General features: G+C 39.4%; 4 protein-coding genes and 1 long non-coding RNA gene across 12 annotated transcripts in view; 2 read left to right on the forward strand and 3 right to left on the reverse strand.

Annotated features, from left to right (window-relative positions):
- Positions 1-5,398: 5,398 nt before the first annotated feature.
- On the reverse strand, positions 5,399-8,968 carry LOC146499501 (uncharacterized). Its single transcript, XR_014870088.1, has 2 exons — positions 8,878-8,968; positions 5,399-5,599 (listed from the first exon to the last, which is right to left on the reverse strand). It is a non-coding gene; the product is annotated as an uncharacterized LOC146499501 (long non-coding RNA).
- Positions 8,969-9,036: 68 nt separating this feature from the next.
- On the forward strand, positions 9,037-28,698 carry impdh1b (IMP (inosine 5'-monophosphate) dehydrogenase 1b). 7 transcript variants are annotated; one of them, XM_085137235.1, is made up of 17 exons: positions 9,467-9,568; positions 9,608-13,569; positions 15,534-15,632; positions 15,809-15,886; positions 18,736-18,784; positions 19,955-20,056; positions 20,163-20,237; positions 21,757-21,963; positions 22,055-22,142; positions 22,237-22,436; positions 24,789-24,879; positions 25,015-25,110; positions 25,426-25,569; positions 25,692-25,836; positions 25,924-26,067; positions 26,154-26,237; positions 26,579-28,698. In XM_085137235.1, exons 2-17 carry the CDS (start codon positions 13,565-13,567, stop codon positions 26,598-26,600), a joined length of 1,629 nt encoding a protein of 542 aa, XP_084993361.1. In that variant the 5' UTR covers positions 9,467-9,568; positions 9,608-13,564; the 3' UTR covers positions 26,601-28,698. The 7 variants fall into 7 exon arrangements, with proteins under 7 accessions (XP_084993358.1, XP_084993359.1, XP_084993360.1 ...); XM_085137236.1 differs by having other exon boundaries at positions 9,468-9,568; positions 9,608-13,474; XM_085137232.1 differs by lacking the exon at positions 9,608-13,569 and having other exon boundaries at positions 9,037-9,564.
- Positions 25,922-49,548, reverse strand: prrt4b (proline rich transmembrane protein 4b). The gene is made up of 4 exons (XM_085137229.1): positions 49,432-49,548; positions 42,760-43,900; positions 37,646-37,768; positions 25,922-31,452 (listed from the first exon to the last, which is right to left on the reverse strand). The coding sequence occupies exons 2-4, from the start codon at positions 43,805-43,807 to the stop codon at positions 29,420-29,422; spliced, it is 3,204 nt and encodes a 1,067-aa protein (XP_084993355.1). The 5' UTR covers positions 43,808-43,900; positions 49,432-49,548; the 3' UTR covers positions 25,922-29,419.
- Positions 49,549-60,821: 11,273 nt separating this feature from the next.
- On the forward strand, positions 60,822-64,861 carry LOC146499504 (transmembrane protein 53-like). The gene is made up of 4 exons (XM_085137240.1): positions 60,822-61,161; positions 61,253-61,320; positions 62,743-63,374; positions 64,224-64,861. Exons 2-4 carry the CDS (start codon positions 61,295-61,297, stop codon positions 64,583-64,585), a joined length of 1,020 nt encoding a protein of 339 aa, XP_084993366.1. The 5' UTR covers positions 60,822-61,161; positions 61,253-61,294; the 3' UTR covers positions 64,586-64,861.
- The window catches only part of lepb (leptin b), an 8,107-nt gene continuing 660 nt past the window's right edge, over positions 64,185-71,631 (reverse strand). The window contains exons 1-3 of one of the 2 annotated variants that reach the window (XR_014870085.1): positions 70,349-71,631; positions 67,658-70,203; positions 64,185-67,498 (exon numbers count right to left, since the gene is read on the reverse strand). The exon at positions 70,349-71,631 is cut by the window's right edge and continues 660 nt beyond it. Coding sequence is in view for 1 of the 2 variants with exons in the window: in XM_085137241.1 (XP_084993367.1) it covers positions 69,892-70,203; positions 70,349-70,549 (513 nt within the window). In the remaining variant the exon portion in view is untranslated. Of the gene's footprint in view, positions 70,204-70,348 lie in introns of both variants that reach the window. The other variant, XM_085137241.1, reaches the window with a different exon arrangement.

A 71,631-nucleotide genomic window follows, 5' to 3' on the forward strand; every position in this document is an offset into this window, starting at 1 on the left:
TTACTGAGAATCTGATGATTTTATGGATAATTAAAGTCAGTCATAGATCCACAAACACAACAAGCTGAAAGTCAGTGATATAGATTATATATATATATATATATATATATATATATATATATATATGTATATATATATATATATATGTATGTATGTATGTATATATCAATCATAATAATCTGACAATACTATAATATTGGCCATATTATATTTACATTACCATAGTGAGATGACTTTAGTCTCATGAACAACATTAACTAATTATTATTTACTAGCTAATCTTAAATGACTGTTCAGTACAGAAATGAAGCCCTTGAATCATGTTTTACAGTCCTGTGGTCTCAGCCTCAGATACTCAACTAATCAAAGTGATGTCAGAACAAAAAGGAATGGCCAACAAAACAATTTTCTCCTTCATTTATGTCAAACAAAGCTGTATGTAACGTGTCTCGCGGTTAGTATCATGGTTGCTAGGCAACCTGAACAGCGCGACGAAGCATATACCGTCCCATTTCACAAGCCTCTCACTTCCGCACTTCTCGTACTTATAGTACGCACCGTATGTAGTACGCGTAGTGCGCGTACTTCAAGCGTGCAGACCCTGAAATGGGACACAGCCGTTGATTGTTGGTCGCCGGAGTAGCCGCTCCTGTGTCAGCGCAGAGCAGGCACACTTTGCTCCCCCTCCCCCCTCTCGTGTTTAGATGTTGCGCCGTCACGTGATGTGACTTAGACGCTTTGGGGGTTGTTAAGTTGTTTACATATTATTTATATTTTCACCAGTTGTTGTTTTTGTTGTTGAGAAATTTAATTGTAATTTTTGTATTGTAGTTTCTCAAAATTACTTGTTTGTTTTAATGTGTTTACTGGTTTGCATGCACTTTTTATTTACGATTTTTCTGGAAAAAAAGATAATAAAGCACTTTCTCTTTAATTACAAACTTTGTCCTAATTATGTCCTGGGTTTTAACTATTTAATAATAAAAAAGGAAACATCACAAAAACACTTAAGGTCATGAAAATTAATTGAGATTTAGTGATTCAATTACGCATCCCCCTTATTTATTGAAAAGTACATCACTGAGAGAGCAGTCTTTTTCTCATCGTGCAGAAGCTAATGAATTTTAACTCTGATTCAGTAACTTCACAAGATTTTCTTTGCATGTCATGGGGGAAAAACACCTCTATTTGATGAAAGTACTTTGAATTCACTGTCTGGTTTTACTTTTTCTTTTTTCTTTCTTTTCTTTTTTTTTTTAGCTCGCTGGATAAAAATGGGTTCCTTATACAAGCAAGTACAAAGATAACTGTCAAAACTATTTAGTGAGCTTTACTCTTCAACTCCTTAAGCAATTGTCTCCTTTATAGAACAAAACCATTTTTTTAATTTGCCTGTTTGTGTTTCTCAGAGCGCTTTCACCTTGTCAGGACATGCTCGGCTTTTGTTGCTGTAATGCTCAGGTCTCAGTTTGACTGCCAAAATGTTTTCAATATTTATTGAATTATTAGTACATCTGGAACTTTCTTAGCCTGGATAACAGCATTGATAACAGCAGTAAAACCATAACTAACAACTTCTTTCAAAGGGGAAAAAATGAAAGCATTTTTAAATAAGCTTGTATCTTAAAAAAAAAAAGAAAAAAAATTGATTGGTGACTTTATACATGCAAATTTTATATTAAGATGGAGCACTGAATAAATGGGTATTTATATAATGCAAAATAAGTGCCCAAAAAGTGTCCAGCGGCATTGTTTTGACAAGGAATTCCTTTATGACTACAGTGTACCCAACTTCTAATTGCTCCTTCCAGCCAGACACAAAGCTCAAAACGTGTCAATTTTCTTAACATGACTATGAGTACACTGTAATCACATGGAAGTACAGCCAACAACTGTGACACTATCATATTAATATGGACCAAAATCTTTCCAGCTGAATATACTGTTGTATATGAAGAATTAAGGCAAAAGGCGGTTCAACCCAGTATTAGCAAGATGGACCTAATAAAGTGGCCAGTGAGTGTATATTTGCTTAATAAACATAGCCATTTATACTTGTGGCGTTTTCTAGTCTCTTTCCAAGTATAACAAGATACTACAATTAGGATTACAATAAAAATGAGTTTGTTAACCTCCCAAAACCAAGTCATCATGTGGCTGTTAACAGTAGTGCTAACTACTGTAACCTAAATGCTAAAGTTATCTGGCTAATGCTGATGTTTGGAAAGCCTAATGTGTACTTTCCAGCATCTTGTAGGATGGTTAAAGAATGGTGTGTTAGCATGCTGACATTTGGCAATTAGCTGACCCTTAAAGTGATTGTGTATGGACTGCACACAAATTCCTTGTACTCTTGTCCAGCATATTCAGACATCCATTTTGACTGGCTCTGTTTTACAAAAGTGAAAATGGTGTTGTGTCTCAAAAAATTCAGGAATGTGACAAAACCTAAAATGTCCATTTTGTTCTCTTTTATAAAGAAAATCAATCTAGGCCTTTCATACTGACATTTTCTTAGTGTATTAATTATAACATTTTCTTGATGGTATACTTGACGGTATACTCAACACTCAACTTTCTTATTGTTATGTGTTTAATTAATTATGTATTTATTTATTTATTTTTTAGGATACTAAACTTCTTCGTAAACAGCAAACATATGTTTTCACTTCTTCATTTAGGGCTCCTAGACGGTGAGGTTTTATGTCTTACATCAACATTTGGAAATGTAAGGGAAATCATTGCTCAATCTATTTACCACACGCTCACTGAGTCACAAGCTGAGAAAATTATAAAGGATGGGAGTAATAACCACTTTCAAAAGGATTATTACACACCTACTTTGATGGACGAGTTTAGACCAGTTTATCAGGAGGTTTTTCACTTTGCTCATGTTAAAACTGAGATGAGATACCAGAAAAATATGTAGAGCAACATATATCGAGGTCACTTCATACTTTTCACTATCTTAGCTCAGAACTTTGTATGGTCTAAGCTTTCAGTTGTACTCGAGGTCTATTCACTCGAGTATCCAGCAACATATTACAGTAACTAAAACAAACATGTACTTTCACAAATAACATTGAAAATAGTTTTCCCTGTGAGCTGATCTCATTATGATATCTGTTCATTGAATCCAGTTGTATGATTTCCTGAGTAAAGAGAGCACTGACTTGGAACTACAGTGGGGCAAAAAAGTATTTAGTCAGCCACCGATTGTGCAAGTTCCCGCACTTAAAATGATGACAGAGGTCAGTAATTTGCACCAGAGGTACACTTCAACTGTGAGAGACAGAATGTGAAAAAAAAATCCATGAATTCACATGGTAGGATTTGTAAAGAATTTATTCGTAAATCAGGGTGGAAAATAAGTATTTGGTCACCTCAAACAAGGAAAATCCCTGGCTCTCACAGACCTGTAACGTCTTCTGTAAGAAGCTTTTCTGTCCCCCACTCGTTACCTGTATGAATGGCACCTGTTTGACCTCATCATCTGTATAAAAGACACCTGTCCACAGCCTCAACCAGTCAGACTCCAAACTCCGCCATGGCCAAGACCAAAGAGCTTTCGAAGGACACCAGGAAAAGAATTGTAGACCTGCACCAGACTGGGAAGAGTGAATCTACAATAGGCAAGCAGCTTGGTGTGAAAAATTCAACTGTGGGAGCAATCATCAGAAAATGGAAGACATACAAGACCACTGATAATCTCCCTCGATCTGGGGCTCCACGCAAGATCTCATCCCGTGGGGTCAAAATAATCATGAGAACGGTGAGCAAAGATCCCAGAACCACACGGGGGGACCTGGTGAATGACCTGCAGAGAGCTGGGAAAGTAACAAAGGTCACCATCAGTAACACACTACAACGGCAGGGAATCAAATCCCGCAGTGCCAGACGTGTTCCGCTGCTGAAGCCAGTGCATGTCCAGGCCCGTCTGAAGTTTGCCAGAGAGCACATGGATGATACAGCAGAGGATTGGGAGAATGTCATGTGGTCAGATGAAACCAAAGTAGAACTTTTTGGTATAAACTCAACTCGTCGTGTTTGGAGGAAGAAGAATACTGAGTTGCATCCCAAGAACACCATACCTACTGTGAAGCATGGGGGTGGAGACATCATGCTATGGGGCTGTTTTTCTGCCAAGGGGACAGGACGACTGATCCATGTTAAGGACAGAATGAATGGGGCCAAGTATCGTGAGATTTTGAGCCAAAACCTCCTTCCATCAGTGAGAACTTTGAAGATGAAACGAGGCTGGGTCTTCCAACATGACAATGATCCAAAACACACCGCCCGGGCAACAAAGGAGTGGCTCCGTAAGAAGCATTTGAAAGTCCTGGAGTGGCCTAGCCAGTCTCCAGACCTCAACCCCATAGAAAATCTGTGGCGGGAGTTGAAAGTCCGTGTTGCTCGGCAACAGCCCCAAAACATCACTGCTCTTGAGAAGATCTGCATGGAGGAATGGGCCAAAATACCAGCTACTGTGTGTGCAAACCTGGTAAAGACCTATAGTAAACGTTTGACCTCTGTTATTGCCAACAAAGGTTATGTTACAAAGTATTGAGTTGTATTTTTGTTATTGACCAAATACTTATTTTCCACCCTGATTTACGAATAAATTCTTTACAAATCCTACCATGTGAATTCATGGATTTTTTTTTCCACATTCTGTCTCTCACAGTTGAAGTGTACCTCTGGTGCAAATTACTGACCTCTGTCATCATTTTAAGTGGGGGAACTTGCACAATCGGTGGCTGACTAAATACTTTTTTGCCCCACTGTATATTAATAGAAACCGATTGTTAGTTTAAGAAGAATGAGAATAGATAATGTAGGGGCACAGTAACATGTGAGCTTTATACATGACCGGTTTAGACTCTCAGATTTTTAGTGTGTGGCACTACATGTACTCCATATATTTTTCACATGTTAATATTCTCTCTTACTTCTTGGCAAAAGTAGAAAGGCTCAGGTTGCTCATACATGCAGTTAATAAATAATTCTGGCTTCCTTTTTAAAGCCTAGACTTTTGTCTCTCAGTTTAATACAGTTTTATTTCTTTAGAGGTCAGTATGGTTTTCTTGCTAATGATTCTCAAACTTTCTGTCATGCTTCATTTGAGAAGCCATAAAAAGTTTATGCCTCAGTTCACATAACCTTAATCAATCATTAAAAAGTTAAAACAAAGGGCAACAAAGTCCATAACTGAATGGTTGTTTCCTTCATAGCTTAACTACATAAGTAATTTTTTTCTCTCTTTTTTTTGCACAATGCTAAATAAATTGTGGCTCTGTGACTCACTGGTGAGTTTACTCTCAATGCTGAAGGGCTATCTGATAAAAGCAATGAGACAATGGGAGGGAAAGAACCAGACGAGACTGTGAATCAGAAGCTATTCGTTGTTTTACGCAGAATTCATCCAATTTTATTTGGGTCATCATAAAAATTCAGGAAGTAACTATGTTGGTTAACAACGTCTTACAGCTGACTCACTTTATAACCATCATCTTTAGCATTTAATTTCTAGGATTTATGGACTGGAAGAAGATTTTGATTTCCCCACTGCAAGAATATCATTGAATCACCAGAAACAGACCTGTAAGAAAACACATGAAACACAGGAAGACAAACCTTGTTAAGGAAATGATGGCATTTGAAATAATTGCACATTGCATTCACTAGATGGCAGCACTTTACAGTTAACAAAGCAATATTGAAAGGCTTGAAGACTTAGGCTCTGAATATCAGTGAGAAGTGTAATACAACACTGTAACAACAGTGTTGTATTACATAATAACAGGGATCTTTACAGTAAACTTCCCATAGAGGGAAAAACAGGGTTGTTACTAATAATATTAACAATATAACCATTCTATTCAGATGTAAAACAGTATGTTATTGCAGTTAGTGCGTATGTATAGTACCAAGGCATCTTACTGAAGCAGCTAAATATAATTCAGCTATTATTCATTTTATTGTTTAACTTTGTGCTTTTACTATTATGATACTGTAATAAGGCTACCACACTTTAGTACGTCTATTTTTTTTTAATATAATTTATTATATTGTAACATAATAGAGATATCAGCATGTCAGTACAGGAAAAGGTGAAGGTATGCAGTTATTAACATTGGCACCACATTTCATTTAGTCAAGTCGAGGTTCTGCATTTGTTTGAGTTTGGTGAAGTTTGCATATTAACCTTCCCCTAGATTTGCTTTTACTTACATGTACTCATATTTTTGATTATTGATTTTACATTTCAGCTTTTTTCTTCTTTTTAAAGATGACTCAACACATTTTTTTCAGAGTCTTTGTATTTAAATGTATTTGCCAACCCCTGGTGTCTGGTGAAAGCACAGTATCTTCCCCCCATTTACCTTCCACTTAGGTCTCATTTGTCTTTATTATCACTTCTGTTTTGTACATTTTAGTATTTTTATTTTCTTCTTTTAGTCAGTTATTGTAACTGCTTTGTTCTTTTTCCTACTGGACAAAATAAAAGTCCGCTTTTATGTCTTATTGCTTGATTCCTAACACCTGGATAAAATAAGATTAAATAAGATAAGTTTGATGGACATTATATTTATCTTTTCAGAACATTAATTTTAGTTTCTTCTAACTGAAATGAATTCAGATCATCTGAAGGAATATGTCATCCGCAGAGACTCAAACATACAAACTTAGCCTTACAAGGAGGGGTCTTTTGTTACTCACGTGTTAAATCTTATGACTCTGGTTTATCACAGCTAGCCAATGACTACCCACACTGTTCACATGATGTCCATTACAATAAATGTAATCAAATTATGAGGGACAAATTAAGGGCATGCACATGTGAAATTAAGAGTGTGGTCCTTCTAGTTCTCCTGCATGTGACACTAACCGTTTAATACCAGATTAGATAACTTTCAGGCGCAACAGAAGCAATGAGCTACTCTCAAAGAGGGAAGCGGGATCAATGCACAAATTCATTCAGATTAGAAACCAGTTTATATTTAACGTATGTTATAAAAGGCAATTTGTTGAACTGGTACATGTCATTTTCGAGGTAGCTGAGGGGAAATGCACGTGCATGTGTTAAAAATGAGTGTGAATTATAAATGGAGGGGGACAGACGAGACCAAAGTGGAGATGTCTGACCATATTGTACTGTGGCCCTGTCCAAAACCAACAACAAGATCTAGACACCTTTCAGTCTTTGAGTCGACAATGAACTTCTCTGTAAAGTATTCTAGAGTCAAATTTCAGGCCATTTAGTTTTAAGCTAAAACTTAACCATAATTGAAACATGCAGCAGAACAATGATCTAAGCACCGTAGACAACCTACAACAGAATAGCTAAAAAATAGAAGAATCATCATGTTGCTATCAATGTCCAGATCTCAACCTGACTGAAATGCTGTGGCAGGACCTCAAGAAAGCTGTATGTATATGAATGCCAACAAATCCCAATCAACTGAAGCCACATGGGCTAAATATAATCCTGTGAAAATGCTTTTTATTGCCATCTGTGACACATTTATCCACCTATTTTAGGGGGTTTGAGTTTAGCATTCGAAGACCACCTAAGATGAAAACCACACAGTTTAAAGTGGTCATGTCAGGATAAGGTTATGTCTAGGAAAGAAGTGGCTATTTTAATGTTATTGGTATTTTTTCCTTGAAGTCAATAATAAAAAAGCTTAATAAAAGTCTCACTGAATGCACAACAACATTTAGATTGGACTGACTGTTATGATGCTAAATGTATTTGAGATTTGCCCTTTGTTTTACAATAAACAACCAATTTGACATGACAAGACAAACATAATGGACTTGCAGCCATGTAGGATTATGACGTGAAAGTGAAATTCAGAGCAATTATGTAACACTTAAACTTTTGCAATCAATGCTCTGCAGTGTTAAAGTAGAAATACAAGCTGTTTCAAATTGCTGGTCTGACCTCGGCTTTTGAGTAGTAAGGAGAATGATTACACCCAAGCTGTTTTTACACAGACTGATATCTCTGGAATGCAAACTACTACCTTCTGTGAGGTCGTCACAAAGCTGGAGAAGCTGTAAAATCACACCCTTCCACAACGAAGAAATGCAAGTTTAAGCTGCCTTTGCCAAATATTTCCATAAATGTTCCTTCGTGTTTGTGGTTTTTGCAGAAATGTGGATTGCACAACACTGGACATTTAATACTTGTACAGCTGCTGTTATTGTGTATATATATATATATATGTATATATGTATATATATATATATATATATATATATATATATATTTCTTCATAGATTCTTATATATTTCTATACTGTGTATTTGTGTATTGTGTATTTTGTTGTACAGTTATTTTATTTTCAACTTTAATTTATATATTTTATCTTATTCTTTCCCAGTTAAATTTACCCTTTTTAATTTTCATATTTATTTCCTATCTTATTCATAGCCTTTTTTTTCTTTAGGCCACGAGCAGTTGTGTAAGCATTTCACTGCATATCGTACTGTGTATGACTGTGTATGTGACAAATTTGAATTTGAATTTGATTTGAATATGTTGCTCTCTTTGCAGAGCACGTTCACTCTAGCTGGTCCGACTAATTCTGAAATCCTCTTTGTGAACATGACGTGCTGATAGAAAGCAGGATTAACCCGTGCATAGAGAGCGGGCAAGACATAAAGAGAGCTCCATGAAGCACTCAGCAGGACAGTGCCACTCACTCCACTCAACCTGTATTCAACGCTCGGGGCAATGACTGCTTTATCCCAGACACAAGTACAATATGGGGCTGTTACCGTGCTCTTCCATCATTTTTCCACTGCCCTCCTCTCTCATGACTGAAAACCTCCACTAAGATTTCGAAGACAAGAGCACAACAGCCTCACCAAAACAAAGTGCAGTTCCTGGCATTTCCACAGCAACACCCTCTCACTGGGAGAATCTCCAAGGTGACGCCCTCTATTGACACGCCTAGAGGTGGCTGGAGCCTTTTTTGTAGGCAGGTGCATCCTGTTCACAGACAGATGGTGTAGCCTGAGAAGGGTTTTTCTGTTATCTCTGTGGGAATACCTATGTGTAGCTTCATAACCTGTCTGGAGAGCAGCGTCAGGATAAACAGAGCAGACAAAGTGTAATTCAGATTAGATTATTAAGAAACAAATGAAGAATTTGCATTTGGAAGTCACTAACTTTTACTGAACTTGGGTGAAGACATTTATATAAATCGAGGGGGTTTAAAGAAAGCAATCTTCTCTGTTTTGGCCTGCATGTTGCTTTCAGCTCTTGGATATCTTCTCTGATATTATTAAGTTGAATTTCAATGCAAGGATCTGTTATTCCAAGTCTGATCTTGGACAAACAATGGAGGGGTTTGGGGATGAGCACTTTCGAGAAGGAGAGAATGAGAGCCAGCAAGCGGACTATCGAAGATTTGTAGGGGACACTCAGCGCTCATGTACCAATGTTTCATCCCGGGAATTAAAACGTTACGTCCGGCAAAGCTCACACGGTCATGAAACTGCAGCTCAGCGATACAATGCCACACGGATCCAGGCTGGTTTAGGCCCAGAGAGGTAGGTGACTGGGATAGAATATGAAAAAAAAAAACACCTTCAGGTATCAAACTAGACAGTATTTTGATTCAAATGCAGCTGGTTTTTACCTTTAAAATAAGATTACTTTGTAATAACATTAATATTGCTCTTTGTTGTCGCAAATTTCTCAGCTGCAAGAGAAAATTTATGTCTTGCTATTAGTTACCACTCTTGGTGATGTACGTTAAGCTCACTCTTACCAGCTGCAGCTTTGCAAGGTTACTTCATGTAAATTATCTTTGTGTACCTGGATCAATTTACATGTCCACAAACACACTTTGCAAATGTGCTTGAGGTTAAATCATGCTTTCAATGTGCTGCATTCTTAGTAGTTTGGAGGCCATGCAGACAACAACACTGAGTTTAGGGGCAGGCGCTAATACAATAAAAATGGCTTGTCATAGGTTGTCAAGTGCTATTTTTAACCTGGTCCTTCTGCCCCTTGTACCCACCCACACACTCACAACTCTTTGATGCACCGTCAAGGCAGGAGTGAGCAGCATGCTGCAGGGAGGATAAACAAGGCTAAAGCAAGCGCTTAGAATAGCTACATTGCATAAAGGAACCACTGACCCATATCTGCAATGACCCACATTTGACACACAACCCAGAGAAGGAAAAGGATCCCCCCTGAGTCACCTTTGCAAACATATCTAGCAACTCTCGCCTTGAATTAACACAGAACAAAGAAGGACTGTCGATTTAAGGGCATAAAGTGTGATTCTGAATATTGTCTGGTGATGATATCAGTCTCAAATATTATGTGGATCAGAAACAACATCTATACAGTGGTGCTTTAAACTTTGTCAACCTTTTTCTCTAATTCTGCAAAAGTACAGTGCTCACAAAGGAAATGGTTTTGCAGAAAGTGGCCAAAGACTGTGCCCATCCCTCATGGTTTCTCAATTACTTATTTTTGTTAGTGTCATTGTCACTGCTGGTAGTAGTACTTGACACCCCTTCAGGCAACACAGGTCCTCCAGGATGGCACATCTATGCGTTCTGTTACAAGAAGGTTTGATTTGTCTCCCAGCGCACTCTCAAGAGTGTGAAAGAGATACTGGGAGATGAGCTGTTTCACAAGAAGGGCTGGAAAGGGCCATCTGGTTCTTTGTGTGATCAAGGACAGAAGGAGCACTATCAGAGCTGCACAGTGCTGGGCTGTGAGCACAGGTGCCACTAAAGGACATCAGGACCTTATGTCATGCTTATATGTGTCTGTTTCTGACAGTTTGGTCAGAAAAATATATGAGTAGCTTTCTGGAGGTTCTTGCTTTGTTCCTCTTCAAACAAAGCAGCAGATGGAGTTTAAGCCATTCTGCAGCCCAGTCCAGTTCTCCTTGTGTGATGGCTCAACTCCTTGCAAGGAAAACATTCTTGTGACAATATGTACAGGCTCCACTTACCACTTCATGCTATTAGTGCTGACAGAGATACGGGTAAAAAGCAAAACTAAAAAAAAAAACTCAGAAGGGATAAGCAGAGAGCAATGGTATGTGGAAATCACCTGCAAATCCACTCTGTTTTGGAGGGTTGTCTTGTTGTTGCCTCTCCAGTGTACCTGTGACATTCACTTGCACCAAAGCAGATGAAATTCACAGTGGTTTATCTCCAGAATCTCAACTAACTTTGTGTTATAGTGTGAAATCAATAATTCAAATCTAGAGTAAAGTGTTCTCAGTCGATATGATAATATGGTGTGATGGATCAGAATGGGAAGAGTCCACCATCAGGACAGCACTGAACAACAATAGTGTGCATGACAGGGCTTCAAAGAGAAAGTAACTGCCCCCTAAAACAAACACCGCAGTTTGCTAAAGATAAAATGGACAAGCCAGATAGCTATCAGAGTAATGCTGTGTGAATGGATGAGCTCTGCATGTTGTCATAGAAGGAACAAAGAATGTAAAGGCATCTGGACTGAATCTCCAACCCGGTGTTCTAAAAAATCCCCCACTCAGATAAGAAAGAAGGTAATTTTTTGGAACAGGCAAGCCAAAATCCTTATCTCGAGTCAACAGAAATGCTTAGGGTGGGACCTAAAGCGAGCTGGTTAAGGCAACACCAAACATCTGGGAGCTGAAGCTGTTCCGTACAGAGCTATGGGGAGAAATTAATTTAATTCATGTGCAGACTAATCAACAGTTAGTTGCAAACATTTGGTTGTAGCAATTGTTTCACAAGCAAGTCACGTGTAAAAAATTTTCTTTTAGTGCTCATTAGGCTTTTTTTCATCTAGTTTGATGAAGGTTTAGGTCACATTTGCAAAGAAATAAAGACCTTTTAACTTAACAAGCTTCACAAAATTTATAAAAATGTTGTTAGCAAACATGCTGTTATGTTACATGGACATTTGTGTTGAATGTACAAGTTTAAAGTGAACAAAGCATTAACTTCTGACACAGTTCAGCCACCCTGTTATTGATAATTAGCCACTTATTTGGCTGTGAGGCGCATAAATGAACAACTCAGCCTGTTTCCTGAAAGTCTGGAATATATCTAATAATAAACTTGAACATACTTGACGTTGGTGAAGTCATCCATGTGCAAAACCTTTTTTGACTGTGCCAGACCTGGTTTGGGTTATTGTTAAAAAGCCTAATTCTTTCCTTCCAGAGAATACAAGACACCCACCATCATATATATAATTGGATGAAAGTAATGCCATGCAAAACATTTCTGCTCCTGGCAATACATTGTCAAATTGTCAAGAAGTGTATGGATGCATACACTGTGTGGAGTAGTTTGATGTTCCTTATAATTTCAGTTCAGTATAACTGGGTGTGTACTGAACAGTTTTAGGAACTATTTGGCATCCTTAAAATAGACATTCCTACTTCCGTACTAGTTGAACTTGCTTGATTTGTTAGAAATCAAAACACCTATAGATATGTTTTCTACTAGGAAGCTGTTTTCTATGTTTACTTTTAATGACTATGTCACATAGAGTAAGGTATTTTTTTCAGTGGTAGAATTTTGCATTCTTAATAAAAAAAATGTATGTAAATAACAAAAGATCACAACATTTCTTCAAAAAAGGTCCTTTCCTTAAGTCAGCATAGCCAGCCTGAGTTACAGTGTGTTAAAGTATTCAAATGTTATCATGTGAATGAAATGTGGTTAGTGCTGGTCTTTCATTGCACTTAATCCTGTTAAGAACATTTACATGTGACCAAAATTTCAATTCAAGGCAATGTTTCACTAGGTTAAGGATATTAAGCCTTAAAAGTCTCATCTGTATTTCAACCTGATATGAAAGAACTGTCTATGGTCACCTGGTTTTCACTTTGTTAAAGTTCACGCTCATGCACTATGTAGGATCAAGCGCCATTCAGGCTTCTGCCTTATTCTACCAAGCTTGTATTTACACCAATAACCTATATTTAGTAGTAACACATGAGGATGATGTACACATACACTATAGTTTGCTAATTAAACATAATTAGAGATTTTACCAACAATACAAAAAGAGGGCTATTTTTAAGCCGAAAGAAAAACTGCCCGTGTTTAAAGCTGAATATAATGATTGCCTGGTTATAACTGTGATTTGTCACTATGCTGTGGGCAGGCTGACAAAATGTTAGTGATAAAACTAGTCTGGCTGCACTTCCGTGTAGTAAACGTTTCACCTGAGCCCGTGTTGCTACTTTGATTCCAGATATCGGTCCTGATTTCAGGGTCACAGGAAGCACAGGGTTAAACTCGCCTGAAGGGGAGAGGGGATGTGACGCTGCTGCTAATATATAACACCAACACGCACTGTCTGAAGACAGCGATAGGCAATCACTTCTTGACTGGCTTCATCGCTGACGTTTACATCTTGGAGCCACAAAAGACTGCTGTTTTTCTTTTGTTTTTTTGGCTACAAAAATCCAGTTTGTCTTTCGAGGTAACGGGAACAAACTGCTTTCAGTTTTAATTGCTCTCAGTCTACAGCTGGAAAGTTACCTCCTTTTTGGCCAGCGTGGGCATCCGCTCAATGAGGTAGCTAGCTAACCGTAATCAGCAAAAGATGTTGAGTTTACCATAGCAGAAAAGATGCGTAGTTTAAATTGCTTTCGCTTACCGGTTTTAAAGATATAAGAAGCTTGTTTTAGAGTGTCGGGAGCCTTGTTTTTTTTCTCCCACAAGCGAAGCTAAAATAACAGAATAGCTAATGCTAAATGCTAACGGTTTCTCCCACATGTCTGCACGTATAGTTCAACGTATAACCAGGATGCAGCGCGTGAAAACTTTGGGATGTGTGTTTTCGTTTTTGTGTTTTTTATAAAATAACTGTTTCATTGTTGAGCGAGCAGGATGTTCATTTTATTTGTGCAGGCTTTACTCTTAATGGGGCAATATGAATATTCACGAGAGTATCTAAAACTGAATCTGACGCTATTGGGGAAAACATTATTTGTGTCAAACATTAACGACTGATTGACTTGGCCAGCTTATCAGTTAATTTATTACTTATAATTACCGCTTAGTGTTTAGTACAAGTACAAGCTGGTTGTTAAAACACTCGTGGTGATAAGGCTTTCAGTCCTACGTATACTGGTAATGGTTTACTATTACTTTAGGCTAATAGCTTGACTCGACAGACTGACTTCATTGAGTGATTATGTATTTTTGAACAGCTAAATTATAACGGTGTTACTCAATATTATTAGAAGCAATGAACTTGGTTCAAGTAGAAGTAAACAAACTAAACTTTACGTTTCTGGAAATGCTAGATAAGGTCTTGCAACCTTTATGCAGCCACATGCTTTAGGAAAATGCAACATATGCCACTGAACGCAGCACCAAACTCGCTCAAAAAGTCTTCTGAAATATCACCGATCGCCTGATATACCAGAGGGTTTATTCAATATAGAAATGGACCAAAATATTTACCAAGTATTAGAATGCGGGGTTTTTTTTCCCGACGTGGTTTAAACACTCAAACGCCAACCTTGGGAGCAAGGTTCACCTGTTAGCTAACGTTTGCTAAGTCTAAATGAGTAGTGATTTGAAACCCAAGGTAATTCATAAGCATGTGAGCTAAGTGTTGCTAAAATGTAATAATCCGTTATAGCTTCTGGAAAATGAGCGATGTGGGGGGTCCTCGATAGCATGGAGAAGGTTACACGGATGATGCATAGTCGCATCTCTGTATAAACAAAGGCAGGTCTGACTGCCATGTTTTTGCTAACTCCCGGCGTGCAGCGCAAGCAGCTAATGTTTGCTAGCTGATAATGCAATGTGGGTCACTAGGGGAGTAAACGTTATCGTGCAAGTGTAGATGACACGGCGTTTTGAGGTTACCGTGTTCTTCTGACATTTAATCCAGATCTTTTAACTCTACTGTTTTGCATTTCATTCCTTGAAAATCGAAAGCATGCATGATTGGCTAATATGGAATGGTGCAGTTATATGTTAGTGGGTCACCTGGCCATGGTTTCCTTCACGCGCGATGGTGTGGAGAGTAGTGCACCGTTATCTGCCTCGTGTGCGGTTTGTTTGGCATTACATTAGTTATTAAATAATAACGTGTTTAATATTTGTATTACACATCTCCCTTCAGCAGAGACTCGATTTTTATTTTAGTTTTTAGTTTAGTGAGTTGTGGCTAAGCTGTGGTATTTACCCGTAGAAGTGTTGTGGGTTTCCGAGTGTCCCCTGTTTTGGGTTTAAAATGTGATCTCATCTTAAGTACCACCAGCAAGGTTGCAAGTTTAGTATAGGATTATTTATGGGGGAAACACCTGTCACGCAGGCGCACTGACCCCAGGCTGGCGGGGGATGTTGATGTTGCCATGGTTATACCTTCCTGTGAGAAGGTCACCCACCAAAGCTCTGCCTGCACAGTGGCTGTGCAGTCTGCCTGCAGAGCGTCATTACACTGTCTGTAGATGAACATCCTAATGTTGAGTGTTGGCGTTAAAACAGCTGATTGAAGTGGCTTTGTTTTGGTCATTTGACAGCATGGCAGATTACCTAATAAGTGGTGGCACAGGCTACATTCCTGATGATGGGCTCTCAGCACAGCAGCTCTTCTCCACTGGAGGTGGTCTAACATACAAGTAAGTTTCCTTTCATTGCAAAGTTTTTGTTTTGTTTGTTTTTCTTGAAAATGTTTTCATTAATTTCAAAGTAAGGTTTCCTCATTTAAAAAAAGAAAAAAAAAACCTTTTGCGTAGTTGTGGGTGGAGTGTAAGCACCAGTGCTTTGTAATGGCCAACACGTTTTGAACCGGCAGATCTGACCAACAGTGTGTTGTCTCCGATGGTCAAACGGCTGAAGAGCTATGCTCTAAAGGAGATGGGTTGACTTACAAGTGAGTAAAAGAAAAAAACAGTCACCTTCAAACTGAAAATCCTTGATCTATCTAAATAGTGAATTCATAGAGGAGAAGCAAATATTTGTTCTTCTACAGCAACTTTATTTTGACTGCAACAAACTATATCAAAAATCCCATGAACCGTGGCGCATGAAGGCAGATGGTAGATATAAGGCTTTGTGAAATTCTTAACTTGATTTGGGTCATGGGAATGAAAATTGCTTTCATGGGACATGGCTGTTTTATTAACTTCAACTAATCATCAAAGTATGTGACCTCTCCTGTAAATGCAGAAAGCATGATGGAGCAGCTTGTGCTCTTTAGCATGAATACTTTTGATAAAAGCACTCATTAAGCACTCATTTCTGACCTCTTGCAATTCTTGCACTCCTCTGCTTGACATTCTGATGACATGCTGTATAGACACGCTCATACTGGATTTTGTGTAGAATTATTTTCCTTCATTAACTCTTGTAAATAGGCTTTTATTTTCATAACCATAAATGAACAAAGCAAGCTAAGTTGTAGTGGTTGTTTGGCAATTATAAACAACCAATTTAATCTTGCCTGCATTCATAAGTTCCCTATAATGCGTCACGTGTGGAGGGAAAGGTTGCAAACATGACTGCCTGAATTGATATCGTGTGAATTTCAGGGGTAATTGATAAGAATGAAATTCAGATCAGTCTCTCGACCTCCTAATTAACGCAATGCAGATAGCTGACTCAGCATATATAGTCCACCTTAATATTTTTTTCTATGAATGAAAAAAATATTTGATTACAAACTTTTTTTTTTTCTTGGAGGAAATAGTCAAACAGGGAAACTGATACACAGTTTCAGGAAGACAGAATCAGATTTCTGTGAGTGGCAGCTTCCTGCTATACCAGATGCAGCAACCTTGTTCTGAACGTGACGTGTCAACATTTTGCCCCAATCAAGTCTACTTTCACACCTTTTCTTCCTGTAATGGCCCTCAAAGTATCGGTGCACGACTGCCTGTATACCGACTGTCTGTTCAAGGCAGCGTTAAGAGCACACAAAAGAGAGTTTTAGATGCCGACACTGTTCAGTACATCTACAGGTTCCTTCCTGGACATGTCTCTGTTCTAATGCAGCTTGCTGACACAAACAGGGTGTTTACTGTGGTTGCATATGGCTTTAATTAACCCATTTAATTCAAGCTATATAAATAAATGTGTGAACTTTTGAGGCTTGGAGCCAAGTGTACACTTTCAAAATCATTTTAAACGTTAAAGCTGGTAAGGAGAACTTGCATGGCAGCTTTCTCCTAGAACCTGATAATAGGGTAGGGTCACACTTAGCCAAAGTTACCTCAGGCTAAGGATGGAATATTTTAAGCATGACATTATGGTCTTTAGATAGTAATGAAATGTTTCTTTGGTAGTCAGTTTTAATTAAGGGAGGTGACTCGGATACAGTGATCTAACTTGTACCAATTAACTTTAATAATAGGATTGTAGAGTGTGGGCACATAGTGCTGTACAAACCTTGATACCTTCAGAGCTTCGTTTCTGTGCTTTGTCTTTCAAAATCAGTGTCAGTTTTAACCTCAACCAAGCTCTGAAATCTAACTAAAACCAAAATAATATTAATAATAATAATACAGTGCGGCTAAAACCTGTGACAATACACACAACTGTACAACTTCAGTGCCAGCGAAAAAGCTGACAGGTGAAGGCCAGTTGTGGCCTTTGGTTTTACTTTGAAACCATTAGCATGGTAGATTTGTCTACATTTAACATTCAAATGCAACCTGTGTGATATGGCCGAGCCAGTGTTTTCTTTAGGAGTCAAAGCCAACATGGCAATCAGGTTACTGCTGACTTGGGGTCAGCAGTAAGCAGACAGTATAGTCTGTGTGCTACAGCTGCGGTTTGTGGCTTGTGCTAAATGACAGCAGATGTTCCTTGGACGTTTTGCTTGTCCCGTTTTGCGCTTTATAGTGAGGGTAGGCAAAGCCTTCTACCAGATTTCTCAACTCCTGTTCTCAGTTAGACCCGCTTTATGTTTGTGTACTGTTACCTCATAGTTTCCTCCAACATTCACTAGATGTATAAAGCTTCACTTATTCCTCCTTATTTCCATTTGTCCCCTGCTTTTTTCCCCCTCTCTCTCTTACATAAACATCTCAAAAAACCCACAAAATACATACAGACTCAAGCTGAAAAATAAACACATCATTCCCACGTCTGGCGCTCGCTGCTTCACTCATCTTTCTGCCTCTTATTGTGTTTATACAGGCCAGGAGCTGAAAAGAGGTCAACTGTAGCTTTTTACCAAGTAGAGGGCGCACCCAGCTGCACTTAGTGTCTGTACTCAGCCGCAATGCCATTTTGTCATTTTCTGGAAACCACGATGTGGTGCAAGAGCGTCCAAAAATGGGTTGTTGTCCTTGCTAAAAATATTACACAGGAGAGGAGTGACTCTGAAGGAAACTGACTTAAAAAAAATATTCAGATTATTACAAGGCCTTGATTACAGTCAGAAGTCTATTCACATTCTTTGCTAATCTAAATAGTTCTGTTATGACTACAGTTTACTTTAACCTCTTCTCCCCCCCCCCCCCCCCCCCCCCATTTTTGATCTGTAGTACTTTTATTAGTTTGTGCAGTACACCCCATTTGCTATGAGATACTCCTCAAAGTTGTGAAATCCTTTAATTCATCTGGTTTTCTTAGGCGTGCCATTACAAGCTTTCACTGAAACATATAGAACACCATCTCCTGGAATATTTCTGAGGTGTTGTTGGCGTTTTAGACCTCACAATACTGCTAAACTGCTGCTATTAGCCCCTTACTTTGCACTTTGCTTATGTCTTTCAGCGATTTCCTGATTTTACCTGGCTTCATCGACTTTACCTCTGACGAAGTGGTGAGTAGCGTACACATGTGAACGAGGAATCTGAGTCATATTTTTGCCCTTTTAAAACAGTCTGCATCTTTTGGTCTCTTTCTGCTTTGCTATTTTTTTTCCCCCCCGAATGTGGTCACCCACTGGCTGCTCCCTCACCCTTGTGTTCACATTTGTGTCCGGTTAGTTACTCATCTTGCAGCAGGCAAAAGGGGGGTTAATCTCAGGGCTTTACGGGAAATCCCTCTCCTCTGCTTCGTCTATCTGAAGGTTTAATTTAGTTTTAATCTCTTTCTGTTTCCTTACGAGTTAGAGTGCTTTCTTTACTATGGGACATATTTGCCTGGCTGCCATGTTATGTTCTAGTTGTTTTCTCCACAGTCTTGGTCTGCCCTAGTTTTTCTCAGGATAGTGAACCTATTCATGCTTAAATAACACAAATGCTTGCACAACCTTGAATAGTAAATAAGTCTAAATACTTTGAGGGATAGAAGCATGAAGTAGTGCTGTGTGTATAGGGTGGTGGTGGTTTGGGACATTGTTTGCAGTCATGGTCTTCCTCACATTCTTTAATACCTCACAGTAGAATTTAGCAGGTTGGTGCAGTTGTGTGCTCTGGCAAAGTGGCGTTAGGCATTTTCTCTGGCCTTCACCATAAACCTCTAAAAAACGCTGCAAGCACCCGCTATAGTTTATGTCTACATCAGATACTGTTGAGCCACTTTCCTGGTTTCCCATGTTAGTGGAATGTTATTATTTTCACTCTGCCAGTGGATTGAAACGAAATGTGCTGGTTGTTTTGGGAATTGGCGATAAGTAAAAGTAAACCTGGTCGTTGGACACTGTAGTGTGGCTCCTCTCTATTTTTTTCCGGACAGTGTCATGTTTCTTTCCCTGGTAGGAACAACAGTTGCAATATGTTATGTCAGTGTCTTTTAATTTGGAGGCATTTCATATCTAATATGAACTAAATCTAAAGCTTAAAATATTTTTTTTAAGCTTAAAATTGGCTCCATTGTTTTCCCCATTTTTATAAAAGTTTGCTTGTATTAACCTTGTTGTGTCCTTGTGGTGTCTGATCTGAAGGATATTTACAGTGAAGTCCTTCATGGCTATCTAGTTCATTCTGCCCCCTGGTGGACCACATGCAAAATATTCAATCCCCTTTTTTTTTTTTTTTTTGTCTTTCAGGACCTGACATCAGCACTGACCAGGAAGATTACATTGAAAACCCCTCTCATTTCCTCCCCCATGGACACTGTGACAGAGTCGGCCATGGCAATAGCTATGGCGGTAAGAAACTAGCATCTTAAGGACACAGTTTTGTTTTGTTTTTTCTGTAACTGTTTAATCGAAAAGCACACATCTCATTTTTTTTTTCTTTTAAAAAATTTGGTAGCTAATGGGAGGCATTGGCATTATTCACCACAACTGCACACCAGAATTCCAAGCCAACGAGGTCCGCAAGGTCAAGGTAAACTGTGACTGCGTACAAATATTTATACACATTAAAGGGTGCTAACTAGAGCAGGGCGATATGGCCAAAAATATTTATCACGATATATATTTGAAAATTTGCGATAACGATATAACTGACGCGAGACAAAATACAACTCCACAACTTTACTAGCGCAAAAAAACTCCATCCATTTATTTTCACTTAAACAAGCAGCTGTTTTTTTTTTTTTTTAGTTTTTTTTTTATGTGCATTAAAGCTATATAAAAATTTAACAGTGCAAATGCAAATTCCTTGCTGAAAGTTTGACCAAAAGGCATTTCCAGTAGAAATGGGCTGACATATCCTGAACATACCCATGTATAATATCCACTGAAGTTAAAAAGAGGTGCTTTGCTACATTATACTGCAGTGTGCCAAATAAAAAGGTCAAATACATATTTTTCGGACCATAAGGTGCACGGGATTATAAGGCACATTAAGCGAAACAAAGCAGTCAGATAAAGCAAACTTTATTCAACTCATACTTCTTGCTTCCTCCACTTCTGTACCATTGATTCATTAATGCTGTATTCTATCACAGCTGCTCTATTCCCGTGTTGTTGCAGATATTATTGACTATTAGTTTCCTGTCTTCATCTATTTTGGAAGTGATAGCAGAGCTGTACGTTTGAATGTTTTCAGAAATCGCTCAGTCAGAACATGCTATATCATGCTTAGGTAACTAGCGAAACTAGCAAGCTAGCTTCTAACTCCGTTAAGTGTAATAAATTCTGTTCTCATGGATGCCTGGATGTTAAACTTCATAGACATTCATACACCTGCTAAAGCAGCAATGCTGATCATTTTATTGCAGATTACTCCCAGATTTACGAGCACCTTAGTCTGACAAATACGGCAATAAAGACGGCCGCTTGCATGTTCTACAACAAAATGCGCTTTGTTGTGTATCTGACGGACAAACGCCAAACCAGTTCCACATCACTGAAGTGGCACCATTTTTACAAACCAATTCTGGTTCATCCGTTTCACTCAACAATCCGCTTTCCCCCTTCTCATTCTCCGTTGCCACCATGCTTTTTCGGCCATGTGCGTATGAAAAGAAAAAAAAAAAAGGCACTGCGCATGCACGTGTTACCCATAATATATCGCGATATTTTATTTTCTTATCGTTGCCTAACATTGTACCGGTATTACGTGAACGGTATAATATGGCCCAGCCCTAGTGCTAACCTTTACCTCAACCAACATAATTCATCTGTCATGTGAGCCATGCTCTTGACTTTTCTTGTTATGGTGTCCCATCTTGTCCCTATATAGGCTATGGTAATGGCGTCACATGTGTGTTATTTCTGTGTGTGTGTGTGTGTGTGTGTGTGTGTGTGTGTTACTTACTGTTTTTCTGCTGCTTCTGCTCACTATTTTATTTTATTTTATTTTATTTTTTTTTGTGTAGTGTGTTTTGGCTTTTGCTGTTTTTTGCCGCATTACAGATGTACAGTGGAAAATAATTGTTTTGGTTTCTGTTGGCTTCCAGAGGTTCGAACAGGGTTTTATTACAGACCCAGTTGTTATGAGTCCACGCCACACAGTCGGGGATGTGTTTGAGGCCAAAGTTAGACATGGTTTCTCTGGTATTCCTGTCACAGAGACAGGAAAAATGGGCAGCAAACTGGTGGGTATTGTCACCTCCAGAGATATCGACTTCCTCTCTGAGAAAGACCGTGGCAAGCCTTTGGAGGAGGTGTGTATTCTTGTTGCTTTTAAGAAACTCTGTCATTTATAAAAACTTGGCTTTACTTGATTATTTTTACACTGACCCTGTCTTCTCTCAGGCTATGACTAAGAGGGAGGAGTTGGTAGTGGCTCCTGCTGGTGTTACACTAAAAGAAGCCAATGATATTCTGCAGCGCAGCAAAAAAGGTGAATTAAAGAAAAAGTATTTGTGTTATAGATGTTGGACTTCTTTTTGGTTATTGTATTTTAATAGCCCGACTTGAACTTTCTGTGTAACCAGGCAAGCTTCCCATTGTAAATGATAACGATGAACTGGTGGCCATTATTGCCAGAACGGATCTAAAGAAGAACCGGGAGTACCCCCTCGCCTCCAAAGACTCACGCAAACAGCTTCTCTGTGGTGCTGCTATCGGAACCAGGGAGGACGACAAATACAGACTGGACCTGCTGGTGCAAGCTGGAGTTGATGTCGTTGTACTGGTTGGTGCTTTTTAAAAAGTTAGATTGTGGTTGGTGCTTTAATAATGATCGGTCACATCACAGATACTTGGATGTATTGTAGAGAAGATAAATCTTTTTTGTCATTGCACAGTCATAAAAACTGTCCCCCATCGGCACTACTTAGAAGATTCATTTCAAATTCTAGAGCAGCTTGTAGCTAAATGGCAGCCACTGTCAGTCACATGGCTAATTTCTATAATTTTCTCATTAAGAAATATTTCAGATTATATTTTAATAGTTTTGGAAATTATTTTAATTTAAATATTAAATATTTAATTTGGGTTTAGTTTTTTTTCTTACATTATTGTATAGCTAAAACATATTTTAGAATTCATAAAAAAACGGTACTATAAACAGCGCAATAAGACATCTAAATAATTAGCCTTGAAAATAAAATAAAAAAACTACTGTAGTAAACTTAAAAAACTGATTTTTAATTGGAGGTACTAACATTAAGTATTAAAACAGGGCACTTACATTGAAAGGGATTGAACTGGTCATTGACTGCATTTTAAAACTGACACTACAGAGTGCTACACAGAAATTGAGATGCAATATGAGATTATGGGGTTTTATTTTAACATTGGCATCAATTTTAAAGTGCTAAGGGGTCTGTCGGTGATTCTAGTGTTAAATGGCGACAGGATATGAAACCTGTGACATGTTTTGGTTTCACTGAAGAGCCTAGCAGTGTGGCTGTTATTAATATTGGCCATATAATGGCAGATCTCGAAAAAGAGTACAGGCACTATTCATGCATGATGAGAAACTGTCAGACTGTGTAGAACACTCTACTGTAACTAAACATAACTAAATGGAATGGGTACCACCTTGTGGTGAGATTCAGTATTGCAGGTAAATTACAAACTGATGTTATAGCCCAAATCATACTTCCTGTTGCTGTGTTTTGTTTTAAAATTGTAGCTTAAATGTTAATTTTTACTGAGGAGGACTGAGAATTCTCAAGGAGATATGTGACTAAGTCCACAAATAAATCCATGGATTACATCAGACCTTCCCAAAGTGGGGGGTGCAGAGCCATTGTAGGGGGGGGGGGGAACAACAATGCTTGGACACTGCTAGCACGGGGCACCTACACAAATGCAAAGCAGGAGATGAAGCATAGCTGAATATGTTTCCAAACCAACTTAATTTTAAGCCAAAGACTAGAAAATATGGTGAAGCATGTCTTCCCTTTGGCTTCACCTGCACAAGTGCCAAGGTAGGTCTCCCCTGGAGAATTGGTTTTCCCTTCGTCGGGAGCACGCGTTGGGCTCTTCAAATCACGCAGTATCCCACATTCTTGATTTTTAGTTCACAAACACTTGTTGTAATGACTAACTACTCCTGACATTTTGGAGATGTTGGCTCTTTATTCAGTAAAGTTACAGCAGGATACAAATAATATTAGGCTCATCTTGCCACAATTTTTTTCCCCCTGTCTAAATCACAGACAAACAGTATCCCTAGCTGTTTATGTTTTTAAACCCATTTTTTTGAAAAATGTATTGATAGCTATGTTGAATATTATTACACAAAAAAAACAACCACATGTAAAATAATTACACCGTGACGCCTCTGCCTTTCTAAATAGTGGGACAGTAACTGCGTGTCTATATGTAAGCGTGTAAAACCTGAAGATAGGTCAGATTAACAGTATTTTGTCTCGATCTCCCATTCTACAATTCATCTCAAGTAAACAATAACGTGGCGCGCAGCGTGATGTGAAAAAAGGCACAAACCTTTGACGTTGCGTGACGAACTCTGTATTTCTTGTCCACACAAACGCAAAACGGGAGTTTTAAAAAAGGCTCAGTTTTCGGTGATTCGAAACGCCATTTACGTGTGGACGAAACAGCTGCATTTTCATAAATACCCATGTAGGTGTGGACGTAGCGTAAAAGACTTAGTAGTTTATTTCCTTACTACCTGTAATTTATTGCAGATTACTTGTATTTGCTTAATTGTTTACTAAATGTTTGAGGTGTGAAATAAACAACAGTGGAGCAAAATATGGGGGTGTGTGGTGGGAGGATGTGTTTGTGCGTTTGGGGGGGGGGGGGGCGCGAACATTTCTCTTCTAAAACAAAGGGGGGCCTAGCAAAAAAAGTTTGGGAACCAATGGATTACATAATCTAACTGCTTTAATAAATCATGACATTGAGAATGAGTCATCAAATTCAAAGACTGAACCTGTTGGTATTGTTTCTACTTGTATTCAAATGTCTGTTTTGACTTATTAGGTGTTACTGTATTTTATGGTCTAAACCTATTCTGTTTAATCCATAAATATTTTTTTATGTTTGTTTTTTTTAAATTATTTATTTTTAGGACTCGTCGCAAGGCAACTCGGTGTATCAGATCAACATGATAAACTATATTAAGCAGAAGTATCAAGAATTACAAGTGGTGGGAGGAAATGGTGAGTCTGTTGGTGTGGGAGTGAGTATTATATGGCTGTCCCTTTATGAACAGTAACATAAATGACAACAAAATAAATGGATAAATTTTTTGCACACATTTCTTGACGGTTTTCACTTTTCCACCTTTCCTACAGTGGTCACAGCAGCCCAGGCCAAAAATCTGATTGATGCCGGCGTGGATGCTCTGAGAGTCGGCATGGGCTGCGGCTCCATCTGCATCACACAAGAAGGTATTGAGTGTGGAAACCGTGATATGACGATAGAACTTAAGTGTAGTGATAAGTATTTATAAAAAATTATGCCGATCCTTTTTCCGGCAATGAGCTATGCTAAGATGAAAAGGCCATCAGTTGCTAGTGGAAACTAATACCCTGAGACCACTCCTAGTTGTCATGGTGATTTGCAGAGGCCTCTGTTCTGTGTTGCCATGGGGACCGGTCTCATGTTCAGACTAGGTCATGTTTATACCGAAACAAACAAACAAACAAAAACAGTGTTTTTAAAACATCATGGCAGTCACGTTTGATGTGTTTTCTACTTTCTAGTCATGGCATGTGGACGACCCCAGGGAACCTCTGTGTACAAGGTGGCTGAGTATGCTAGGCGTTTTGGTGTGCCAGTCATTGCTGACGGTGGCATTCAAACTGTGGGCCATGTGGTGAAGGCTTTAGCTCTCGGTGCATCAACTGGTGAGGTTTAAGAGATGGCAACGTGCAGTTGGTTCAAGCTAATATTTCATACAGGTCTTTAGAAATGTCAAGATTTCTATACAGTGGAGCTGTCTTTCACAAAAAATTTGCTCTTACTCCAGTTATGATGGGCTCCTTGCTAGCAGCCACAACTGAGGCTCCTGGAGAGTACTTCTTTGCAGACGGTGTGCGACTGAAAAAGTATCGTGGTATGGGCTCCCTGGATGCAATGGAGAAAAGCACGAGCAGTCAGAAACGCTATTTTAGGTACGTGTGAGGTTATTAAAAGCTACAGCTATTGTAATATTGTGAACCACTGGGATGTATATGAATTTGGTGATATGTTGTCCACAGTGAGGGTGACAAAGTGAAAGTAGCCCAGGGTGTGTCGGGCTCAGTCCAGGACAAGGGCTCCATTCACAAGTTTGTACCATACCTGATAGCAGGAATCCAACATGGGTGCCAAGATATTGGGGCAAAGAGTCTTTCCGTCCTTCGGTGAGTTGTGTGCGCGCGCGTGTGTTTAAGGTTATGAGATGCTTTTATAAGCAGTATGTATGATGGTGCTTGTATGTTTTATACAGTTCCATGATGTACTCTGGAGAGCTGAAGTTTGAGAAGCGCACCTTATCTGCACAGGTGGAGGGTGGTGTTCATGGTCTCCACTCGTAAGTACAAAAACCCACAAAATAATGTCTTTTCTTTTAGTCGTATTTTAGCTACTTGATATAAACACTGTAGAGTGTAAACTGTATATAAAAGATGGGCAGCCGTTTCTTACTCTTTCTACTTTCTAAAGAGCAGCAAACAGAAAAAATTCATAGAGTAGAAGTTGATAAGAAACTGTGCTGCTGCTTGCCTGATGTTACCTCAGAAAAGATGAGTTTCATTTTGTAATATGTGAGCCCATTGAGAGAAATGGAGGGTAAAGCATGATACGCGGTAGCACAGACAGTGCCCATGCATCCTTTCATGAACTAGCTGATTTGGTGTTTCTTTGCCTCCACAGATTTGAGAAGAGGCTTTACTGAACAGGGGTGTGATATGTGGATCACCCAGTGCACAGGACCTCCCCAATCTTACAGTGACCAAATGTTATATCGCTACTTCTGCTAGAACACATGCCGCCAACTACACCCCCTCTGCAGCATCATATTCACTGTTGCTCTTTCTGATCTTACCCGGCTGGTCTAGAGGGAGGGGGGGAAAAGAAGGGGGAGGGGAGGCATCGCAGCGAAGTGTGAATTTTCAAACTGACACCTAACTCTCTGAACACCTGGATTTTGCACTTAAGAAGCAGAGCATCAGGGTCTTTGGAAAAACACACACCTGTATCACAGCTATACAGCCCGATCCCAGTTATATGTGCGTGTCGATGGCAGTGAGAGAACAAAGTGGTTGAATTAAGAGTAGTGTGCTTGAATGTGTGATTATAGTTTTGTGTATGTGTGTGGGGACAGACAAAGTGAAGGTGCACTATGTTTATTTGTCCTGTTTCTGTTAGTGAGCTGACAACAGTCATTGTGTGCAGGTCCCATCAGCATCCTTTTTTTTTTGTCTTTATTTCTTTTTTTTCCCCCTGATGTTTACCTGCGAGTTGCCTCAAACATCCCATTTTGGAACCAGAATAATACACGTATGCAGACAACAAGAGAAACACTTCTGCTCTATTTGTGCAACGTGGCGGTCGATCACGGCAAACATCATTACAGGTATGCACTGCACGAAGAGTAGCCACTTATAGTTGAGCATTCACTCGGTGTATCGTGCAGTCAGAAATACACGGCCATGGTAGTCATCTGGTCAAGTTTGTCTCCTCCAGTGTCAACAGTAGAGGTCAGACCTGCAACCTTTTTATCTTTGTGAATATTCATTTACCCCTTAGACATACTGAGCCGAATAACCAGTGTCCCATCTCGATGTGTAGTGTTCATGTGTTGAGCAATGAGAGGACCAAAATCCGAAGATCAGGTATATTTAAAGGAAAAAAAAAAAAAACAATAAAAATGTGTCAATCAAAAATAGTTGATGAGAGTTTCTTTGCCCGTACTTTGAATACTTTTAGATATATTAAAAACAACAAAAGCTTTATATTAAACCTGTATAGTCTCGGGGAGGGGGGCTTTGAAATGAGCATGAAGGGTTTTTGATATGCATGTTTTTTTTCACTAAGCCAACCGTGGCTGTATTTATATTCTGCATTAATTGCATACATACTGCCAAGTGTATTTACACTTCGTTTGACACTTCTTTTATAAGTTAAAAACCTAAATTGGTGCAACAAGTTGCTTCTCGCTTGTCTGTTCCTGCTCTTTTCACGTCGTGGCATAGTTTCTCTGAGTTTATGTCATCTGATTCTTAAAGTGTCTTTTCACTGGAGATATGCCTTGAAACGGGGGTGGGTAACAGCTGTAAGACTGCTATGTGAAAATGCATTGAAATGCATAATGTTACAGACCTTCTTGACTCCATTTCTTGCTTTGAAACAGTCTCATTGTTTGTTTTTTATTGTTAAGCTTATGTAGGAGTAGGTTTATTTTCTAACATTTTCATACAAAATTATGTTTTTGTTTTTTGTGGCCCAGAGTGTAAGCAAGAATTGTTTTCCTAACTGGCTAATGTATTACACCCTGCGCAGGGTTCACTTGACTAACATGATCTTGCAGCTGGGCTGAATTGCAAAAAGTACATGAAAATATATGGAGACTTGTATACCTGTAGTTGGAAATGACTACTGCTTGTTTTCAGTTTCCCCACCTAAAGTTGTAATTCAGGTTTTTAAAACGTCTTAAGTTGTCAAGTACAGAGTCCTGTTGGTCCATCTAAAAAGGCACAAATACAGTTATTTGAAGTGTTTTTTGTTTTTTTTTGTTTTGTTTTTTTGCCTTATCAGCCTCACAAGCGTTGCCAAAACACAGCAGTTGCTTATGCAACTTGCAATCTAAATGACAAGAAAACTCCAATTTCATTTTTTATTTTTTTTAGATGGACTAAAAAGACTTTGTATGCAGTAAATCTTTTAGGGGAAATTGAGGACTGTGTCAGAACATGTTTACAGTAAAACACTCGATAGAGAAACGTTGCTTTTGCTGTCCATCAAAGTAAAAAGAATAAATGAATAAAACCATGTATGGGCTGTTGTCTTTTTGTATGAACCAAGTCATTTGTTTCAAGATATAAAAGAAGCAAACTTACTATAAAAACGAATCTTTATTAAACAATATGTTGACAAAGTTATAGATGAACATAAATAAGTTAGTAAGCTGGTCATTAATATGCTGTCTGGATTGTTTATATAGAAGCATGTGACAAATAGCTTGTGCTTAATACCAGTAGAGGGCACTGCTGCATCATAACTGCAAATGCGTAGCTTAGTGGTATGTTTTTGTTTTTTAAGCTTGAAATACTTGACTCTCATTCATTTGACATGAGAATTGATGATTTTGTAGAACTGGAAGGAGTCTGACTTCAGTAGTATTTAATAAGTGCTTATTTCACTCACAGTACTATCTATTGGAATGTTGGAATGCGATAAAATTATTTGTACAAATCAGTTCTTGTTAGATCACAACTCACTAAACGACTGTATCAAATGTCACTTGCTTTTATCAAACATGTAAAAGTTACAAATTACCATTTGGCTTTTGACATTCTTGGCACTTAGACCCTTTTATCTTTTTACCACATAACAAAGCCTTTCAAAAACTATATTTTGGCAGCTGTAGCTCTTCCATAGTGTATACACCGCTAACCATGCACTATCAATTTGTAAAAGTCCTGGACAGTCAGCTTGCTGCACATAGTAGTCACCCTAAAGTCCTCGGTATAACCCTCATTTGACCAGACTACTTCATAAATCAATAGTCTCACTGCAGATGCTCAAAGCATCGATTTGTCTGCAAACACTGATGAATTCCTCCTGGACAGATCGGTCTGCCTCTGTCGACATGTCTAGGTCCAGGCTCTCTTGTGAGGCTGCTCCCAATGTGTGATAGTGCCTCTGCAGGTCTGCATGGCCCTGGTGGCCAGAGGATGCCACGTTACCCGTGCCACCTTGTTGGCAAAGCTGTTGTGCATGTCTCTCTGGGCTTGCGCAGAGGACCAGCGAACTTCCAAGAGAGGTTCGGTAGAGGGAAGAAGAGGAAGAGCTTCCCCTCCATCGTTCAGGTGATGAACAGCTGGAAGAAGAGCTCAGGGAGGGAGATGGCGGAGCACCTTCAACACCATTACCCTCAGATTCGGGTGGCTGGGGTTGAGAGGCTATCGCCACACAGGAGGAGGTCCGATAAAGGCCAGCGTCGGCAGAGACGGGATCACAGAGTCCGTTGCTGGGAAGTGTCCAGTGCTTGTTTACTGATTGGTCACTGCACTGAAAAGGCCTAGCAGGGCTGAAGAGGCTCATGGGAAACAAGGCCTCACTGAAGAGCGCCTCATCTATGCTGCGACGTAGGTTGATGGGTGAAGGTGGACGTAGGTCTGCGGTGGAGTCACTGGTGAATGAAGATGCACCTGAAGGCTCTCTGCCACCTGTATCTTCAGGTTTTTCTGAACTCTGTAAATCCATGTCCAGGTCTCGGTAAGCCAAAGCCCGGTTACTGTGGTAGAGGAGGTCCAGGCCATTCAGACTGCTGCCAAGTCTTTCGTCCACCAGAGTGTAAAGCGGGAGACTCTCAGTCTCTCCAAGTCCAATAGTGTCAACAATAGCTAGCTTCTCTTGCTGACTCAGGGTCCATTGGTAGCTTCCAGGCAGGATGGGTGACTTGGATGCCAACAGTTCGGTCCAACAACTTCCAGCAGTTGGAAGGTGGTCAGAACAATAAACTGGCTGTGCAACCACTAAGGCTAAGGTGAGACAAACCCCGAGCTCACAGAGTCTGCAGCTAAACTGGAACGCCCACCACGGCCAAGGATGGAAGACCTCCGCTCCACCCACAACACCCATTGCATTGAGCATTGCGTATAACTGAAGTCCTGCACACGCCAATGAAAACAATGCTGAAAGACACACCGTTGCAGCAGCACGATCCCACTCCCTGCTTTCAGCAAAAGGGCAGCGGTTGTAGCGCTCAGCAGGCGTTGGAGATGTGTTATTCAGGTGATAGATGTGCTTTGAGTCTGCCCGCACGTAGATATAGAACACAAAATAGGCAGTTGATAGAAAAGTTGCCAGTGCCACAAAGGTTCCCCGCGAGATGAGTGACAGAAAGAGGCACAGAGGAGGCTTTTGCTGGTAGAACTTCAGAAATGTAACGGGACCGAACGCTGCGGCAAAATGCAGGACAACCAGGCAGGCCAGGAAACAGGGTCTCTGAAAGGCCGAGTAGGAAAGCTGCATCCGTGAGCGCATGGACAGGAGAAGGAAAACCAGACCAAAAGCTGCAGTGAGGCAGGGAAACGGTGCTTCGTAGAGCATCAGTGAGGCCTCTGTGGAGGGTAGGCGGTCCTCGTGGCCATAGGCATCATACAGGAGTGAGAAGGACCTGGTACAACCAGCAGCTAATAGGAACAGGCTAACCAGAGCAAAGTAGCCACAACCAGTTGGGCATCGCAGTGGTAAGCAGAGCAGATTCAGCGCTGAGGCAATCGTCAGCATCGCAAAGACGCAACCAGCGCCGTAAATGTGGGCCTCCCAGGCCAGGCCCCACGTGGCCATAGCGCTGTTCCAGTCCGTGTACAAGGGCACCAACATCGGTGGAGCTGGGATCAGAAAGGGGCTGCTTGACTGGTTGATGACAGTGGCGTTTTCTGTGGGCTTAATGTCCATGTAGGTTGTGGAATCCCACGTGGTGGTGGAGCGATTACAGCCTTCTTTAGCGACGTTGGTTGAGGTGGACATCCAGTCTTCAGTATACAGAAGTATATGAGGAGTTTCAGAGGGAAGGTCTATATAAAGAAAAAAGTAGAGATGATTCTGGAACATTAATAACTGAATGAGTTTTCATAAAAACAGAGAAAAAGAAAATGCATAAACTTTGAATTGACAGTAGCTGTAAACATGTACGGACACTTTTATATCACTTGAAAATGCACTAATGGAGTTCTAATGAGAATACACAGAAACATTTAATAGTAAAACTATCTGAGTCAGAAAACAAATGGGCTCGGGCCCAGGATGGGGAAAGTTCTCCTAATGTGCTAATCCTGTGTAAAATCTTGTAAGCAGTTCAAACCGAGCGAGGCCCAAAAGCAGAGGTATGCATGTGTGGCTGAGTGTGGGTGTGTGATGTGAGTGTGTGTGAGTGAGATCAGCCCACTCCGAACCACAAGAGCTAGTTCTTGCGTTACGTAAGCCATCTGGATTTTCCATGCAGCTATAGTTAATTGTGATTTTGTTAGACATGTTTTAGCACTGCAAAGGAAGTGGCTTGGCTTTGTAAATTAAGGAGTAGCCATGCATATGTGTGTTTGTACAAAATTTGCAGAGACGTCTGCAAAGCTCATCTACCCTGTACATGTTTATGCACTTCAATTACTCGAATAGGATGTACATAAGGCACTTCACACAGCATAATGCCTCACAGATGGGCAATCAGACAAACATTTTTTCAGCCTTCTAGTCTCTGCATCACTGAGCTCCACATACTGGTGCTTGTTCTTTTTCATAAAGCACAACCGATACTGCGTTCACCATGAAAAAGAGCAAAACAACAACAAAAAAAGGACCCATGCTAACAACGGAAGCTTATAAAGAATATGAATTCAAATGCAGCTGAAGAGAAACAGCTTCTAACTGCATATCAGGGATTTGCACACACACCCAGGATCATTAGTCATTCTGCTGCAGGCTTATCAGAGACAATAACTCCACCATAAAAATCCAGGTGCTAAAAGAGACCACAGAGACAGGGACAAATGGGCAGGATAAACTGACAGCCTATTAAATCACACAGCAGGCAGATTTAATGCAGTGCACACTCATAGATATATTTTGGAATCATTTACGTGTCAGAAAGTGATGTTTTTATTGATTAAAATATTGCCCAAGTGCAGATAAAAGGCACTCCCACTACTTTTGTCTGCAACAGTAATTGAAACGCATCTAGCGTTAACTGGAGAATCCATTATATCCGGTGGTAATGTTAAACGCCTGTTTAAGAACATGAATGTGTAGACTTCAGAACCGCAACCCCCCCAAATCTTTGCCTATAGGTCGAAGATGTCTAATTTGTTTCCTGAGTAAAAATAAAAGCGGAATTCATGTGGTTTTCTGAACTCTTTCTCACATGTCTTTTATGGGTTATATTCTTGCGTTTCCCATCCCACCCTGTCCTGGTCACCTAATTCATTCTTTTGTTTTTGATTTTCCTTCGACTCCCGCCTGCAAACAGGGAAACTCCCATAGGTGGGCTTGTTATTTTTGAACAGGGACAGTTTTCTTTACCAAATCCACTTTTCTCTTTGACAGCCCTGAGTTTTAAAAGTCTCTTCCCATGCTTTATTTTTGTGCTTTTCCTGGTGTTTTTCCAAGTATATAGATTCAATGTATGGCAGCTGCAGTTTCTATTACGTTTAATATGTCAGCAGCTCCAGATGGAAATAGCCGTTTTTTGGGGTTTTTTTTTGCTCTAACGTAAAAACTCCTTTATTTTGTGCTTTCCATAAAACCTGTGTCTATATATGTGTTCATTTTGGGGTGTGAATCCTTGCATTTACATGGATTTGTAAGCTACTTGTGAACAAGGCCATCATCAGATCCCTATGAGCAGAAAAGGACTTTCACAAGCGCTTTAGCAAAAGCACCTCTCTGCTGTTTGCCTGTGTTTGTTTTGTCATTATTCACATTTATCTCCTGACCTCAGTGCTGAGTCACAGCCCCAGGTACTGATGAAAACATCAAGCCTGAGGAAATACGAGCCCACCGCAGGCTCATTTCTGCATCTCTAAATGTGATGCAGCAGTTTTATTTCACACCCTGAGCTGATCCAGAGCAGCGGGCGGAAACGCAAGGATTGATTTTTGTGAGTGGCTTTGTTTTGTTTTGTTTTTTTTCACTTAAGTCTTGATGAAGCTTTAATAGCAAGATGCATTCAACGTGGCTCTGTTACACATCTCTCTCTCTCTCTCATGATGATGCTGGATTATTAAGAGCAGGAAAAAGATTTAGATGTGCAAGTCTGCAGTCAGCACTTTCACACCACATTCTGCTCTGCTAAGTACAAGCTGTGCAACCATTAAGTCTGTTATGCAAAATAGAACTAAACATCCTGTTCCATGCTGACATTTAATTTGCCATAATTCAGAATGACTGAATTATAAACACAAGCCCTGATGGGTGTGGAACAGAGACATGCTTTAAATTTAAAGCGCTCCAAGGAAATCTTGATTATCTGCCTTAAAAAAGGACAAAAATAAAACCACCTTTTTGACATATAACACAAAGTGGTCAAACATTTATTACTTTCATAACCGTCCCTGTTCTGTTTCATTATATTTACAGTACCCTTGACTTTTGGACTGCTAGTCTGACAGAACGGGAACGCTAAAGACATGCAATATTAGTTGTGCAGCACTCAGTGCTGCAAACGTCAACCTCATGATGCCATTATAGGAAAAGTCAGCGCTCACTAGTGTCATTAGAAGTCATTGTCTGGGAATGTGTAATGTCTGTAACACGATATTCAAGTCTGGACAAATGTGGTGGGCTGACAAGCACTGGTGCAATGCAGCAAGCATAAATAAATATCTAAAGATTAATCAAGGTCAGCAGTAACCCTTTCTCCAGTATAGTGAAATGATAATTAGTTAACCGGTTAATTCAAACCCCACGTTGCATCAGTGCAAAATGCAAAAAACAAACAAAAAAAAAATCTTAGTCTCATAATTATCGAATAAAAATAAGATAAAATTATGTTTAATCTTGTGAAAGTTATCACACTAGCAGCATAGAAACAGTCTATGTACTCGCACTGACTCCAACTATGTCATCTTATCACAGCACACAGTCTCTGTGTGGGAAATGTGGTTCGAGTATTAAACAAACCCATGGCTGCAGACATTCTGAATGTGGCGGCCACTGATAAAGTAGGTGTGTTTTAGTATATTCATTATGTCAATGACCTGTGTGCCCACTTGTCTGCTTTCCAGGGCAATGACTTGGATTCCACTGAGGCAGGCCGAGTGGAAAACGTGATGGGTATTGAATGATCGCCCTGTTTTGTTTCCTCATGTCAATAAGAGTCCCATCTGAGCTGCTGGCCGACTGAGCGGCCTCAGGAGGGTTTGGTATGTGCCGGCGGCTGCTCACTCTTGCCCCTGACACACTCTCGCCTCTTATGCTGGGAACCTTTTACACAGAAAGACTTCAAGAGGTCTTTTGTGGACTCTGAGGGGTTAGAACTATCAAAAACAAAGTGTAATCTTTTAATTACTTGAGAATTGTTCTGCTTGTTGGGATCACAGATATAAAATGAGCAGCTCTGTGAGACATACGATGGTGCTTTGAGCTTGCCGTTAACGGTAGCACACTACTGTAAAATGCTTACAGTGGCAGTGCTCCCATACTTCACAATGTTCAGCATTTTTGTGTTAGCATGGCAACGTTCAGTAATAAAGCTGTGTCACCTCTGGAGCTCAGACAAAACCTCCGCATAAAGACAAGGCATCGAATCTGAATGAATGGATCATTTTCGCATCTTCTCTCGTTTATGTGACAGCTTATGTAACAATAATTATTTGCCTTCATTGCAGTAGCAACAACAGATTTCGAAAATGTGACAGCAGCAAGCTGCTTGTCGTTATAGTTACTTGTGAAACAGTGCAGGTTGCTTATGCTTGTCACAAGACAGTGCCGCAAGGGAGAAGAGATTTCAGATTTATTTGCCATTCTCCAACCTGAACTCTAGTGGGGGAGGTTTACACTCAGGATTTTTTGCAACATAAGTATTTAAATCATCCAGTCGAGTTCCAAATCCACAGATGTGAACTTCTAGGTGGGGCTTGGGAAAAAAGTAGGGGAAAGTCACAAATGTTTAGAAGATTCCTACTTTTTAGACTAGTAGCATTTCATTCAGGAGTCGACCAATCCACCAACTGGCATCCCCGTAGCTAGGGCAGTTCGATTTAACGATATATATCGGATGACGATATAAAAACATCTATCGTTTCATTTTACGCTATCGTTTGTTTCGTGGTGTCGAAAAATAAACTGTTTACGGCAATATTTTTTCATCGTTCTGATGGTCACTGTAGTGGCTATATTAATTTCTTAAAGTTCTCTCTTTTTCTTATATGTAATATAACCACACTACTGAAGGACAAGCGCCTGTTTTTATGCGTTGTCGTTAGCAACAGCGACGGTAACACATTTGCGTGTCCGCTTGTTTATGTTCCACATAAACCTTTCACAATAAAGCTCAAGATCCTGTTGAGACTTTTCAAAATAAACTGAATCACGTGAAAGAGCAGATTATTTACGGATGAGAAGTAAAAAAGAGCCGCCAGGTGCTAAAAAAATAAACCTTAGACTCAAATGTTAGAACAGGCAACCCGCAGCACGGCGTGTAATAAATACAAAGAAAACGGCGGCCGTTACAACTTATGTCTAAAAATATATAGTTTCATGCACAATGAGGTGCCTCACATGTCTACCAGCTAAGATAATGAAGTAGAAGGGTTCTTCTGATGATACGTCGACTCCAGCTACCCCACACCCATCTTTAATTCACGGCATGTTGATTCTGTATCACTAAACTAAGGGACCCATGTAGTTTTCTTCGGATCGCCTTCATCTTCAATTTGGCTCACTTCAGAAAAAGTAATTTCGTGGGAGCTCATGGAGAAAGCCGATGCATACTAAGGAGGGGGCAGTTGTGCTGGGACCTGTACGACTGAGGTTTTATCTCTCACTTAAACAGTTCTACACAATGCAGCGGGCCTGCTTACACAAACAGAAAAGATTTTATGATAACTTTATGCGGAGCAGACATTCTCATCAGCACATTTATTTTATTTTATTTTTCTTTCTTGTTTTTTGCTTTGCTTTAGGGAGAACACTATTAAATAACAGATTTGCACACTAGTAATATTATTGTTACATTTACTTACTTGCAAGCCATATTCAGCAGGTGGCACATTTGAAGTCTATTTTTGAAAACCACTTGACAGTATCGGCTATTCTGGGTGAGGTAATGTGGGTTACAGCTGCTTCTGTGAAGTGGGCTGAAAGTGAATCTCTTCAACAGATATCTGATCAGAAATCAGCTGTATATGATTTACAAATAATTAGACTAATATGTGAATTTCACATTTATACTGTAACACATTCTTACAATTGATCTGATTTTTTTTCTTTTTAATGTCAAGAGAGGCGATGAAAAGAGGTTTGATCCTGTTGTAGCGTGTTCTTTGTATAGCCTAGGCATTCTTATTGTTATTGCTGCTATTATTATTATTATTATTATTATGTATTAGCACCACAGTGACCTACAATGTTGGATTGCCTAGTGAGTACTATTCTATGTGTACTCGCTTGCCAAAATGCTTCCATCAGACTTTGCCTGTTTGAGCTGTAAAGATTCGTGCTATTAATAAAAACCAGTGACATGTGGAAATGTTTGAAGTAGATGCAAATGTTTCTAAATTACTTAAAAAAAAAATGTTGACAGCATGGTTCCAGACAACTGTAGTATAAAAAAAATCCACATCGACCAAGTAGAATGCAATTAGATGACTAATGATGATAATAATTGGCCAGCAAGATTTGCACTACTGCGTGTTTTATTTTTGTAATAGAAAATGTTATCATTGGATCAATAATTGTGTATTTTAGAAGCAGTATCTAGAAGTCTGTTCAGTGGTTGGGCATTGCTCCCTATCTGTTGGATGAGCACTTTTTTCCCCTCCCATTGGAAGCAATTAGTAGCCTCAGGCAATGGATGCAGGTAATTGTTTCTCCCAGTCTTCTAACAGATTTAGACATACGCAAACATTTAGAGGATGGCTTCTGAAAGTAACAGCATGCAGACTTTTGCTTGTCCTCCTAACAGTATGACAGTGCAAACACATGCTTCTAAAATGGATTAGAGTTTTGAAGGAAGAGACAGTGTTTGTTTACATCTCGAGGGATGCGTTTGCTCACCTGTCTGTTGTCGCAGCTCATTGGACGGCGTGGAAATGCCTGCCAAACTTATGTCACCATCATCGTCTGCAGTCGACTGAACCACACCTTTCTCATCCTCCTTATCCTCTTTGCCTGGCAGATCTGGGGAGACACGTGCGGTTTAACCTAGGCGAGATCTCAAAGTGATCAATTTAATTAAAATAGCATTTTAAATAGCACTGGCATCTTTAAAGTAGTCCGAGTTAAAGAGATTAGCATACCCAAAAGAAAACTTAACCCTCTCTGTTCTCTGCTCAAAGTACATCTGAGGTTTAACACTGGAGCAAACGGAAGAACTATATTTCTTAACCCAGTTCTGTCAGGGATCGGCCTATCACCCACTTAGTTGTATTCAGTCATCCATAGCATAGCACAGTGGAATAGGCCTGTGTGGTCTAATTACATTGACATCCTTATGTGTATGTGCATGGGTGTGTACATCCTGGTCCACTGCAAATCCAGACTGTGTCTAGAGCTGCTGCGTTCCATAAAGGAGACAAAGAGGAAAAATGATGCAAGAAAGACGACGAGAGAATGCTAATGTTAATAACTACACAAAATGCCATACTGTTCTTTTCCCTTTAGCTCAGTATGGTTGAATCACAAAATATTTTCATAGTTAGCCACCCACACAGGAATTGTGTGTTACAACAGTCACAAAGACAGAAGAAAAGATATGAGAGCGCTGAATGAACCTGTTGGGAAAACCGGATGAGCTGACTATGTAATGAAGCCAGGGATACCAGGTACAGTTTTAGGCTATAAGTTCAGAATTAATATTAATGAAAAAAATATGAAATAAAGTGGAAGATAATGAGTTGTGAAAAAAATCAGAACAGCTACAAGGCAATGCCTTCTATCTTAGAGACTAATCTAGGTCAAGCAGATTGTACCAGAGTCATCTGTTAGTTTAAAAAGTCCTACAATAAATCAGTTTCACACAGCGAGAGCTACAGTTCAGCCAAAAAGAGTAAGAAAAAAAAGAGACAATATAGCTCATGTACGCACCCACACAGCAGTATCACACACTACAAGTTTGTATTTTAAGTTTTAAGTGTCTTATTTGCTTATGTTATTATATTGCGGTCTATCTAAACAAATGATTAGTAGTGAAAAAGTATTGTATTTGATGAGGACATGTTACACATTACCTTTTTATTTCATTACATATGCTTGCTATGCTTGTTAATGTTTAATATTATGAGTTTTTAAAATAATAGTATAAAACTCTGTGTATGTCCTGGGCTTTTTCTCTGGTCTAGCTCTGTTTGTGGAAGCCAGGCAAGGGACAGCAAATCAGTTCAGTTAAGTTTTATTTATATGGTGCAACATCATAGCAACAGTTTCCTCAAGGTGCTTTAGATTTTAAGGTGAAGACACTGCAGTGATCCAGAGAAAACAGAGATAACCCCATCAATTAGATGAACCCCTATGAGCAAGCACTTTGGCGACAGTGGAAAGGAAAAACTGTCTTTTAACAGGAAGAAACCAGGCACAACCAGGCTCAGGGACTGCATCAGTGACTCATCTAGGAGGTCACAAACATCTAAAGAAGTGCAGGCCTCTCAGAAAGAGAGAGTGACGAGAGAGTTCACTCAGATCTGTAGCTCATCACAAACTGATGACCAGCTTTTTAAAGAGACTGCTGAAATTGCAAAATAAAACAGTAGACAGTTGACAGGGATGTATGAGCTAACTATGGATGTGCTAGCTCTCCACTTTTCTTATTGAACAGCTCAACTTTCCACACCTCTGCTGACTTATCATGTATGCCTCTACCTAATTAGTACATCCATAATTTTCTTTGGTCTCCGTGACCTTAAAGTCTCATTCAGTTGTTTTTCAGTCACAGCAGAAAAGGAATGTCTCAGTGCCTTCCTCACCACAGGCTATAGCTTCATATAATTCAATTCATTTATGGCCACCCAAAATAAAAATAAACATAATTAGCGGCCGTGGCAAGTTTAAGTGTACCACAATAACACGGTGTATAGTGATGATGGAGCTTCCCTTTATCTTTAGCTACCAGAAATGATAAACAGGAGATGATGTTGCACTCCATTACTCTCTGCTTATCTATAAAAGCCTTGTGTGACTTGATGAAACGAATGAATGCAATGGTTTGTAAGAAATTTACTAATAATTAGTTTCATAACAGTGGCGCAATAAAGTTTCTCATCTTGAATTTTGCTTCTAATGTGACTTACTTGCACAAAATTGCATCACGTTGTTGCTAATTTGGTTCATCTTTAAGGCAGCTACACAGGAACCCAGAGCATCTCTTACTTTAAAATCAGTCTGGGCTAGAGTAATAAATCACCCCCATTGCTTAATATATGTTCCTCAGCCAGTTCTTTTCATGGAGTTTATTCAGCCTAAGAGTTGTGAGTCAAATCCTAAAAACAAACCAGGCTGGTAAAGCCTGAGAAGATTAGCATAATATGTAAGCCCCAGCAGTGTTCTCTATTTGCACTAAAGCCCATTTTCCATGTAAAATCTATAAAAGGCCATCAGATATTCATGGCACATGCTCTGTATCCATTTCCATAATCAATTACTCTGTCATTGGCCACGCTTTTTAGTAGTTGGGTACAGTGCTTGGATCACAGAGACAATATATCCTTGCAGGTATTAATGGAGTGTGCTAAGGGTCTAGTCTCACCAATGACTGATAGTGCGGTAATGGAAACAGGGAGGAAGGGAAAGAGAGCAGGGTAAAAGACAGATTTTTGGATGAAAATTAGCAGCAGTGGTTTGAGAAAACCAACACTTTCACCCCTCAGTTCTCTTTCCCCCACTTTCTCTTCTCATAATTGACCTTGCTATGGCTGTTTTCATTGCTGTTTTATTTTTACACCTGACAGCCTCCTCAAGGGCAACGCTCCCTCGATCAATGTAACTCCCCCCCCCCCTTTTTTTTTTTTTCCTTTTGTGGTGAAGGTGTCCAACACCTGAAACAATTCACCCCATGCAGCTTTCAAATAAATTACAGCACACAGATAGCATGCTCACATCAGGATAAAGTATGATAACACAGAGCTGCTATGCTGTTAGTTTCCTATTAATCTCCACTTGTGTCCTTTGGTAACGTGTAATAATTTAAACACTGCATGACTCCAGTCCACTAGCACATCAGTTAGTCTTATGTTACTGGTTTACGTTTCTTTGTGAATGATCAGAAGCTTCTCAGCTTCTCGTCAGGGCATTTTCAACCTTTAAAGCAACAGCCGACATTTTTATCCATGAAACGAGGTGACAGGGGTTTGCGTCTGTACAGAGAGAAAATACATGGCCATAAGAGAGGAGGGAGGAGACTAAATGGCAAGAAGCATGTTCAGCATCCATGAACAGCGACGGCGAGCGGATGGTCCCACAGGAGAGGCGGCGGTTTCGCTGAGCGTGCGCTTAGAATACTGATACGTGAACACAGCAGCCCTCCCCACCCACCTTCTGTGCTGTATCCCACCACACCACGCACAGCTGAAAAACAAGTGCAGACAACACTGATCACAGCAGACAAAACATAATAACTGTCAGCCAAAGCAGACTGGGTGATATGGGATTGGGAATGGTTGCATTCCAACACTGCTGTTGCGGAAAAAAAACATTCGTGGAAGAACTGTAATCTCAAGATTTCAACATAACAACACTATAAACTGCAAGCATCTTGATGAAGCTCAAAAATCTATTCTCAAATCTGTAAACAGCACATGGCAAAACAATTGCATTTCAAGGTCGAAGGCTGATCTTGAGCTTTTGAGTTTGAAGAACTAAAGTGCTCAGAAAATTACAAATGAAGACATTTACAATTTTGTGATAAACACACAAAATACAAAAACTGGAGGAAAACTACTCAAATGGCAAGTTTTATGTTTTTTTAATAGGTAAGTATAAACACTGCAGCATTTAAATATACTTGTAATTGGTGAGTATCTAAAGTTAAGTTTAAAATGTATTCAGTTAGTGATTTAAATGAACTAAATCCAACTAACTTCATCTAACTCCTTTGCCGAATTGTACTCTATAAACAATTATATTTGAAGTAAATTCCAACATTAGCATATATCTGATCTATTTGCAGAAACAGAAAACAGTTGCGTCCTAAACAAGCTAGGACACTGCTGTGTGTACCCATCCACCAAACAACTGCTGAGAATAATCGACTCATCATTTTCAGGGCCGACCTTTGACCCCACATGATGAATGTGTCTGTACTTGGAGGAGGATCTCCCTCCGAGGGCTCGTTAAGTATTCACACCCCAGACTGCCACCAGTGGTTGGGGGATGGGCCAGGGATAAGAAAGTATTGCCTCGGTGTCGTGTCAGGGTCTCCTGCGACATAAAGGCTACCAGAAGCTATTTCAGATTAACATCTTTCGCTTTATACGCACGAGGAGAGCAACTCCTCTTCCCCCTTCCTCACCCAGCAACCCCCACAACATTTAGACAAATTAACCTCCCTTTTCTGGTTTTAGCATAGGCAATGCTGGAGTTGATCTGCTGATGAAAACACATTATAGGTGGTTAAAGAGATAGTTTCTTTTAGTAGGGTGGCCCAAATTACTCACTGGAAGCAATTGTGCAATGCGAAATTAACTTGGGGTATAGATTTAACCAGTAAACAACAACACAACACTTGAAATCTCATTTTAACCACCCACAACACTTTACTCAACACATTGTGATCATTTCTTCTCCCTTGATGCTTTGGAAATATAATGAAGACGTGTCATTTTGTCAATGGTTTCAACATGTTTTTGATTGCTTTACTTATTAAGCAACTCTCACTTCTCAAAACCATCATCACGCTGGCAGTTAGATTCAATCCATTTATCAAATGCTGAATATCTTGTAATAATTTTAATGCTGATTTCCATCTCGTATTCAGTGAGTGTTTAGAAGGATTCATCTGGATCTGGGTTTTATGCAAATTTCTGACCTTTGACTTCTTGCCATGTCAAACATATCATCGATCAAGCCAATCTGTCTGCAGCCTTTTTGACAGCCATTTATTGAACACTAAAGACCTGTCAACACATGATTGATCACATCTTTCAAGTCAATCCAGCTACTATTGATTTAACTTTGCTTACCTCCAATTGGTAAGTTAACCTTTTGGATCTGAGTTGTGCTTGTTATGGATTCCAGGACTGCTTTATGATCGATCCCCGGGGCACTAGACATTACCCCTGGCTCCTCTGCCATGGCCCACGACCTGGCCTCAGTTCTGCTTTGAGTTGTGTGGACTTCTGATGTAGTGAAGTCTCCAGCTTGGAGGGTAATGCTAACAGATGCATCTTGTGGTTCTCTGCTAAATATTGTTTCTGGGGTAGCAGTGTGAGCAGCCGGCCCCAGATTGTGTCCCATGGTCAGTGCGGTCTCCACGAGTCCTGGGTTTGTTGTTGTGGTTTGAGCTACTGCCCATGTCAAGGCAGTGGGAACTGTGGTTTCTGGGGCAATTGTTGAAGAGATCTCTGGAGAAAAATCTTCATTTGCCAGAGTAACACTGTGTTTCTCTTGAAGGTGTTGTGCGGTGGCATTCACGCTGGGCTCAGCTACCCATGTTGTGTCCCATGGTGGGTGGGTATGTGTTGCATTCTGTTCAGGAGCATTAGTGCTGGTGGGCCTGTTGGTGAACAGAGTGTTTCTGATAGAGACGCTTGTGGGAGAGTAGGAGTCGGAAACAAGAGTATCATTGTCGCTCAGAACTGTGCTGCTGTGTGGAGAATCTGATGTTCCTGTGGGAGGTGATTCGCTTCTTATCTTAGTCACGCTGGTTAGGAGCCCCTGAGTCAAAGTGGTGGGTGACTGAGATGCTTCAAAAATGCTTTCGTCTCCAGATCCTGAGCCTTCTTGGACTTGATCATTTGATTTTGTCAGCCCTTTGGCAGGTGTGGTCACTGCAGCTATCTCTTCTTTACTATCTGAACTCCCATAAAAGGGAATACCGAACTGCAGTTTGGGAAGAGAAGGGAGCTTCGGCAGAGCCGGGGCCCACCAATACGAGCTGACTTTATCTTCAGGTGGCTTTTCACTTGATGCCGTCGATCCCCAGAGGGCCTCTTCGTCAGCCGCAGCCTGTCTGTGAAGTAGCAAAAAATACCAAAAGAAGAATGCCAAGGTCCAGTGGAGGCGAAGCATGCTTTCGACAAGTGGTGTGCAGATCCGTCACATGTTGTTCTCCATTCTCCTGCTCCCTGAGATGGGTCCGGCTGGCTTGCCAGCAAATATGGCCTAGAAGACAAGAACACAGAGGACATCAGTGACACACTTTTCATCCACTCTTTGGCGGCTAAATTTGAGTTGATGAAAACTTCATAGAATTTGCATGTGTTCACTTTTTGAAAGGCTGAGTTTTCTTAGAGCATGACCTGCTTTTGAGCCGTTTTTCCAGACTGTAAAGCAAATTTTTGAAAAAAAAAAAAAAAGTATAGAAACGATGCCACTCATTACAAACGACTGCTGAAGTTAGCAGGCTTAAAAAATACGTCAGCCGCCACAAATCACAACGAGATCTTAAGTATTATGGACACCCCACAATTAGCGGTATTCTGTCAGATGTCGTGGTCAGTATTTATGTCATGCTGTTGCTCGCATGCTCACTGTGTCGCAGCGGTTGGGCTGTTACATGGACTGATGAATTAGAGAAGGAACTTCCTTTCATATACATCCTCTTCTATAAGGAGTGGTTGAGAAATAATGTATAAGAGTTGGGTTGGGGGGAGGTTAGACTCTGAGAAGAATAGAAAGACCACTTATTCTTTTGTGGAGCATTGAATAGTTCAAAGTCACTAGCCTGTTGCCTCAGTGAAAAGACTGGAGCACCCAAGGAATTTCCCCTGTGAGAACAACAACCTGTATGCATAGCCTTACTTAACTCCCTCCTCAATAACTCCCAGCTTTGGTCTTGCTCTCTTTCAATCTCAGATTTATTTGTTCTTTAAAGCAGTGGAGAAAGGTCTTTTTGTGTGGGAGTTAAAAAAAAAAGCATCAATATTCACAGAAAACTGCTATCACAGTCAAGCTTCTCTACCGTGCTCTCGTTGTTTTTATCAGGCATGTCACACTTCCTCTTCATTGTCAGCTTTTCTTTTCCGCTATGACAAGTTTATTTAAATCCTTGTTGTTTTTTTTTTTCAAAGCACTGCCTGTTAACTTTGATCTCTCAAGTGTTGCCATTTTCTTTAGCACGCATACAATTTAGATCAATGAGCCACTGCTTATCCCGATGTCTCTGGATTACTTCCTCTGATCAGGAAAGCAGGGCTTTGTCCAGCCATCAACCCTTCTCTTCCCTGCCTGAAGGAATGACATCAGCCAGAGCACACAGTCAGATGCTTAGATATGAAGACTGAGAACTGGAAGGGGGGGGGGGGGGGGGGCAAACATGAAGCTTCCCACACACTCCCCACTTTTAGCATTTTGACTGAACAGCATGAAAATCCAATTCCAAGGAGGTGAGAATGTTTTTAGATGGCTGTGTGTTCGTGCTTGCCCCAGCCAACCTGCATACAGTCGCATTTCATGCATGCGGTGATATGAGTGATACGATTGTAGATGGATATGGATCTGACTCTGCATGTTAGTACAACTTGTTCGCCTACATGTACTGTTCTGTAGTAGATCCACACACCCACGCTTGCACTCTCCTGAATTCTTCAAGACATTCTGACAGCAGTTTTTAAAGGCTTAGAGAAAGGGAAAAACATCTAGTTGAAGCATGGGGCAATATCTTTCATCCCTAATTGCCCTTTCGTTGATTTGATGTATAAATCATCAATTATTTACACAGTGGGTTAGTATGTATAATTTATTTTGGTTAACATTCTCACATTTCACTTCAGTACCACTTTCATTTAGTATCCTGCAGTGTGGTAAATGGGAAACTCATGTAGACTCATGTCAAGTCTAAAATGATCGCTTCCCTTAGCGTAGCGATTGCACAGTTCTCAAATAATCATGATATTTGCTATGATATCGTCTTTTCAGACCATTCACCGGAAGCAGTTGTGCAATTCAAAGCATACTTTGCTTGATCTTGGATTAAACAACTAAGACATTTTTCATGCATATTTGTCAACATCAGGATTATTCTTGTATCTAACATACTTAAAATTTTAAAATTACCTTTCAAGTCATAATATCAGAGGATGTCCAGGAGATACACAGCAAAGGTTGCATGCATTTGAATTTGTGTTTCTAGCAACTGTGTTTCATGGTTTTGAACTATATTTCAAAATAAACATTTCCAACAAAGTCTTAAAGTGCCTTAAAGTTTAAAGGACCAATGAGGCAGATGCTAGATGGGCCGCTCCATTCATCGGAAATTTGGTTTGTGGTGAGAAAATAGGTTTGTCAGAGCCAAAAAAAGAAAAGAAAAAAAGATGAGAGCGGTGAGAGAAAAGCAATACTTAAGCAATAATTAATAGCATAAAGCAGTTTACAGGTGAGGGTAACTTCAGTCATGTAGTATTTCTTTGTGGGTGACACATTTCATGTGCATGTTCTCACATGACCTTATAAAAACCGAAGCCAAACTGAAGCTTTAAAATGTAAACAAAGCAGCCTACAAGTAATGTTCAACCACAAATTGTCAGAGTCAAATGTAAACAATCTTACTACAAACCACCAATTATTCCAAAATCCTACTCAGCTTGAGCTTTAATGCCACTGCCTTTAACATTCCTGTTACCATTCTTCCCCACATCAAATACACGCCTGCTGTAGGCATTGTCTGGTTTGACAGGCAGTCGAGCAAGTGGAAAGCAGCTATAAAAAAGTGGCTGTGGGGAATATGCAAGGCCCTTCTATTATTTTGCTGCCGTTTTGTCTCACTGCTCCTGACAAAGATGGTGGGGAGACTGGCACTGTAGTGTGCTCAACGGAGCAGAGATAGAGAAAGATGGACCGAGAACAAGAGACAAGGGCAGGCGAGGAGAAGAACAACACCGTGTTGACATTCGATTGTGACATTGTTAGTCCAAGAGAGCGAACTCTGCGGCAGTCTCCTTGATGCTCATTTTAGTTTGCTGCCCAGAGCCTCTTTTATTAACTCTGTCAACAGACTCCTGGCTTTCATTTTAGTCTCAGCGTGTCTGTGTTTACAAGAAAGCACATACCTCATATTTTCTCTGGGACCATTAGCTACCTGACACGCAGTCAGCTTTCAATGTGGTGCAGCACGTTTCTCCATGAAACATATGTTTCTAAATTCATTGGAACTATCACCAGACAACCCCTTCTGTTATCAGTGCACTCAAAATTTTATTTAAGTTAATCAACCAAGAAATATAAACCTTGTAACTGAAGTAGAGGCTTGGGTCTTTCTAGAGTGATTGAAATGGAGAGACTCTATAGCGAGGGGAGTCACAAATAGAGATGAATTGACTGCAGCCAGTGTCATTACTATTTAACAAACCCTCTATGAGCGCGGGAAGGTCTGAGGATCAATGACATAGTCCAGGATAATGGAGTAATTTACCTCCCTGCAAATGGCTACTGTTGTGTGTGATAGTTGTTGTTTTCCGAGTCTGCTGTGTGGGTGTACATATTTACAAGCCCTAGTTTTCACTCTAGTATTATTTCCATGGTTATGTGTAGGTGCGATAGCATACAAGTGCACGTGCGTCCTCCCACGTGCCTTTTGGCCCTCTGTTTTTCAAATGCAACTCCATCTCCCATCTAAAGAGCAAACTTAAGTATTAAATTTGAAAGGATTTTTTTTTTTTAAATCTTGGGAATTAGAAGGCTTTCCATATCAAGCAGGCACTGAACAACCAAGGTGATTTGAATGTGTGACTATCAAAAATTTGTGTTATTGTGCTTTAGAGCCTCATATGCAAATATTCTGATACTTTACCCTCCTTTATTATCTTTCACAACTACTATATTGTCTTTGCTAAGAATTCTGTGGCATTAAATGCCATAACAACACTGCAAACTAAAAAAAAGGAAATGAGTCAGTTAACTCAACTTGCAATTCTGCTTCCATAGTAGCGTTTCAACATCTTGTGTGTGGTTACGTCGCCATGATGCCACTTGCTGACTGTAGTCTTATGTTTACAAAAGAGCACAAGCGAGAATTTTATTAAGATTCCCAGACAATTTTTAAAAGAACTGTCGTTAACTGCACAACCCTTTTGCCTTAAATTGCTATTTTCTGATTGCACAGAGCCTATAGAATCGTGACAAAACACCCGTGTTGTGACTGGTTGCCTCTAGGCTCCGGCAACCAGAGGAACTGTTGTTGGAAGAGGCAAAGAAGTCAGACACAGTGGGAAGCAGCATTAAATCTACATTATTTCTATTAGATCAGGAAGTAAGACAAATTTCCTTGTGATAAACCTAATATAGACATTATAAACAATCATTCAGTATTTGCAACAACACAGGGAATGAAGTGATAAATCTATAAGCAAGCGCTTATGTGAGCTTCAGTATCTTCCTCAAGGACATACAGACTACAGGAGTTAGGGATCAAACCATCAAATCTCCTGAGCTACAGTTGCCCCTGTTTAATTTTAATCTTTCTTCATTTGTCATCATTTTAAAAATAATTTCTCCATCTGTTGTCCTACACTGTAACTAATGTGTTCGCAGCAACATGTGCACAAATGGAATTGTGCAACCAGTCAATAGTGCCTGGACATTATTGACCATAATGAGAGCTGTTCTCATGTCTAAGAATAGCTAAACCCATCCACATGTGTCCAAATAGGCAGCATCATAAGCTGGACTCCCAACCGAGTCCCGTTGGCTTGACAACCAAACAACATCCTGAGTCACTGTATTTACAAACAAGATTAATTCCTTGCTATTTTCACCTGCAGGGCTTCCACTTCCCCATCCACTTCCACGTGCAAGAGTACTCTGATGGCATTATCTTTTGGTTCTGGCATTCTTTTTCTAATGTATTTTTCTAATGTATCTTTCTAATGTATTCTAAATACCACCTCTTTAAAAAAAATCGGAGTTTGACCAGCCCTGAGATAGATCTCATCAATCTCTTGATTGAGAATGACACTGTAGTGGGTTAATGCTTGTGTTAGCTCTAGAGCTGATGAATGCAGTGAACCCGCTTATTATAGAGGACGCTTTCAAACACAGGCTTTCCACAGGCTGCCTTTGCCATGGTGACAGCTGAAGCCAAAGACGTCTTGTTAATCCCAGGAATTTGAGCACCTTCTGGATTACGCTGTTCGGCTTCTTGGAGCGTGTTGCTCTCACATGTAAATGGGCAGTCTGACACACAAACACAAACACACACACACTCATCAAAAACAATCGATTCTTGCAAGAGCATTTGCTGGTTTGCTAACTCCAAAGCGCACATACATACATCTGTACACCCTTCTAAAACAAAGTGAGTGAAAATAGATACAACTGCTAAACGAAATCACAAGAGTGAAAATTGCAGATGCCAACATCTTTATATGTCAGATTTATCCAGACGCCTCACTGACAGGAACACACATACACATATATTTAGCCCTTACTCATCTTTGAAATCCAGATGTTAGTAAGAATCTGCACACCAGCATCAACCACAACCCCTCCTCTTATATATGTTTGATGAAATCCAGTATGTTTGTGAGTATCAGTGTGTAAAACTGCAGCTAGAGTGTGTATACCAGCATGCAACTGCCTGCATTATAGGAGTCATATCCACACATCCCTTATTATTGGTCAAGACCACCTGATTAAAATACACATACAGAGAGAGACAGAGGGAGGAAAAGGACGGTGAAAACATGTCAGGTGCTTACCCGCAGATGTATGAAATAAGATCCACAGCCAGCGGTGTTCGAGTGTGAGTGCTGCAGGCGAGATCGTGTTTCTGAGCCTATGTAGGTTTGCCTGTGTGGAACAGAGTTCCAGTCTCCCACCCTCCCTCCCACTTGCTCTCGCTCCCTCTCTCTCCCTCTCTCTCTCTCTGTCTCTCTGTATTTTTCTATCTCTCTCACTCTTTGCATCTGTAGTCCACTGTGTGGCCACCATCACAATGCCTGTGGTCACACCTCACTGGGCAAATTGTTCAGCGGAGATGACCCGCAGCCACGGACAAACACACATGCTTAAAAATGACAGACACAGCCTTTAACATGAATGCGCACACACGGGCAAAAAGCTGCCCGTATCCAGTTGCAGCAGTTTTTAAGGCCAGAACTAATATCACTGATGGTGCTGATGAGGATGTTTTTTTCACAGTCACAAGCACACAGACTCAAAGCACGTGTTCAGATTATGTTAAGTTCTTAGTGTCCTCAAGCAAAACCCAAATGTGATCTGACGTCCTTGTAACTAAGGTGTGTGGAGGTTTAAGGTGTGAGTGGGATTACAGCAGTCTCCTTTGTAACAGCTTGACCCATTCATCCACTTTGACCTCCTCTTTTGCTCTCTATTGACGCTTTAATGTCAACGTGTGTATTTAATGATGTTTTAGTATTATATCATTTCTTGGCAGGATAAACTAACTGGTTACACAATCACACTGCTTTAACAAAATACAACTTGTGCAGAAACACGAGAGAGACGGATACAAATTGTAAACAAGTCGAACAGTTTACCACATTTTCCTCAAACGTTTTTGAAGTTGCCACTATCTTCTACCCGACATTTGTGAGCTTTAATGCCAACAGAAGTCTCACATCTGTTCGTTTCCCTGCTTTTTTTCTCCCCCCAGCAATGCCACATTTCCAGCCACATACCTCAGCAATTGATTTAGCTTGTAATCTTAAGTGTGTGCAGTAGCTCCCTCGTAGCTCAGTCTTGGTTCATGCATCCTTACAAAAGTGTCTCAAGCTCTGCCTACCTGGTCCAAAAAGTAAAGCTTACCACCTTCCAAGCCGGACAAAAATACCGACAGAGCAGCTCTTTAAACTTTTAAAAATTCCCATTCAAACTCTGAGCAAGAACTAACATATCAATTGAGAACAACTAACACGGAAAACCTGGCTACTTGAAACCTATAAAACAGTTAATTAATTGCAGGCAATGCAGTAAATTTCTTTTTGTGGTTTTGTGTGTCTTTATCCATCTACAACTTCTTTAAAGTAAATAATAAGTGCAAATTTAAGCTCTATGTATGAGTGTGGTAGGCTGGAAAAGAGTAGGTTGGTCCCAAAAACTCTAAATCACTAAATCTAAATTATATCAGCAATTCTGCATTAAAATCTAAGTTTTTATATATAATTTCTATCAATAACCATCACTTACATAAGGGACGGCAGCCCTTTATTTTGTTTTGTTTCTTCAATTTTTGCATGTTTGCACTTTATTTAGTCCTCTGCTAATTGTCTGTTACATGTTATATGTAGCACCGTGATCTTGGAGGAATGTTGTCTCGCTTCATTGTGTACTGTACCACTGCATATGGTTGAAATGACAATAAAGGCACTTGACTTGACGACTTGACTAGATTTGACCTTTAAGTTTAGCACATCGTTTGGTGAAATGGTTCCACTTTTTTTTAATCTCCATTGACATCTATGGTGTCCAAAGAGAGGATGCTACTCTTGTGCATTACCTTTGGTACAGCATTCCCCAGATCTTTGCCTCAGTGATCCCCAGGAAATACCTAAAAATAGGAACAATCTGCCCAGTCCCAGAGCTAGGAAACATAATTTCCTGAACGGTTTCTGAGTAGACCTGCCTGAGATGAAGCCCCATCCCCAGCGTCACCCACCAGCATGGGCAAGAAAGCCTTAATAGCATATCTGACCTTGGCTCTCCTTGCTATTTTTAACCACCTTCACTTTACCCTGGTTTGATCAAAGACCAGTTTCCTTACAGGTACTTACTCTACTTAGAATTGCATTGTTCTACTTTTATATCAAATATCTTTTTCTGTACTCTGTTGTTCTGACCTCCTGACCATATACTTTTAGCCTACTGTACTGTGTGTATAATGAACTGACAAAGCAAATGCATCTTCCATGCTAAACCGGGCTGAAGAAGAAGAAGCACACTGTATACTGAGTACTAATACACACTTTTGAGATGGGTTCATGTCATACAATCTAATCATTTTGTAAACACTGTAGATGCTAGTGCTATGTAGTGTGCAGTTTAAGGTTTTGCTTCACAGAAATTGTCTGACATTTCTGTTGGACCTTTAAAAGTTGAGGTCAGCACATTTGAAGTGAATAAGAAGCCAAAATGTTGAATGCATATGTCCGATCTCTCCTTTAAGTTGATTTTTATACTCTGACTGGGGCAGCTTTAACAAGCTTGCATGTGCATTCTAACACATAGTTTTTCTTTTTTCAGCCTTTATTCATTCACATTTTTGTGTTGTTGTGTCATATCTCCTTTAAATTCTCTTACATCATGCAAATAAACAGCTTTGAGCTCAAAGCAAGACAATAATAACTAAAAAAACAACAAAAAAAGAAACTCATTGCAATCAAGGTTTGCAGAAACCATCCACATGCACATTTCTGCTGTCACACAATAATTCCAACATAAATTTAAGTATGTAGGACGGTTTGCCACTTAACTTTACCCATCAGAGTATACTTCTAGCTCATATTACTGAAGGCAGGATGGTTTTCCACTTAGTTTTACCCATCAAACTATACTTGGAACTCATATTCACAAAGATAGGATGGTTTGCCACCTAATTTTGTGTTGTGCGCATACACAGCACATGCGCAGAAACAACTGGTAGGATGGTTTGCGAGGTAGGATGGTAGGATCACATTAAACCTCGAAGCAGATGAATTACATCAGCAGAAGACCACACCTGCACCAGTCCTGTCAGCGAAGAACAGTAAGTTGTGTAGCAATGTTTTAAATTGGTTGTGGTAATGTAAGGGCAGGGGGAATATTTTCTTGGCTCACTTTGGGCCCCTTAGAAACAACTGAGCATTATTTAAATGACACAGTCTGCCTGAGTATTGCTGCTGACCATGTCCACCCCTTATCACCACACTGGATAACACTCCATGTCACAAAGCAAATCTTGACAAATCTGCAGCAACTACAGTGGGGCAAAAAAGTATTTAGTCAGCCACCGATTGTGCAAGTTTCCCCACTTAAAATGATGACAGAGGTCAGTAATTTGCACCAGAGGTACACTTCAACTGTGAGAGACAGAATGTGAAAAAAAAATCCATGAATTCACATGGTAGGATTTGTAAAGAATTTATTTGTAAATCAGGGTGGAAAAAAAGTATTTGGTCACCTCAAACAAGGAAAATCCCTGGCTCTCAAAGACCTGTAACGTCTTCTGTAAGAGGCTTTTCTGTCCCCCACTCGTTACCTGTATGAATGGCACCTGTTTGACCTCATCATCTGTATAAAAGACACCTGTCCACAGCCTCAACCAGTCAGACTCCAAACTCCGCCATGGCCAAGACCAAAGAGCTTTCGAAGGACACCAGGAAAAGAATTGTAGACCTGCACCAGACTGGGAAGAGTGAATCTACAATAGGCAAGCAGCTTGGTGTGAAAAAATCAACTGTGGGAGCAATCATCAGAAAATGGAAGACATACAAGACCACTGATAATCTCCCTCGATCTGGGGCTCCACGCAAGATCTCATCCCGTGGGGTCAAAATGATCACGAGAACGGTGAGCAAAGATCCCAGAACCACACGGGGGGACCTGGTGAATGACCTGCAGAGAGCTGGGACCAAAGTAACAAAGGTCACCATCAGTAACACACTACAACGGCAGGGAATCAAATCCCGCAGTGCCAGACGTGTTCCGCTGCTGAAGCCAGTGCATGTCCAGGCCCGTCTGAAGTTTGCCAGAGAGCACATGGATGATACAGCAGAGGATTGGGAGAATGTCATGTGGTCAGATAAAACCAAAGTAGAACTTTTTGGTATAAACTCAACTCGTCGTGTTTGGAGGAAGAAGAATACTGAGTTGCATCCCAAGAACACCATACCTACTGTGAAGCATGGGGGTGGAAACATCATGCTATGGGGCTGTTTTTCTGCCAAGGGGACAGGACGACTGATCCGTGTTAAGGACAGAATGAATGGGGCCAAGTATCGTGAGATTTTGAGCCAAAACCTCCTTCCATCAGTGAGAACTTTGAAGATGAAACGAGGCTGGGTCTTCCAACATGACAATGATCCAAAACACACCGCCCGGGCAACAAAGGAGTGGCTCCGTAAGAAGCATTTGAAAGTCCTGGAGTGGCCTAGCCAGTCTCCAGACCTCAACCCCATAGAAAATCTGTGGCGGGAGTTGAAAGTCCGTGTTGCTCGGCGACAGCCCCAAAACATCACTGCTCTTGAGAAGATCTGCATGGAGGAATGGGCCAAAATACCAGCTACTGTGTGTGCAAACCTGATAAAGACCTATAGTAAACGTTTGACCTCTGTTATTGCCAACAAAGGTTATGTTACAAAGTATTGAGTTGTATTTTTGTTATTGACCAAATACTTATTTTCCACCCTGATTTACGAATAAATTCTTTACAAATCCTACCATGTGAATTCATGGATTTCTTTTTTTCACATTCTGTCTCTCACAGTTGAAGTGTACCTCTGGTGCAAATTACTGACCTCTGTCATCATTTTAAGTGGGGGAACTTGCACAATCGGTGGCTGACTAAATACTTTTTTGCCCCACTGTACATGAGGTTCTAAAAATGTCAAAATGAACCAGAATCTCTGAGGAATGCTTCTTGAATATATATGACAAAGAATTATAGCAAGCAAAGGTAAAAGGAGGTCCAACACAAAATTAATATGACTGTAAACCATATTTTGTATAAGACGTGAAGATGTTTCTCTGGCTGCCTGGAAACTTTAAAAGGAATTCTTAACCATACTCTACAATTTTGCTTCTAGTTAACTGTAATCAGAGAATTTGTTGTTAAAAGAAATGAATAACAATAAAAATTGTGTAAACTCAGATTATTTATTCCCACTTTGTCCATTGTTGTTACATCTTTAAGCGTCTGTCAGTATCCTGTTGTGATACCGAAATACTCTTCCTTTTCCAATTTAAGATAACCTCTCAGCATCATGTACTTTTACACATATTCCTGTGCTAATGATAGTGACCTTTAGTGTGTTAAAGGGACTGGTTTGTCTCTTTCCAAGCCTAGCTTGCGTCTTAAAAACACTCAAAATTCAGCATGTTATGCATGTAACTGCAAACCGAGGTCCTCTTCTTGACTAGTCTGCTGGCTCCAGCAGACGGAAAGTGCCGGACAATAGCTATTTGTGAGAGTCAAAGAAAGTTTCTTTGTCTTGTAAAAAAAGAAAACAATTGACACTCTGAGTAGTTTAGAGGATCTACCATCTGCACGGACCCAGCCCAGGTTCCTTGGTGTGTTTACACGCCAAGGTCAAGATCTTAAAGCTCCCTAAACCTTTAGTCACATAAACAATTACTAAATTTAGATTTTTGAACTTGTGCTTATTTTCTTGAGTCTTGATGAAGTACAACTTTTGAAATAATCCATAAAGACAATCTGACTGAGGGAAAAGTCCAATATAAAGATGCCCAATATGCAATACAACCTATAATCAAGCTCTCTGTGTGGGTGTGTGTACAATCCTCATGTGTGTTCTTATGATGTTCACAGTTTTTGCTCCAGATTTGATATGGCTGATTAGAGCTGTTAGATGAGCATCGGAGATGACCTTGGCGGACAAATCAACACTCTTTGCTACAAGCCTGTGGGATAAATAATGTGTTATCTTCACTTTCACTGGAGCGCTCACAGAGTTATAATGTATGCCCTTGGCAAAGCATTTGGGACAATCAGAAGAACATCAACAATTTAAAGATTGAAGCAAATGAAAAACGTATTTATTGTAAAGAAATTGGTTGGGACAGACTAGTTAGCAAACAATTTGTGCCAGTGTGATACCTCAATTACATAGATGTCTGCAAAAGACTAATGTAGTCGAAGGATTGGAGGTGAAACCAGTGTAATCAGGTTGATTGGACAGAAGTTTGAAAATACCCCAAGTGCTCATTGCATATATTGCTAAAATCATTATTTTCTTTCTTTTTATTAAAGCCGGTCAGAGCAGAACGCTCTGTTTTGTGTAACTATTTTTAAATCCGGGTAGCACTGCAACCACGTAAGCTAGCACAATAATTTGTTTTGCATATGAAACCGGAGGAGTTGTACTTACATCTTATGCCATCAGTTGGTCCTAGGTCACGTTTCCTTCCACATATAGCTTTGCAAAAACTGCATAAAAAGCACTTGCGGCAACAAAAACATAATATTCCAGAAATACGCTTTACCGATCCGATCAGCTGTTTGTAACACTTCCTAGTCTATCAGCACGAACTATGTCCGCCATTACCTGCCCAAAACCGGAAGTGACATCATTTTGCAGAAATGTAGTTTTTTACCATCAGGGCCTTATGAGCCTATACTGGTGTTTTTAAAAGTTATGTTTGACTTTATGACTTTCTGTGTAGTTTCTGGGATGCTTAGGACTCATATTGCACTGCTGGAAATAGTTTATTTTGATGCATATGCTGTTTTTTTCACAAATTTGCATTATAATATTTATTTTCGTTTTTCCTACAGTATATAAAAATTGGTGTATTTCAAAAATAAAACTATGAAGACACTTAAAATAAATTTCCTGTGGTGGGAAACTATTTTGTGCAACTTTTTTGTATTTACAGTTTTGTGGATTAAGCCTCTTAAATATATCTAACTAGAAATATATGTTAAAAAAAAAACAAAAATGATTTTCAATTGTTTTGTAGTTTATTGCACTTTTTTGCAATTTATGTAATTACTATGCACTTAATGCATACATATTATTAAAATGTGGACTATAATGGTTGTATTGATGTATATCAACTTGAAATGCTCCCAAAAATGGCACCACAACATTTAAAAATATAATACAAGCTCTGGCGGACTTGGTTCTATGGTAGGTCTAAATGTTTAGTTTGTAACAAGTAAAATAGATAATAATGCAGGCTATGTGTTACTGCATGGGCTTGATTTGTCAGTCAGATTCAGCCTTGCTTGCTCTCTGCATGGTTACAGTTTTCCCACTAAGCAGGGTATGTTTCATTTTTACCAGCCAAAACTTGAATCCCTACTACCGCGACAGCTAGCTAAGCTATCTAGCTTGTGTTAGCATTAGCTAATCAGGTCTACTCTTTCATGCACCATCTGGTTTCAAAAGTGCAAGATGGAAGCAACCAAAGATACTAACTGTATACTTGAAAACAGTAGTTGCTGTTATCATAGTGTTTTGTACTTCTTTATATACAGTCTGTATTCAGGCTGTTTCCAGAACTTTTAATTCTCCCATTTTAGTGTCATTATCAACCAGGCTACTTTTTCTCCTGGAGCCATATAGCTCCATGCGCCATCTGTTCACAACTGTTAGTCTTTTAGAATTCATATGCAGTTGCAGAATTCAATTTACATTTAATGACAACTGATTTTATGGACACTTGAAGGCACTGCAACAAAGCTAATGTTAGCAAACACTTAACAACCTGTCTGAAGATAAACAGAGTATGTTTTTAAAGTGGTGAAGTAATATAAAGTATAAGCAAACACAAACTGTTTCTGTGCAGCTTGTCTCACAGTATGCCTGCTAGGCAAACATACAATGGATGAAAGACAGGACAGGAGGGGAAAGTGAGAGATTACTTGTCAAAGGTAATGGCTGCTGATAGGGGTCAGGTTTAGCTTCATGTAACTCACTATCATTAGCAACTGCCTCACACTAGGTATTAGGTAGTATCAAGAATTTGGAAGGTTTCCTGTTAATGTTTTGACTTTATAGTTTTTCAGCAGCTAAATTAACAATATAGTCTACTGATTTAAAAAAGAAAACACACACACACACAAGCAAGAACCTTTAAATGGATTTTTTTTTTGCTGTACTCAGTGTTTGCTGGGTATCTGTAATCAGTGACTGTATGGTTGGAGATTTCACATGGTTTCCATACCAGTGAGGAAGACTGATCCCATCAAATGTCCTTGGTTCTTGGTATGTAATTGGTTAATAAGGACAGGTGTCTTAAATCGTAACAGTAACCATAACATCCTTTGGGCATGGCTTGAATGCAAATCACAGTCTTCAAGAATTCTGAAAGCTGGAAAGGCCTGGGTGGGAGAGTGAGACTGATGGAAATTAAGGAAATAAAGGTTCATATTGTTTAGCACGGCTTTCTTGGCATAATTAATCATGGATTAAGTAACACAACTTGCACCACAAAAGTAGCAACAAATATGATCATTACACCAATCCCCTCAGGCCTATAGAAAATGTTAGCATCTTTCAGCTCACTGGTTCTGTTGACCATAACTTTAATGTTTGTTTTACCCTTATTACTCATTGTTTAGCTTTGAATGATGTTGCCACATGTTCATACCTACTACGAGTAAAAGTGTTCCTGGGTTATCCTCAGATAACGCTTTGCATTAAAATCTGGACGTTCCACAAAGCCAAAAACAACCCATGACAGCAATGACTGAGTGAGGGGACTAAAAGGAAAGGGCTTGGAGAGAAAGCAGGAAGCTGAAACGGAATTTCCACACCCTGATGTGGGTGGACGCCTCCAACCCAAAGAATAGAGAGGGCACATTTTCCCCTCTCTTCACTCTCTTTCTTCCTCCCAACTTTCTGTCTTTGCCCGGACAATAGAGCCCATGGTGAAACAATTCAGAAAGGGAAGGCCGGGAATCTGTATGGCTGCAATAGGGGGTGGTCCTTGCAAACCTCTTTTTATGTGTAGGGAGAGTTTTGGGGAGGGGGAACATATAGAAAATGAGCAGGAATGGGGGGGTGGGGTCCTAAGAGGATGTCATTAGATGGGAATGAGAGGTGTAGGGTAGATGGAGGCCAGCTAGTGATGAGAATACCACAGACACATGGCCTGGGGGGTGAGGGTTATGTTTTTGTGGGACTCAAACATTTTTCTGCCTGACTGAGCCTGAAAGTGATCGTGCTGAGGCAGGAAAAGCAATGCAGCCTTTTTCTGTTGCACACAAGTTTTCACAAACAGAGCAGAAATTAAAACTGCATTAATCAATATTTTTATATTAACTATTGAGTGCGAGTCATTTGAAGTCAGTGCAGTTAATTGAGTAGAGAATTATAAGTCCAATCTGTTGTTCCTGACGACTCCTGAAGGTAATTTCTTTCTTATATACTGGAATTTAAATATATATTTCAGCTCATTGACCTTTGAGGCCTACAGCTTCACTGTTTTGGTTTTAACTCCAGTCACAGCAGGCAACAAACAAACTCTAATGAAACCACATGCTGCAGGAATAAAGAGTCTATTGGGAATATTAGGGACTAGCTTCTGATCACAGGTATATATTTAGCAAAATGAAACTAATGTTGCCTTCTGTATAGGCAGACAACTGTTTGCTTACTTGTTTGCCAAAAACAAGAGAGCAGTCTGTAAAAGTGAACAAAAATCTTATATTATTATTTTGCCATCAGATGAGAAACTCAGGTATTTAGTTGAGTGTGTTTATATTTTTAATATTGAATAGATTTCTGGTGTTTCTGCCATTCTGGAAGTTATTTCAGTAGTTGAGGATGAATGAATTTGTTTCCTATGTACATGGACTATATTTACCACCCTGCTCTGACTGATTACAGTTATGTTAAGGCAACATTTTCTCACATTGTTTGTTACATGCCATTCATAGCCAGTTAGCTCAAAGGGACAATAATGATCGGAATATTAGAGTAATCCAAGTAAACACACCCAAACCAGGGTTTCAAACATAAGCAGAAATCCTGGAAAATTTAAAGGTGTTGTAGCGGTGTGTGTGTGTGTGTGTGTGTGTGTGTGTGTGTGTGTGTGTGTCTATGTGTGTGTGTCTATGTGTGTGTGTCTATGTGTGTGTTGATGGGGTAATAACTGTAGAAAATTACCTAAAACTCACTCTGCTGCCTGACAGAATGGAAATATTTGATCATAAATGTGACATTTTAAAATTACCTACATATAAAGCACTGTCAGAGGACAGCCATGGCTCACTTTCTCTGGAATCCCCATTGAGACAATCTCAAATGTAAACTTAAAGCTAAGAACATAGACTCAGATTCTTGAACTCTGCATAATTTAGAATTCAGGCATTTATGCCTGAGTTTGGTATATCTGTTATATTTTGTGTAGATAAAACATATGTAATACTGTGTTACTGTGCAGGATGAAACAATTTTAATCTGGAAGCTTCTTAAAGGATGAATTACATCAACATGTTGCTGGCATAGCTTTTTAGATTCTGGAATTCCCCACTGTCTAAAACAGCTCTACACAATTAGATTTTGCTGTAAGAACAATTTGTCGTAAAGAAAGGCAAAGACGACAACAGATAATAAATATATATAGCAGGTTATTCTGAGAGACATGGAGGAAGAGGGTGGAAATGCAGGGCACACAGAGAACAGAGTTAAAGTTTAACGTCCAAATAATTATAATTAAAAAACAAAAACAAAAAGCAGGCAAAGGTTATACATGGGGAATCATATAATGTAGCAAACCATCAAAATGATGAGCAGGCAAAAGGTAAAGTCCCTCACACTCACACTCTCTCTCTCTCTCTCACACACACACACACACACACACACACACACACACACACACACACACACACATACACATACACACACACACACACACACACACACACACACAAATTAACACATGGGAGGGGACTTTCCACAGTAAACAAATTAAAACTGGGAGTACATTTATTCCCAAGTGAGCAATCAGCTGATAGGGAACAGGTGAGGGAGACTAAACTCAGGTGACAGGTATTGAGGACAAACGATCAGAAAAGGGGGGGAAAAAAACAACAAATACAGGAAGCAAAACTGGCAAGCGTGTAAACCAGGGGTCCCCAATCCCAGTCCACTAGGGCCGGTGTCCCTGCAGGTTTTACATCTCACCTTGGGTCAGCACACCTGAATCACATGATTAGTTCATTACCAGGCCTCTGGAGAACTTCAGGATATGTTGATGAGGTAGTTTAGCCATTTAAATCAGCTGTGATGGACACTGACACAACCTTTTTGCTGTGTCAGTGTCATCCACTGCATCAGCACAAAGCTGTTTCTCTGAAATCTATGTGGCTCTCTGGCTCCATCTCGTGGCCCCTCAGACGTTTTGGAGTTAACTGGTTGGTATGTCAGAACAAATAACCTTGTGGCTTTCTGTGCTTCCCTATTTAGCCGCATGAAGCCTGTCGGGTCAGTGTGACTAGGGCATGCGTTATTGCCACGGGATCCAGGTGCACTGAGCCCTTGACGCTATAAATACCTTCGTGTTCCGATGTTAAAGGGTCAAACAAGATTTTTTATTGAACACGTCTTATATTATTCATCACTAATAGTTGTTGCTTTCACATTGTGTCTTATGCGTTAGGCGATCTTTTATGCGCTTTGTTTCAGCTTGTTTGATGGCACCGAGCAGACGTACTGCAGCACGCGGACAAGAAACCGCTCACGGAGGACTGCGGGAGTTAAAGGGGCGGCGAGAGCCGGTGGAAGAGAGGCGGACTCTTGACTGTCAGTCATACATCCGGGGTTATCCGTTGCTACGATATAACGCCTTAGCAGATCTAAACGACTAGTAACAACGACAAGTAATTTTTTTCAGAATACCAGGAGGAGACGGACACACCTCTCAGAGTCTCTCAGAATGGGAAACCTGCTGTTCTCCACAGGGTAAAATATAAATATATACATATGTGTCTATCTATATATATGTAGACAGATACATCATGTTGTTTTGGCATTACTTGTGCATGCCCTGCTTACTGCTCTTTGCACGAATATCCACTGAAACAAAGGTAGACAAAAGATGTGACGTGTCCTCGCGTGACCCAGTAATGCTCTGAAATTATCCCCCAGGATTCACTTCACTCAGTGCATGCGTTGGTAAAAGCAGCAGAGGTATAAAGCGAGCTGTAAAGCTATGTGTGGATCATAAAGTCTGTTAATCACATGTTCAAACAATACGGTAATCAGTGGAGCTCGAGGTGTGCGTCAAGAACGCAGTAAGAATATTGACAACCAAGGTCACGCATTCGTTTTGCCAGCGTGTCGCTATAGAGCACCACCAGTAAAGAGCCAAGAAAGATGGTGTAAAATTGACTTAAACTACGGTTTATAAAAGTCTAAGGTGTTCAAAAAAAGTACAATTACAAGGAGGTGACACAATAAAGCCAAATATATAGCTAAATGCCATGCGTGAAGTTTTTGTGATCACGGAAATGGATCCATCGATGAAATGAAGGGGTGAATGTGTCACTTCAATCAGGTGTTTTCTGTGTAGGTCAAATTAACAACCTGGTAAAGTTACACTGATTCAGGTGAGGCGAGAAGATGGTTTACAGCTGACTTTTCCTTTCCGTCATCCATAGTAGCAAACAACCTCCAATTAGTTATTTGATTTCTTGTATTATTTCCTTTAAAACAACATAATTTTACACATAAAATGGGCCAGACTCAAATAGGAAGTGCACACTGACACGCAAAAACCTTGGCCTGCTATGCATCTCAGTTGCATGTAGTCCACTAATGATGATTACATGGCTTCAACATCATCATCTAGAAAGAAAACCTAACACAGTAAACATGTTTCCAATATAAATTAAGTCTTTTAAAAACGCATGTAAATAAACAGTTTGAGTCTAATGCATGGAAAATTGATGTGAACCACTGCACTCACAGGCTAAGATAATGTCATTAAAATGGAAATGATGGCATTAAATAAGGTAAAAATGATTTTACATTGAAGTTAAAAAAAAATGGCCATCTGGCACAATAAATAAACTTCCTTCCAAATTTAAAACCATACTGATGACTTTATTATAGTCATTTTGTTTGTCCATAATTTCAGTCCTACGATGGGAATTAAAGTTAATTTTTAATTAATTAATTTAACCTCAAAGAATTCTCCATGAATTACTGTTTGTGATGACAGTCACAACAGATAATGATAATAATCAGTCTTTGAGTTCTCTGGGTCCTCTGAGGATATGTTTGCAAATCCTTAGCCAAGTGAATGTTATAGTCTGTTGTTCTGTGCTGTTTCTCTGGTGAACTGTGGAAAGTATTCATGTTTCAATCTGGCCTCTTTTTCAGCCTCATAAGGACTGATGCAACCAAGTCGGATAAAGTTAACAGACGACATTTAATAGCCAAAACGATCTGCAATGGCATAACCTATTATTACACTCCCCTCACTGGTACAGGTTGCGAGACAGAATGTCTTGCCAAAAAATTTCAAGACTCTGCAGCTGTTTGCTCCATGTTCCCTGTTTCACCATCTGCAGAGGCCTCCTCTACACTCCTCTCAGATTCACCATCAAACACATCTGTCTCCTCCCAAAAACAATCATATTCTTCGTCCACTTCCCGTCCACTTCTGCTTTTCTTCTCCTGGCTTGGTGCCCAACCAGGGGGAATGGCTAAGTACCGGGACCTTTATCTGGACCGTGGCATGGATGTCCTCCTGGTTCAGAGCAGTGTTATGCACTTCCTGTGGCCTCGATGGGGGCTCGAGTATGGATTGGAGGTTCTGAAAATTCTGGAGAACCCTCCCTTCGCAGGGAGGGTGATGCTGGTTCATGCTTCTTCCATCGGTGGCTACACCTTCACTCAAATCCTCACCCACATTGTCCAAGAACCAAAAAAACATGGAGGCCTGGCACAGAGGATGATGGGACACATCTATGACAGCTTAGTGGTCGGCACTCTGGAGCACATGGCGATAGGTGAGTGAAAGTGATCTAGTATATTGGGTTGCAGTTCACTTTTGTGTTGGATACGTATGTCAGATCTTTACATAATTTATTACCTGATCGACCCACTGCTCCAGTTTGTCAGGAGTTCTCTCTAGCTGCTTGTTTTAATCTGCTTTAGGGCTGTTTCTGCCAGCAGTTTATCCATTTAACATCTGGGATTTTTATCAGGTTTTAACTAAACCGCTAGTTTTGTCTAGTTTTCTAAAAAAAAATAATAATAAACTGGCATTTACACTGTGTAGTTACTGTACTACCATCTAAAACCTCATTTATTTAAATTAAAATAAATTCAAACATGTGCACCCAATTCTTTTCTTTTGTTTTTTTGAAGTCCTTAAAGATTCCAAAGAGGAAAAAGAACATTTTGAAGAAATCAAGTCTGTTAGAAGTGCAAAATTTCCATCAAATTCATGCCCATGATGCATGTAAACTTCTGACAACATGGACACAAAGCACCTGGTAATTAGAGTTAGGTTAGGTTGCAAAGAAAAAGGCTAGAATTGCAATCAGAAGAACTGGAGCACAGACTTGTTGGTGTGTTTCACTACAGGGTAAGCCATGGCATTACTTGTCAGGCATTGGATTGGATCCTCAACACAACAAAAGCACTAAAAAGGAGGTAATAATATTTGATTTTGCCCTACAGCTGGCCATTTTAGGACTTAGCTATATAGGTCTAGGTTATTTTTGAGACACAGCCTACATAAGAGTGTGTACATGTAAAGCTTTAAAACTAAACTATTTACTCTCTTGTGTTTTTTTTTTTTTTTAATTTGTCAATTTGTTTGTTTTTTGGTTTTTTTTACATTTTTCATTCAGGCATTGGTAGAACTCTGGTGCCACGTTTTGAGAGCTTCGTCAAAAACACTGCCATGCTTTACTTCTGGCTTTTCAAAACCCACACGGCAGACTTCTACGAGACCAGCATCCAAGTGTTCCACAACAACCCAGTTACCGCTCCCGCTCTCTTCTTCTTCAGTGAAAACGATGCAATGTGCAACACTGCACTGATGGAAAAGCTGATTGACGTCTGGAGACAGAGAGGAGTGGACGTGCACAGCAGAAAGTGGAAGAAGTCGATACATGCGGCCCACTTGCGCTGCCACCCAGATGATTACCTCTCCACCCTGCAACACTTTTTGAACTCACTGCCCATTTCCTCCTGTAAAAAAACAATCTAAGTGGGGAGGTAAAAAAATACACCACCACCAAATATTAAAAAACAAAATAAGCTTTATGATTTAAAAAAGAATGTACTTTGATTTTTTTCCCTTTAGCTTTGTCATTAATTAAAATGAGAATTATTTTTTCTCTCTTTGTTACGACCGCCTCTGCTAGAGAAGCATACACAAGCCCTCTCACGAAATCAGAGTAAGTAAGGGGTTTTATTGCAAACGTTGAACTAAAAACCGAAGGGGCTGTTCAACAGACCACCAGGCAAATAATTAATACACAAAAGAACAGGCAAGAATAAAAACTAAGGGTTAACTAAGCTGAGCCAGCAAACACAAGACTCTAACAAAACTAAGGTCAGCTGTATATCAGAGTTTACAGAGTTCAAATGCTAGGCAGACGAGGAGGACACTGCATGTTCACATCAGAGCAGCAGTTCCCCTCAGTGTGAAGAATCTTCAGCGTTTTTATACTCCCAGGTGCAGACATTCAGCCAGTCAGTTGGTCTTGGAGTGTCATTGGATCTCCAGGCAGCCTAGTGTCCACATGGTCTGGCATACTTTCATCTGCATAAAAGAAGGCTGGCACAGGACTCCCAGCAGCCAGTCATCCACGAGTTCTAGCACACTTAGATTTCCATAAACAAAAGGGCAGTCTCACTTCCTCCAAGGTCCAGGGCCATAACACTCTTTTGCATATTCATTGTTTAAATTTTTTTTGCTTGCTGTTAACTAAAGTTGTATTTTAAGTTATTTAAAAAAAACACAACTAACTGATGTTATTTACCTGTGTGCTTATGTTATGGATTATTTTGCACTTTAAACAATTCAAAAGCTTTAGTTGATAAACTGTTGGTACTCTTACCAGAGATGTGGTTGCTGCACATTGAGTGAAATAAAATATTTCAATTGCGCTGCTTGGAACAGGACTTTTACTTGTGAGTTTTTTCCATATAAAAAAATTGCCAACACGGTCTCACTTCTATTAAGAACTTCTTGAAAGTCGGCGCTGGTTTAGCTCAGTGCGTTGAGCGAGCGACCACATGCCATACGGCTGAGAACGGCCGGCCTGGGTTTGAGTAGCACCCGCGGCCCTTTGCCACGTGCCTTCTCCTCTCTCTCTGCCCCCACCTCCCTGTTCTCTATACACTGTGTCCATCTAAAGAATTACTTGGAAGTCTTGTAACTGGTTTATCATTTAAGTCATTTTAATTACTTTTATACACATATACATTTGTTTATTTTATTTTATTATAATGATATTTACTCCATCTGATATTTCTTTTCCAAATTTTTCCTTTTAATGATCTTCTTTATTGAAATCGGGTACTTCATAGTGTGGAAAAAGGCTAGTTTTCTTTGAATGTGAATGGGAGGACCTGCAAGTTAGTGGGAAATTTATTCCAAGTTTAAAAAAATACAATATATAAATGGGATTATAATGTGTGTATAAGTGCAACCAAAGGCTTACTGTTAGTCTTTAACTAAAGGAGGGTAGCAAAGTTAAATCTTATACTAAAGAAATGCTGAAAATATATGTGCTAAAGCAAAAATATTTTTCTTACCCCGAGCTTATCATCTTAGCTAGTTTAGCTTATCTACACATTTATTCCGACCATATCTTTTAATCTATTTTAGCAATTTGGACTTACAATAACTTTTGCTTAGGATTAGACCTGTTTTCTAGTCTTTTCTGTTTTATTTTCAGTGTAATTCAAACATTCACATGAACTCATGTTATGAAAGCACAATCACTCTTGGTAAGTAAAACATAAACTCCATAAAACTACTGTCATTTAACTTCTTTCCAACCATCTTTGAAGTCGGTATGTCTGTTTTCAACCCTTGCTGTTTATTTTAGGAAAACACAAAGATAAACATTTTGAAAACTTTAATATTTTTAGTTGATTTTCTTTTTTAAAATTTCAGTCTGCAACCCTCTCTGTGTGAAAAGGAGCTTATGATGGTGTTTTGAGGTCTCTTCATTCACTTCTGTGTGAGTTACATTTGAGGAATGATATGTACTGCAGTTACTCAGAGTTGTTCATATATATTAGGACCACGCTCACAAGAAGTGAACCAGAAGTGCTTGATTATTTCCTGGCATTGTTCATAAAACTATGTTCTACAGCATCCCAGATGTTCTCTGATAAAAAGTCATACTGTTATTCACTCTTATTGTAGTATGATCTTAATAGCTTACAGTTGTTGCCGTTGTTGTGTAGCAAAGGCACGTTAGACCAGATAACTGAGAAACTTCAATGTAACGTTAAGAATGCCTAATAATTCTAAGCACTAAAAAACAAGTCCACAGAAGTATATACCTCATTTCAGTACAGCTGTTAGAAGTAACCCACTGTTTCCTCCCTGCCACTGTTATCTAACACAAAAATAACCCTGCATTTCCTCTCTAATTACAGAAGCTTCTCTCACTCCAGGAAATAACAATTAAATGCTCTGTTAGCACGGGCTAATGTATGATTCAAAAAAGAGAATTTTACTAAGTAATCAATGGAAATTTAATAAATAAGTTAATAGAATAAACATGCTTTCAAACTGCTCTCAAGCACCTCCATATCACACAGATATTTCTAGCAGTCATTCGTCTGAGGAAGGCCAAGTGTAGATAACTGTAAAGGCGAGGAACACCAGCAAGTCTATGTTAAAAAAAAACATCTTAATCCTATAATGTTATTGTTAGACTTTCTTTGGAATCTCATGTAACTCAGCTGGAATTCACAAAAAGCAGACTTACCATAAAGTGCTTACAAGCACCGCCTCTTTTGTGTTTAGCCATCACTTTAGGTATGTAGTAATATTTTATTGCATGTCTGAGTAGTATGAAGAACTACTGTGAGAAGACTAGTGCTCTGATGAGCTGCCATAAGAAAGACGCAGAGAAGGGCCAGAATGTTACGCATCCTAAAAAAGAGAAACAAATTCATTAAATAGACAAAAAGAAAAAAGACATATAAACAAAGACATAATCAAAACATGCAGAAAAAAAAGTATAACCTTATTAACGTCTTCCTCTGGATATTTTTTGCATTTACTGTGGGGGAAAAAAATCTCATCTCTTACGTGTATTTCTTGAAATGTGCTCCTCTAACTGGCTTCTTTGCAGGTTTCCAACAAACTGCTCTCAAACACCTCCATATCACACAGATATTTCTGGCAGTCATTCGTCTTTCAGAGGAAGGCCAAGTGTAGATAACTGTAAAGGCGAGGAACACCAATAAGTCTATATTAAAAAAAACATCTTAATCCTATAGTGTTATCATTAGACTTTCTTTGGAATCTCATGTAACTCACCTGGAATACACAAAAAGCAGACTTACCATAAAGTGCTTACAAGCACCGCCTCTTGTGTGTTTAGTCACTTTAGGTATGTAGTAATATTTTATTGCATGTCTGAGTAGTATGAAGAACTGACTCCCTACTGTATATTACTGTATACTACTATTCTTATTGTATATATTGTATATCTTATTCATCTGTTCCTCTGTCTCTTCTGCTGCTTTGAGCATGTACATGACAAAAGAATTTCCCTCGGGATAAATAAAGTTATTCTTATTCTTATTCTTAGAATGTAAAAGAGTGGATCTGTAAGAATTTACTGTTGATTTACCTTGTAAAACCTTATCAAGGTTCTTGGATTTCAACTCTGTTTACTTTTTTATGTTAGCGTTTCACACACACATACACTCGTGCTGTGATTATTCATCATCGATTTGTGGTGACTTGTGTTACATTTCCATTATAAGGTACAGAGTTTTTAACATTTTCAAAACGTGTAGCATACTCTGCTTAGTGTTGTTTAATGGCCGTAAAATTAGAGGGTTAAATTTTGTTTTTCTGTTTGTTTCTTCGAAAGTGGCTTTTGGATGAGAAGTGAAAAATCTTCAAAAGCCTAAAAGAAGTCCTGCTGACTTCAACTCACACACTTCAGACAGTCATACTAAGCGGCTGCTCTGTAGTTCCTCATTGCTGAACAGCTGCATGTTATTAAAGTGTCTTCTAGCTCTTTTGTAGTTCACGGGTAATCAGTAATGAGTAAGTTAGTTTCTGCTTTTGTGTAGTTTGGTGTTTAGATTGGAATGAATCAGGAGTGAGTCATGAAGAAAGGGAATCATTAGATAATAATGATAATTGGGAACAAATTATTGCCTAATGATATATGTTTTTTAAAAAAATTCAATTTAGTATTAAGTATTCTTATATAAGAATAATCATTTTTTTCTTTAAAGTTTAAGCAAAGGATTGTTGTTGGGTTTTTTTTTTGTAAATATATTATTATCATCTGAGTAGTCAGCTTGATGTGATAAAATAAAATAAAGCCATGATGGCTGAAAACTACATTTTATAATAAAAAACAAACTTAATTCTTTATGCTGCTTAAAATGCTGCTCCCAGTATATGATATACATTAATGCCATTATTGTAGATTATTATATATGAAATTTAAATTATATCTATTGGCTTGTTTTATTTTATAAAACTGTACTATTGTACCATTAAGTTTAGCTGTATTTTATGTCATACATAATATTTTAATAAAGATTTCTTATCAAAGTAACACACAAGTGAAAAAAGTCTTAAATGTACGACTTAAATCTTTGAAATTTTAGAAGAGCATCAGTCATGACAGAATTTGTTATTGCAAACTTTATTACAAAAAAATAACACATTTCATTTTTAAACACATCCTAATAACCTTTAGCTTAATGGTTCTATTCAATAGACCACTGAGACAAGCATCCACTAAAAAACAGTTAAGATTGCGCAGTCATCAAAAGGTCTTATATGCTTTCTCTGGCAATAGTTTCATAGCACCATGCAATTCTTTGCATTAGTTTTATTTACTGGCAGAAATGACCACAATCATGCTTATTCAGACAACCTCCAAGTACTATGTAGTGTCTCAGTTTTCCCATCCTGACCCTCAAAACACACACCATGTCAAACATGTGTAAAACAGTTTGCCATAAAGTATTAAAAAATGTATTTTGTTAAAAAATATATGAGTATATGAGTAATCTATCTGTAAAACCCTATAAAACATTTGTTGTATGAAATAAAAGATGCCCTTTATAGGTTTTTTCATTATATTGCAAATCGCTGAATTATTGGAATTAATTGCATGCTTTTAACGACTGACAGTTGTCCATGTAGTAATTCTGTATAGAAATGTGTATAGTAATATGTATAGAAAATATGCATCACAAAGACAAATTAACCTTTGCCTACACTGGGTTATTTGTCCCGATATATATAGCAAGTCCTGGCTTACTATATATGCATCAAGCTTAAATTTGTTAGCAGAGCTTGAGTTTGCCCTTGTTGAGAAGAAGTTCCTCTAGGTAGTGCTGCACCTTTGTCGCTGTCATGTAAAGGTGGCTGTTTGGGAACACACTCTTATCCATCTGTACTGCTGGTTTGGGCTTAAGGGGACACTCCATTGATAAGGCGAGGGAGCGCACCCTTCCTTCCAAGCTGGAAACATCAGCCTGAATCTGGATGAGGAAAGGGTGCTGCTGCAGTTCATTATCCAAAACTCCAAGCTCATGGCTTATATTACTTAGTCCTACAATGGAAGGAGGGGGAAAACCTATCGGTGAAGCCAGCAACTAAGAATAAAAAAAATAATACGTAAGCTTAGTTTAATATTGAATAAAAACATTCCTCAATGAGAAAATTTAGGCAGAAAACAGTATACGCAATGAAAACAAACAGCAAATCGCATTAACATAAAAATAATCAATATATTGGTACCTTTAGTTTCTTAATGTGGACAAGGGTTATCTGAGCAATGTTTGCAATGTTGTGTATGGTGTTTCTGATGGATTCTCCCTTTGTGAGAAGACTAGTGCTCTGATGAGCTGCCATAAGAAAGACGCAGAGAAGGGCCAGAATGTTACGCATCCTAAAAAAGAAAAACGAATTCATTAAATAGACAAAAAGAAAAAAAGCCATATAAACAAAGACATAATTAAAACATGCAGAAAAAAAATAAAGTATAACCTTAATAATGTCTTCCTCTGGATATTTTTTGCATTTACTGTGGGGAAAAAAAATCTAATCTCTTACCTGTATTTCTTGAAATGTGCTCCTCTAACTGGCTTCTTTGCAGGTTTCCAACATTTAAATAGTCTGCCCTGAACTTGAGTCTTGCCTCAGTCTGTTCTCCTCCTCTATCTCCCCCACGATACATCTTAAACCTAAGTCTGACCCTTGTAGGTCAACTTCTTAACATGCACTGATTAAAAAGGAAATTCCCATTAAATATCAATAAGAAAACAGATCACTCTGACTCAGACACACGTGTTCTCATCCCCCCCCCCCCCCCCCCCCCAAGATGATCATTAACAATGTTAGTATAAGCCAGTTGTTAATGTAACACTTCAATCTTAACTTTGAGTTACTGGAAAATGTGTAGGCAGACTGGCACAGTACAGAGTGCATGCAGTACAGCTGTTTAAAAGAAAATGTGTATGTAATGCTATTTGAACTCTTGTTTAGTATAAGTGAGTCATCCTATCAGCTCTTGTTCTAATGTTTGTGAAAACAGTTATGAGTTGCAAAATGTCTGCTGGAAAAAAAATTGATGCAGTAAACCTCTTAAATGGAAACAAATAACGGTATATCGGTATGATTTTGAATTTTGAATGTTGTCTTGGTGTTACTGTGACTCATCTGCGTGTGAGAGGGAGTACATTCTGTTCATTCTTTTCATTTTACCATTATCAGGAATATTATGCTTTGTCTTCAGTCAGAGCTTCACTTCATTGAGAGTTCACTAGCCGTGATCAGGAATGGAATCAGTAATAAAACCAGTGACGGCATGAGAGTTAAGTGGAACTGTGTGGAAGATCCTTGAACACTGAAACCTTTGAATCTGCTGATGACTGTAAAACCGCTAAAATCTTGGACTTCAAACCTTTACAGGGTACCATCGAGGTAAATAGACCGTTTTATCTGATTGCTTCCGTGTTTGTTTTCTTTTTTGATAGCTATTTTACATGTTGACAAGCTATTTTCTGGGTTGTCTGTTTAGG

Source organism: Neolamprologus multifasciatus, chromosome 17 (assembly GCF_963576455.1).
Source record: "Neolamprologus multifasciatus chromosome 17, fNeoMul1.2, whole genome shotgun sequence".
In the NCBI taxonomy this organism is placed as follows: domain Eukaryota; kingdom Metazoa; phylum Chordata; class Actinopteri; order Cichliformes; family Cichlidae; genus Neolamprologus; species Neolamprologus multifasciatus.

Bases quoted from the DNA above. Each gene is read 5' to 3' on its own strand.
- impdh1b (XM_085137232.1), top strand. From the start codon at position 9,353: ATGGAGGGGTTTGGGGATGAGCACTTTCGAGAAGGAGAGAATGAGAGC. The intron at 21,964-22,054 runs GTGTGTATTCTT...GTCTTCTCTCAG, and splicing joins GTGGCAAGCCTTTGGAGGAG to GCTATGACTAAGAGGGAGGA. The intron at 25,111-25,425 runs GTATTGAGTGTG...TCTACTTTCTAG, and splicing joins CATCTGCATCACACAAGAAG to TCATGGCATGTGGACGACCC.
- prrt4b (XM_085137229.1), bottom strand. From the start codon at position 43,807: ATGCTTCGCCTCCACTGGACCTTGGCATTCTTCTTTTGGTATTTTTTG. The intron at 37,769-42,759 runs GTAAGCAAAGTT...GTGTCTCCCCAG, and splicing joins GGTTAACTTACCAATTGGAG to ATCTGCCAGGCAAAGAGGAT. The intron at 31,453-37,645 runs GTGAGCAAACGC...TTCTTTATATAG, and splicing joins TGAGCTGCGACAACAGACAG to ACCTTCCCTCTGAAACTCCT.
- LOC146499504 (XM_085137240.1), top strand. From the start codon at position 61,295: ATGGGAAACCTGCTGTTCTCCACAGG. The intron at 61,321-62,742 runs GTAAAATATAAA...CCTCTTTTTCAG, and splicing joins AACCTGCTGTTCTCCACAGG to CCTCATAAGGACTGATGCAA. The intron at 63,375-64,223 runs GTGAGTGAAAGT...TTTTTCATTCAG, and splicing joins TCTGGAGCACATGGCGATAG to GCATTGGTAGAACTCTGGTG.